A 72,089-nucleotide genomic window follows, 5' to 3' on the forward strand; every position below is an offset into this window, starting at 1 on the left:
GGAGCCGAAAAAATACGTACTTTCTTGGTTTTAACATATAAAGTCATTTGTGGTTGTCAAACTATACTAGATTAGCTCCAATTCCATGAGGGGACCTTTGGAAGGCCAAAATTATGATCTTATTTAGCAAATGCTCAAGTATGAAATTATGTCTATAACTTACATGTGACATGGAAACTAGTTTTTGACGGGCATTCTATTGTTTTGTAGCACTAAGTACTAACATTTTGACTTTTATAAACATAAAAAAAGCCATCTCTACAAAAAGATATAAGAATTATATGATTTTTTAAGCAAAATATCTTGAAATTTTACTAAAATTTATAGCTTAGAGCTTACCATAATTCTCTCCATAGGGATTGTATCTTGGCATGGAGAAAAATCCAAGGTTTTCTTTCCCTCATAACCAACCTATGGTAGAAACAAGGTGTAAAAAAAATTCTTTCTAGCTTGACAAAATAAATTGTTGAAACTTGGTAGGAAAACATGACACTTTAGTGTCTCAAGATACTTGAATGTCCAATTACAGGACTAGTGTTCACTGAGTGTAGTTTTGCCTCAAACATTTAACATTCGACAAATTTTGAGGCTCTAAAGTATCGTTTCGAGCATTCCAAGGACCAGATCAAAGCTCATGCACAAAGCTCACTTTGTTATGAAAGATGAAGAAGATGACAACAATGACAACGACAACATGAAGACAAGTTTGAAAAGGACATACATGACAACCTCTTCACATCAATGAATGAATGATTTTTGTACTTGCTAAGACTATTAGTGAACTTACTAAGTCTCACTTCTGAACCTTAGTATGACTACGGAAGAAAACCACTATGATGTATCATGGGATGTTGAACCATGGTGATGAATCAAATTAAATCGCCGTGATGTGTCAGGTATGTTAGCTTAGGAGTACACCAAGACATGAACATATAAAAGGTGTCACAAATTATTGACGTGTCAAGCCATTGAAGAATGGAGCCAACTTGCAGATCCCAGTTTAGGGGTTTCAACCCTAAGTAGACACAGCAAACGAAGTTTTACCAACTTGCAAAGTCTTGTTGAGTGGTCTATTTTTAAAGACGAGTTTCCACCATTTTATTAGATGGGACCTAGGGGACCTAAATCCATTAAAATAAAGCGGGACCTTCACACATACACAAAGCGTGGAGCATGATTACGTGGTAGCTATAAGGATGCTCACATTTTGCGCTGGCAATGCCATGTGGCATACAATATGGATTTTTGCATTTTATGTTGATGATGTGGTAGTTGGATGGATTTTTGCAAAACATGCTAGCAGCTTTGGGTGATAACATTTGAAGCTAGATGCTTTCAGAACTTAAAGCTTTTCACTGTAATTGCTTTTAGAGGCCAAGGATCCTTAAATATGAGCCAAGGACTCATTCTCTGGCATGCTTCTTCGTGAAGGTGCAGAGGATGGGGTACCGGCAATGTACCGAGTTCAAGCAATATAAAGAAATACGAAAGGCACTAAGGGTTTGGAGCCAATGCTCTTTGGGGTGGTACTCTGTCACTCCCTGTCTCGTGTGTCGTGCATCTTTTTCAATTCAGTTGTTCAATCTGTTCTTTTTTGTTGGCAAGTGGTGCTCGTCCCTGTGCAGTGGTATCTGAGCTTCAGCTGTGTGCTTTTCTAAAAGCATACCACTCCTACCAAAGAGCAGGCAGAGCAAGATGGTACTTCTAAAGTGCACACAAAATTCTATCAAAGAATCCTCGTCCCGACCTCGGACTTATTAGCCACTCCCATCCTTACTCCATCGCGCATTGAGCGCTCTCTTGTCTTCATCGCTCGATCTTACGAGGCATAAGCCATTCTGCAAGAGAAGGATCAATTTTTTTTTGAGCCACCGTTTTTTTAGAGGCAGTGCCATGAAATGGTAGATGGCTATAGCTACCAAGCCACACACTCCAAGGACTAGGCAATCTTTCAAGAAAATCTTTGCCCAAAGTTACATGCTTTTTGACATCTTCCTTCGGAGTGCAACTTTTAGCAGAGTGGGGTATGTTGAAATGCTTACAGATTACAACTTGAAATTTCTTGACATCTCTTAGTAGGTGTCTCTACTTGAGCTAATAACCTTGGGAGGCCTAGTGTGATTGCTATATCTTGAGGCTACCATCACCGCCACATGAACACTGTCTGTCGAGGCCTATTTCGACTAGTCAAGAGCTTAAGAACCATGCCGTGGTCGGCTACAATTTTGTTTTGGGAAAAAACCTAACCCTGATTTTGGTGCATGTTTTAGGATGGAAATCCAGTCGTGTTTTCCAACTCGAGTGATGTCAAGATAGCTTTTTAAGTTTGAACTTTGTTTGAGAAATTGTTTGGTGGTCTTGTTTGGAATTTGTTTAAAATGGATGGTACCTGTTTGAAACTGTCTTGGTGCCGATTTGAACTATTTGACTCTGGTTTTAATATTGGTTTCAATGATTGGTGATTTACTCCTGGGTGGAGTAGTGAGAAATGATGTTTGAGAATGCTTGCACATACTCATTGCTCATACCCTTGTGGTTATTTGTGGGGGGAGTATTGAATGTTTGAACAATTTTGTTTTTACCCATGGCCCGGACCCTTATGGTTATTTACAGGGGGAGTATTGTTGTTGTTACTCATGGTTCGTACCTGGATGGTTATTTGCGAGGGGAGTGTTTATCGGTGGCTTTATGTTTCTATGTCTTGTAACATGCATATGTGAGCATTTGTATTGCATTGTGATGTGCCAATCACTAATTATTCCTTATTGAATGAGATTACCTGGGTATGCAATTTTAGAGCATCAAGACACCTGTTGGAGATCAACACTGTAATGGAAATGGCCTATGAACTTTGAGAGTAGCAGAATTAGGAAATTAGGTGAAGCACTTTTGTGAGATTACTTTGTGAGCATAGCGGGTGAACTTGATTGATGGTAGCAACATAAACATGGTACTTAGTTAACTTGGCATGAACAATAATTTTGCAAGAGAGAGAGTTTAGAGAACATGACAATAGTTGAGGACCGGATTCATACGGAGCTGGTCCCTCCTCCAATAGGCATTCGTATTATAGTTTCTCCCATCAAGAAAGACTTGGTACAGTACAATATTTGTGTTCCTTGTGACCTAGGTGATGCAATGAAGATGGAAAGCTTCACGGATCACAAGCGTAACATAAACTTTGTAGAAAGCATTAACTATCCCAAGCCTCAGTCCCAAGGCCTCAAACACCTTTGAGGGTGGAGAGAGCTAGCGGGGAATGAGGATAGGAAAGGGAAAGAAGAAACATTCCATAGGAGAAAGAAATAGTTCCTCACTTATCATCACTCTTCTTGCTAGCATCATAATAGTATAATAATGAAGATGGAGAAGATGGAAATCTTAAGCATTGAAGCATGGCTCTTGGTTGGATTTGCATTCCATAGTCAAGAGTGTTGGTGTAGGCTCTCACTTCTCACAAGCTTGGAGAAGGAGGTGGAGTTCCTCAACTTTCACCAAGTGAGAATGAATCCACAAAATAAGTGTGTATGTGGTGTATATCCCCCCAACACCCCCCTTGCTTGCTTGGGGCAAGTTGTAGCTTTTACACATGTTTCAAGCTCATTGGACCCCTCTCGTCCCTAGACAATCACATGCAGCATGCATTCAAGTACATGAGTAGTCTTTGGACAAGTGTCCTCCTTACCCCTTAGAGAGAGAGAGCTTGAAAATATCTAGATATTTGTTGGATGGAACTAGAAGCTCATTGGACCCCTCTTCAGATCAACCAATAGCATTCAAGCACACCATGTGGTTAAGCATAGGGAGAGTCTGACATGTGTCCCATGTGTCCTTTGAGAAAAGGGGTGCCCTTTGCATGAGTGGAAGGTTAAGTCAAAGATTCCCCTAACTTTGGGACTTTCATGCATAGGAAGCTTTTCAAGAACCTTCCTCATTAAGTTTGTAGGGTCTCTTTTTGACTCAAGCACCTTACCCCCCCATGCATAGGAAGCTTCTCAAGCACCTTCCTCGTTAAGTTTGTAGGGTCTCTTTTTGACTCAAGCACCTTACCCCTCATGCATGGCAAGCTTCTCAAGCATCTTCCTCATTAAGTTTGTAGGGTCTCTTTTTGACTCAAGCACCTTATCCCCCATGCATGGGAAGCTTCTCAAGAACCTTACTCATTAAGTATGACAAGCACCTCAAGTACCTTAGTCATCAAGTATGACAAGCACCTTAGTCATCAAGCATGATAAGCACCTCAAGCACCTTAGTCATCAAGCACGACAAGCATCTCAAGCACCTTAGTCATCAAGCACGACAAGCACCTCAAGCTTAGGTCGGGTTCCCACCTCAAGCTCCGCCCTAGCTTGCCTAAGGTCAAAGGACTTTTAACACTAACCATTGGAGGTCTTTAATGAAGCTAACCCTAAGGTCTTTTAAGCTCCATTAGATGCACATTGTTCTTTGATAGACTACCTCCTTTTGGACCCCTATTGAGATGTAACCATCTCTCCTCTTGGTCCTGTGCTGAGGTAAAAGTCCAGAAGCACTTATTGCACATTGCTCTTTGATAGACCATCTCCTTTTGGACCCCTATTGAGATGCAACCATCTCTCCTTTTGGTCCCGTGTTGAAATAGGTCTAGAAGCACATGTCTCTATTCTAACTCTTGTTCCCATTTATTCTCCCACATTAAATGATCAGTTTAATATGAGAAAATCATTTGGTAAAGTCAGATATTATATTTTATGACATTACCTCTCTCTGGAAATCATAGTCGTCCTCGACTATGAGGTAGAGAAGATAAAGCCTAGTCATTAGTCCATGTTTCTTAGAGGGTAGAGTATCCTTGTTTACCCTACGACATCATTCCAAGATAGATGAGTAGTCCATTTGGTGCTTGCGAGATGTAGCTGCCGCAAGCATGTCTGCTCTTTAGTCCATATTATACTTCCAAAGTAGAGTGACAAGTTCTACTTGGTGTTTGGGAGACGTTGTCACCACAAAAATGATTCTTAGCATGCATACTATTTAAATTTGTGCACAATAAAAAGAGAACTAGTATTATAAGACAAAAACATTTTTCATTTAAAATGCATTTTCATATGCTTACTCTAGTGCAACATTGTAAGCATTGACAAGGTTCATATTATCCTTAAGCTAGGTTCCTTGCATCCATTTAGCATCTTTAAAAGGATAATTCTTTAACTTAATAATATATCGTCAGATAATCTTACCATTTCTTAATACCTTGTGTTCATGTCATAGGATGGACTTAGATTGAAGTACTTCTTCTTGATCTTCGATTTTTGGAGGGTCTGTAACTATTGCTTCTTTTGATGGTGCTCCTTTGTAAGGCTTATTTAGGTTCTCATGGAAAACATTGTGCATGAGCCAATGGTTGGGAAACTTCAATTGATAAGCCATCTTATTGATTGGCTTAAGAATTTTAAGGACCATAGTATCTTTTTGCTAGTTTAGTATCATACTCTTTTCTACGGACTCTTGCCCGTAGTATGCCTCAGATTAGCCTTGAGAAATTTTAGCTGCAGGACGCAATCATTTTCCTTAAAGGCTAAGGCTCTTCTGTGCTTATTAGCAGCATCCCTTTTTGCCTTTCGTGTGAGATGGATATAACTCCTCTAATCTTTGTAAAAGATTCTTGTAGGTCTTGGCTATATTCATCAGCAACGAAGATCTTTCCATGTAATTTAAGTGGTAAGGGACTTTTGGATCTTTCTTCTTTAACCTCAAAAGGTACTTTTCCGATAGAAGTATGTACAATCTCATTGTACGCATACTCTATAAGAGGTAGGTACTTCTATCATTGAGAACATTAATCTACTTCCATGACATAGGCTTTTAGTAGATCAAGAATTGCTAGATTAGTTATTTCACTTTGGTCATCCATTTGTGGATGATAAGCCAAAAGAGAAATTTAATATACTTCCTAGATTCTCAAAGAGACACTTCTAGAACTTACTGGTCATTTTAGGATCTTTGTTCGACACTATGGATGTTGGAAAGCCATGATGCTTGAAAATTTAAGATCTGAAGAGGGTTACCATTTGATGTGCCTTAATAGTCTTTTTGACAGGCATAGAGTGTGTTTTGTTGTTAAGCCTGTCGACATAAACAATCCAAGTTGCTTCCCTCGATCAAATTTCAACTTTTGGTATACCACGCATTTTGAAACATACTCTTGTATGTTTACTTTTCATGATAGACCAACAAAAATACATTTATACTCCTTGAAGAGTAGATTATGGATTCCCTCTTTGCCCTGCATAAGGAGAAGTATGGGATTCATCATGACCTTCTTATTGTATGGATGAGTAACACATAGCCTATTTCCGTTCCGAAGATAACCATCCTTCAAGGTGAGTGGTTCTTTTTTCTTCCCTATTGCAAAGGCTGTAATTACGTACTTAAAGTTACAGTCGGTAGCATACTCATCTATCATAAAAGATAGATCATTGTGAGTTTTTATAGACACCACATTAACCCTTGATCGTTGTGAAAGTGCATTGACCGCTTGATTGTGCTTGTTAGCAATGTGAGCAATAAGAAATTTAAATTAAAAAAGAAGATTTTCCTACGTCATTTGTTTGTCAGAGAGCTTGGTTTGTGTCAAGAAGTTTTTGAGGCTTTGTGATCCATTCGTAGGGTGAATGGAGTCCCCAAGAGATAGTGTTTCCACGTGTTTAGGGCATATAGAATAGCTAGTAGCTCTTTTTCGTATTTACCCAATACACACTTATTGAAGTTGAGTCTTTGACTCTCATATGCTATGGCATGCTCTTCTTGAAGCAAAATAGCTCCAAGGCAATCACCACAAGCATCACATTGGACCTCAAATGGATTTGAGAGATCCAGTAGTGTGAGCACATGTTGAGAGATAAGCTTCTCAAAAGCTTCTTGCACTTTTGCAGTCCATGAATACTTAAATTTTTTTTTTGTTAAGTCACACAATGTGCCTGCTATTAGCGAGAATTTTTTCTATGAAGCATCTATAGTATGCACACATACCTATGAAGCTTTGTACCTCATGTAGATTCCTTGGATTAGGCCATCCTTTTATTATCTTTAACTTTGTTGGATCCATACGGGTGCCATCTTTAGAGATATTGTGACCTAAATATTGAATCTCTTATAGGAAAATTTCACTTTTCTTTTGATTAATGAGAAGCTTATTCTCTCTCACATCTTGAAAGATTACCTGGAGGTGTCCCTTGTACTCCTCATGTAATGTAAATGCCCTATGAACTTTGAGAGTAGCCGAATTAGGAAATTAGGCCGTGAAGCATTTTTGAGAGAGAACTTTGTGAGCATAGCGGGTGAACTTAATTGATGGTAGCAACATAAACATGGTACTTAGTTAACTTAGCATGAACAATAATTTTGTAAGAGAGAGAGTTTAGAGAACATGACTGTTTGCGGATCGCCGCGACGGACGTCCATAGCATAGCTCTCACGCATCAACATAAAATATCAATACAAGGGAAGTGACTCGGATGAGGCATGGAAACTCACTAGGGTGTCAATCCTAATGAAGTAAACTCGAAGAGATGCAACTACTAACTGTACAAGCAAATCATACGCACTAAAGCCAAGCAATCTGCCTATGTCCTTCTACATAGCTCTACAGTTATCACGCCCGTTCACCATGCAAATCATGTCGGATTTGCACGAAACTTGAAGGGAAGCTACAGGGGACTATCAGGAGCATATCCTATCACTGTCACAGCATTCTAGAGAGGTACAAAGATCTCGATCGTTCGTCCCAAAGTCAACAAAAACAGCAAACAGGTGATCCTAAAGGGTCGTTTTAGGGTCCCTAAAGCCTCTCCTAGGGTCAAAAGAACATAAAATACGCATATAAACACTCAAAACAGTGATTTAAGGTCTCAAACTCGTAGTTAAAAACCTACACCGAATCTTGACTGATTACACTTGAATGGAAGAGCAAAGTAAGAGGAACACAATGCAATAAACGAATCTGAATTTGGATTACCGTAGCCACAGTAGCGAAGATTACAAGTTGGAGTAAGAAGAAGGTCTCAAACATACATTGTCTTCTCAGTTTGTGATAAAAGAAGATTGTTTACAAAACTTGACCTTTATAGTTTAGGTCTTTACAAATGGCTTGTCCGGCCAAAAGCTCCTAAACTTCTAACTGCCTCTCTAATATACAATTGCTCCCAGAAAAGTAATCATAAATTCTTTTACAAGTTCTCGGCTTAGAGAAGCTCTTTTACAAAAGGTCAAGATTTTTGCAAAAATGTAGATTTCCCTGAAAAATGTGACTCTTTCTTTGGAAACCGCAGCTTCGTCACTTCGTCCGCCAAACACTCCCCCCTTCCTTATCCTTGCACGCCCTTGTGCATGTTCAGATCTTTGGTCGTTGATGGGGCTCCAAGGAAGCAAGTGTTGCTGAGAAACTCTGTGTTCGAAGGACAACTTCTAGGGCTTCTTGATGCTGTCTGAAAGGATTTTCACTTAAAGTGTGCTGGTATGCTACGTACCGTGCCTTGAGGTCCTTCTCCATAGGATGGAAGATCCTTGAGTCGATTTCAAAGAAACCTGTGATGAAGGCCTCTTCAAACGTTAGCAAGTAATGTGAAGGCAGGTACATTAGCCTTGAGTACATTGCCATCAGAATATGTCGTGGCGGTGAATCTTGGAGATTCTAGCAGATCCTTTGATGCCCTTCTAAGAGCAGATTTCACAGATGATCGTCGCCTTCAGTGTCTTTGAACACCTGGATGCAGGTGATGATCATCCGGGCTATCTTTACCAGCTTCTGACAGGCCACATCGAGGATATCCCGCAGCAAGGTGATTGTCGAATTCAGGGTGTTGACCACATAGGCTACTGTCGGAGGATTTTGCGCTGTCAGGACTGGATATTTCAGCTTTTGCTGCCTCGAGCCTTTCCATGTGGCAAACTCTTTCCATGTGCGTCTTCTAGGGACTGGGCAGAAAGTAGGATCTATTTGAATGTGCTGAGGAGCGTTGTGGTAGTTGATTAGATCCTGTGGCCGCTTGTCCAGCCACTTCTGCCTCCACTTTGGGTGGTCGTCGACGAGTGCCTGTGCTTCTTCAGCTGTCAGTGAAACACCTTCATAACCCCCATCTTTGTTTCGTGGCAGGGTCGGCCGCATCTTCTCCTTCCATAGGATTGCTTCGTGGCATATCAAGGGAAAAGGGAGGTACTCATGGCCGAACCCCTCCACGTGCTCTTCTAGCTGTAAGAAGGCAAGGACTGCTGACTCCATTATCTTCTTTTCGTATATCATGTAATCTTTTGCTGGTCCCTCTGGCATGTCCTTGATTCTTTTAGTGAGCTCATCTCTAATATCTAGGCCTGCCTCGGACGCTCCCTGTCCTTGTTCTCCTTCATGTGAAGTTTCAGGCAAATCAGGCAGGTCTTGACTAGACAACCGTTGCAGTTGCACTTGGGCTGCGTCTGTTCTGATTTGCTGTTGAGAAATCAGGTCTTATTTTTCTTTCAGCAGTGTCTCGCTCATTTGTTTTTGAGTCTCTAACTCGGCCCTTGTTTGTGCGAGTTGCTGCTCTAGCTCTTTTACCCTTTTCTCGTTGGCCTCCGTTTGGGCCATCATTCCCGATACGAGCAGCTGTCTTTGAAGTTTCTCTTGCTCTAGCTCCCCTTTCAGCGCCGCTAAGGTGTTCTCTGCTGCAGCATTGTCTGATGTGGAGACCAATGCTCTAGCAGGTTCCTGGTTTGCCATCAAGGTTGTCAGAGTACTTTTGATAGTGAGGTATAAACTGTTAACTCTCTGAAACCTTGCGCTTTCGTAGGCAAGCTGCTCCGTTGCTTTTTGTACCTTTGCTGTCAATTCTTGGCTTTCTTTTTCCTTGGTGGTCAACTCCATCCTGACGTCCACCAGATCTCTGATTAGAGAATGAGCCTGCTGTCGCTCAGTGTCTCTTTCCTTCATTGTGAGCTCCAATTGTGCCCGTAGGCTCTCTAACTCTTTTTGCCCAGATGCTTGCTTTTGTTGAGCCTCTTGTACCTGCTTTTATTTTTCTCTCAGCACCACGTGCTGGCATTGGAATTGTCTTTCTAATTCCTGTAAGGATTTCTTGTAGTCAAAATCAATAATAGCCTGACAGGCTTCTTGGTATCCTATTGCTTCCGTAGGAGGCATAGACTCTTTTTGTGAGGATGAAGGAGGAGGAGGTGGTGGTTTTTGGGTTGATGGAGAAGGAGGAGGAGGAGGAGGAGATTTTGGCGAGGGAGGAGGTGGTGATTTCTCCGCTTCTTGTACACGCCTCTTCTTCGATGCATCTTCCCTTGGCTGTGAAGCAAACGCTTCCGCTTTTCTTTTCTTTAAAATATTTATGATTCTTTAGCGAGTCAAATCCGCCGCCCATTGTGCTTCCACATTCCTCTCTCTTTGAGCTTTCTTAAGCTGCTCTGCTTGGTTCGTATCATCAGCCGCATCTTTGTCCTTTGTTCCTTCAGTGGACTGAGAAGATACGTCCACTTCTGCAGCCTTTTGTTCCGCGGCTATCCTTTGTTTTTCAGTCTGTAATCGAGCTGCCTCTTCTATTTTTGTCTGTCTTTCCCTCTTGAATCTTCGTTTTTCTGTTTGTTGTGTTGCAGCAGCTCTTGCTTTTCTGTCTGCCCGCAACTTGGTCCTTCTTTCCTCAACTCTTTGTTGGGCCTCTGCATATGCTTTTTGAAGGTCAGACTACGGCACTGTACTTCTTTCCCTCTTTCTTTTCTCAAGTGGTGTGTTGGTGTGTTCCTCCTCGCTTTCTTCAAACTCAGATGGTCCTTTTGTCTTTAGACCCTTGAGAGTTTCCCTCGTCTTCAGTCTCCGTCTTTTCTTTATCGCTTGAGCTTTTGTTGGATGCCTTAGCCGAGCGCGATGATGTTATGCTAGTGGTCGTCCTAACTGAATGAGCAACCAGCTTTGCTTTCTGAATCAGGTCCGTTTGATAACTGGCCGTCGGCAGATCTTCAATCATTCCTAAAGCTTGGTATGCTATTCTTGTTAGCATTGGCCCTGCACTCATGTAGCTTTTGTTCTTCGCCGAGCCTTTCAAATTTGCTTTGACCAGGTTCTCCAAGATGTAAGAACCATAATCGCACCGGATGGTTCTATTTTTAGTTATTGCTAGAGCCATGACCACTGCGATGTGCAGGATTGGATCGGTGTAGCGAGGAGGCTTTTGTACCCTAAAATGCTGAGAGATCAAGCTCATTAATAACTACAGCTCACCGTATATCATGTCACTGTACTTGTACTTGTTTCCTTTTGCTTTGATGAATGCCTTCTTGTTATCCAGCAACTTGGTCTTTTCCAGCAAGTCGTGTTTCCCTGGAAGGAAGTGCAAAGCTTCGTTGATGATTTCTTTGGTGATCTTTACTTTTACCTTTGATCCATCCTTATCAGTGAGCATCACTTGCCCATCATAGTGTATCGAGCTCATGAGCTCGTGGGCCCTCATGAAGTCTGTTGCCCATGGCTGCAATCTGAAAAACTGCTCCAAATTGCTTATGAGCTCGTGGGCCCTCATGAAGTCTGTTCCCCACGGCTTCTGTGACCTCCGGCCTTCGGTGGAGATTCCATATTTCCCATGGCATGATAGTTGTCTTTACCATGTCACCATCAACATCCCTAAACTTCGCGATGAAAATGTGAGCAAGGATTTGAGTCAGTATTTCATCCGAAATGTGAGCTCTTTTGTTTGTAGAGAGCTCATCCACTTCATATGGTGCTGCTGTCCACTGCCTTGCTTGCTTTTGGCGAGGCATTCTGTGTCATTAGAATCACAAGCTGTCAGGATTTTCCTTTTGCAACCAGTAGCATTTAGACTTTTAGTAAAAAGCAGTTCAAAAGATAAAATTGATCATAAATTGAACAAATCTCATCCATTATTGTCCATATTTCACCAGTGGGACTAGAAAGACTAGAGCTATGCGTGATTGAAATCTGAGCCAAATCTGGGCCTGAGGTACACCTATCGCGATCGTAGTACAGAGGCCAAAATGAGATCTGATCACATGAGTGGTTTGCTGATAGCTAGAGGGTCATTTTGGTCCACTCTGTGTTTTATTTGAACCACTTTTGAGTTTATAAGTCCCAATTTTGGGTTACAAGGGAGTTTTATACTAGACTCTGATTTTTCATGGGTTTTTGATGTCCAATTGGCTTGAAGCTTGATATGTGACTTGAACAAGATGTGTACAAGAGATCTGTTAGGTTTTGGTCAAAATCTGATGCTGAGGTACACCGATCGCAATCGTAGTACCTGGGCTTTTTTGGGTGAAAACTGGATGGCCTTGGTCCCCTATGGCTGCCTAGCCCACTGATAATTTATTTTCAAGTTTGGACTTAAAATGAACAAATTAGAGCAATTTTTCATTGTTTGACCTTATTTTACTAAGTCTAACCATATTGGGTTTTCCTGATGGATTCTGGTTGGAGCCTGGAGTTAGTTGATGTTAGTTTTTGAGCTTTTACCGCTTTCATGATGTGTTTATATCATCAACCTACTCCGCTGTCTGATTCTGACTTGATCCGGCACTTTTTACCCCGTCTTGGGAGATTTTCGAGACGTGCATTTTTCAGGCATTCTTTGGATACCAATCAGATAATTGGGTATCTCTAGGTCGCCTTTTAGTCTTTGGCATTAGTTCCGTCAAATTCTTCCCTTGTGTGATCATTCGAGACTGAAATGGTCATCTCCGTCCTTGTAGGAGATTCTGAGCTCCATTTAGGGTTTTCTACTACTGTGCTGACTCCTAGTCGGACAGATATGCCTTTCAAACCACCCGTCATAATTTTCAGTCAAATTTTGACAGTTGTAGGTCAAATTTTCCTGATTCGGGTGTGTTTGATAAATTTGGCCCATTCTATGAGCAAAATTTGTGCATTTTCCATGAAAATTCAAGAGAGTGTATCCCTCACTGAGTTTTAAGCCTGGGCCAAGCCAAAATTTACAAAACCTACATCTGGGGGCACCGATCGCGATTGTACCCTGGATCCCAAAATGTATTCTGACACCTGCAGTTTTGTTGGCAAAGCTGAGAGGATGCCTTTTGCAATTTCTGTGCCAAGTTTGGTCAGTGGGGTACACTGATCGTGATCGTTGTAGCACCACCGAACTGAGATTTGATCACATGGCTTTGTTCCTGACATTGTGGGGAGCACATTGATGTGTTCTCTGCTTGAAAGAAGTTTTTTTTTTATGTCTCTAAGGGCCCTTGACCTATTTGACTCAATCCGACTTTGATTTGATCCATTCACCCGTTTGTGCAATGATTCGCGCTTGCATGCGTAATAGACTTGATCTTTACTTAATAAGGAACATACCTGTGAAATCTGGTATGAAATGTTGGCTCCGACCGTCCGTACGGGGTAGAAATGTGGCAGCTCGCTCTAGGTCAAGAAGCTCTCTTCTTCTCTCTCAAAATGTGAAAATGAACAATGAGCTAGAATTTGGCCTACCTGACCTATATCATCCCGAGGTTTTTGTGACATAGGTATTATTTTCATTACCTTTGATCCCGATATAATCTACATACCATATGTGGGTCGAACCGTTCATCATTCCCGCATCGTATGACCATTTGATGCGATTCTTACGAAATGTGGTCATGATCATTAAGGTTGAAATTCGACATCTTCAGATTAGCTTCATATATTCCATGCTTGATAACCCTATCATGATACTTCGGTGTTTGCTTCCAAAACTTGATTCCGACACTGTGCGTGATATTTTTTAATTTTTGAAAGATTATTAACAAAAATCAAACAAAATAAACTGAAAATACTTATTAATTGGAGAAATTAGCGACAAATTATTATACTCATCCCTAAGCATATATTTTCACTAGAAGCATCCCAATGCTCGAGATTTTGTCATTACAGCTCATTATTATGCTGATTGGATGATAAAAACACTAAAAATGCCAGATTTTGATCAAATTTGTTCGAAATTGAACTCTAAAAAATGAAAAAAAAATAACAAACACACACATTATGTACAGATATACACGTTGGACCCCTTAACGGTCCCGACTGCTGCTAGATTCAGCAGTTACTCCCTCCTTCCTAAACTGAGTCGCCTCGGACGAAGGTTGTGTGTATGTGCATGGGTTTTGAAATCTGTGTCTATGAACGACCGTGTAATGTGGCCCTATCCTCATGTTTGAGATAATGCATTGGGTAACAAAGTGCTGTGCAAGATGCGGGTACTGAATGTAATTTTCAGTGGCTTCGGATGGCAAGGCTAGTTGTTTATGGAACAGAAGAGCTTGCAGTTCAATTGCTCTCTCCTGGATTGTTGGTTTTTTTATGGCAACTATTTTTGGAACCCATTTGTATTCAGTTTTTTCCATAGTTGCAGATTTTAATGTAGGTTCCGGAATTTTCTTAGGTTTCCATTGCCATTTTGTTAGTTCAGGCTTCCTGTGTTGACTTTTTGGTCTCCCTTCGATCTCTATTTCCGAAATGTTGGTTGACTCCAGCTTTGGTTGCCATTTCCACTCTGGATTAGCTCCTGAAGATCTTTGATATGGTGTTGCTGTCGTCGGGAGTTGTGCCTTGGGCAGCCATATCTGTCTTTGTTTGTTCTGCATGACGGTTTTCTTTATCCATACTTTCCGAACAACCGTTTTCTGTGTTTCTGGACGATCAGCTGATTACTTTGTGTCGATGGGGATAATCAGCCACGACTGATCTGTTTTGGTGAATGGAGTCATGTACGTGTTAGAGTTGTGTGTGTACATTAGCGCATGTTCTGATCATTCGGTAACTGCATTGTACGTTCTCATCCATGGAACTCCCAAACATAGTGATTCTCTGATTTCTCCGTCTTTCATTACGAAAAATTGATGAGGACAACTATTTCCATCAATATTGATTGGTAAGTTTACTATTTCCAATGTTGGCATTGTTGCCCGATTTGCAGCTTGTAAATCTCGGGTGGATCGCACTAGAGGTTCATTGGTAAGCATCTTGTAAGTGGAGAAGTTGAACACATTGACTCTTGCCCCTGTGTCGATCAATGCTCGTTGATATCTGCCATTCGGAAGTTTGACATTGATGCGAACATCAATTCCTATTTCCCATTGCTCGTCAGTGTGAATTATAGAAAGAGGAATTTGAGCATTATCTGCTGGTTGAGGAAGTCTTTGTTGTTGTAATTTCTGTTTTTGCTTTAAAATCCTGATTCTGGCCTCCTCCTGTGCTTGAGCTTTTGTCTCATTTGCTTTGTTCTTGCGCCTCTTCGCTGCGTGGATTTTGGCAAGCATCTCTGAGGTTAGTGGTAGGTTGTACTTCTTTAATCTGCAGCCACTAATCCAATTAGGCATCTCCTCTCCCTCTAATGTTGCAAGCTTAATGGCACCGTTAGATGATATGTCATGAATCACATAGGGTCCATTGCCTCGCTTTTTGAGTTTCCGAAATGTTGTTTCAGGGTATACATTAAGACGTAATCCCCCGTAAAAATTCCTTGCTGATACCATGTTGATCAAAAAATGATTTCATGTTTTGTTTTTGCGCGTAGGTTGATGCAACCGCTCTCAATCTAGTTTCATCCAGTTTTTCGAGGTTATCTATTTGATTGGATAATTCATGGCCCGTCCATTCTAATTCTTTAGCTACCCGAAGTGTAGGGATAAGAAATTCAAGTGGCAAAATCGCTTGAATTCCATAAACCATGTTGAACGGAGTCATTCCTATCGAGGTTTTGTACGCTATCTATATGTCCAGAAAGCTGAATGCAGCTTCTGATCCCAGTCGGCTCTCGATTCATTAATAATTTTCGTGAGAATTGTCACCAAAATCTTGTTTGTACTTTCTGCTTGGTCGTTAGCTTGTGGGTGATAGGGAGCTGACTTCCTGTGAATTACCATGAATTCATCCAATAGGAATTCGATCACTTCATTGACAAAATGAGTCCCTCTATTGCTTACTATCTCTATTGGTAAACCATACCTGGTGAAAATGTACTCATACAAAAATTGTGCTGTCGTTTTCGCATCATTTTTGGTTGTTGCTTTCACTTCAACCCACTTTCTTAGGTAATCTGTTGCCACAATAATGTATTGAGCGTGCGTTTTATATCCAGGAGATGCAATTGGTCCTACAAAATCTATTCCCCATTTCGCAAACGCTCTTGCCCCCATCATTGGCCTCAAGGGAATGTCATCTCGTGCTCTAGGAATCTTTGTCCTCTGGAAATCGTCATATCGTTTCACAAACTCTTTGGCGTCCATGAATAGTGTGGGCCACCATATGCCAACAATAAGAATTGCTTTGGCCATTTTGTCACCTGAGAAATGTTCTCCAGCTTGTCCGCCATGTGCTTGCTCTAAGATAGGAATGTATTCCTCTTCCGTCGCACACATTCTCAATTGATTGTCTTTTCCCCTTTTGTAAAGATTGTCCTCAATCAATACATAGTTTTCTGCCTCATTCGTGATCGTTTTGATATGTGATCTACTCATCCCTTCTCGCAATATTCCGGTGGTGAGGTATTCAACGATGTGGTTACTCCATCAGGGTGCTACAAATAATTTGAACAAAGTCGCGTGTTCTACCAGCTTTTGAAAAGGGGCAGATAACACATGATTTGATATGCATTTGAACACTTTGTTGCATTTTCGGCCAATATACACCCATTCTCATCAATCTTTGATACGTCGTGCATACCCATTGTGAATCCCCGTTGTTTGCACATGAGCCTAGTTTAGATACAAGTCCCGTTCACTTGATTCAACACAAAGCCTAAGAATTTGATCCGATCCCTGTTTATATAGCCTTCCAGCCAGCATTACCAATGATCTAGATGCTGCAATGGTAGATGGTCGTCTTGTCAAATTCAATGACCCAATAGTCAACAAAGGAATTACATCCTCACTACATCTTGGAACCATTTCTATGTTGAAGAGATATGCATCTGGCAAATCGTCATCAACTCCTACAGGGTTTTCTCCATGCACCATTCTAGATAAATGATATGCTCTTTGGTGTGTAGTTCCCTTTTTGACTACAACCATGAAGTCAAACTCAAGCAGTATGATGAACCATCGTACAATCCGCCCCGTACTGCAAGGTTTGTTTACCAAGTACAGCAGTTCTTGGTGATCAACGAAGAATACAAACTTATTGGAAAGTAGGTAATGTCTAAACTTTTTCACAACATAGATCATACCCAAACCCTCCCTTTCAGTTGTTGTGTAATTCTTCTCTGCACTGTTTAGTTGTCTAATGGAGTAACTGATTGGAAAATCCATGTTGTTTTCTCCAAGTTGTGTAAGTATGCATCCTATAGCATAGGTTGATGCATCTACGTGGACGTGGAATATCTTTTCCCAATCCGGAGCCTTCAAAATTGGGGCGGATATCAATCTTTTCTTCAAAGTTTGAAAAGATTTCTTGCACTCATCTGTCCACTCAAATTTAGTTAGCAACGCGTAAAGTGGTTTTGCAATTATAGCGTATGAGTAGATAAATCTGTGATAATATCGAGAATGGCCCATAAATGCATGTACCTCCTTAAGCTTTACTAGTCGTGGTAGATCAACAATTACACTGATCTTCTCCATGTCTGTCGAAATACCATTTTTGGACACTATATGTCCCAATATTTTTCCTTGTCTTACCATGCAGACACATTTCTCCGGATTCAGAAAAATCCGATACAGTCTGCATTTTTCGAACACTTTGGTCAAGTGCTCTATGTGCTCCAATCTTACGAGAGAGTGAACGCACAAGTCATCCATGTAAATTTCTAAGAACTGTCTTAGATATTCTTTAAAAGCATGACCCATCAGCCTCTGAAATGTGGCTGGTGCATTCGTTAAGCCAAAAGCCATTACCCTGAATGCAAAAATACCCCATTCAGTCGCAAAAGCCATCTTGTGCTGATCCTCTGGCTTTATTGCGAGTTGGTTGTAGCCCGAAAAGCCATCTAAGAAACTGTAAGCTTCTTTTCCTGCCACTCTTTCTATTACATGATCAGTAATGGGTAGGGGATAGTTGTCCTGAATTATAACAACGTTTACTTTCTTGAGATTGGTGCACACTCTCAACTTTTCATTTTTCTTCGAGACCACCACAATCGGTGAAACCCAGTCAGTATGCTCAATTTCGTAAATAAACTCTGCCTCTTTCAGTTTATCTATCTCCTCCTTGATCTTCCTTGCAAACGTCTCATTGTAAGTATAAGAACGTTGTCTGCTTGGTTTAACGTCATTCTTAAGGGGTATTGTGTGTTGACAGATACTTGGATCCACCCCCTTAAGATCTTTGTATGACCATGCAAACACATCTCTATACTGTTTAAGAGTAGCTATCAAAAGCTCTTCCTCTTCTTCGGTAAGATCCATGGAAATATATACAGGCTTTGGATCTTCTCCTGGCTCCGCTAGATCTATTCGTTTGGCTTTTTCAGGACCGTTGTATGATGTACCAGGTTCCTTCAATTCCCTCATAGGTTGTTGCACTATGATTTTTCTATCTTGTATGGTATACTTCTTATAATGGGATGGTACATCCATCTTGTCAGAATTCGTATCCTCATCTGTTTCCATTTCAGTTGTCCATATGTCTTTGCAGAGTCATACATATGGCCTCCACAAAAATGTATTCTTTGCACCTGTCATACTTAAATACTTAAAACACACTTGCACAATCTACAAACAATACAAGCGTTTCAAAGGGAAATCCACTAAAAGCTTTAAAATCAAGGTTTTAAATTTTCACATTAGACAAGGTAACAAGCATATCATTGAAGATCTATCACAAGTGCAAAAAAATACATCCCTCACAAAGTGTACACATCACATACCAAAATGTAAAACACTTGCACAATATTTTATTATACATGAAGATTGTGCAAGCTATTGGGCATAGCAATTAGGTGTCAAATTTTTCTCTTGCAGGAAACAAGCATCCATATGTTGTACTCTATTTTCCTCTCTGTTTTGGTCATTCTAGACCCTGTTTTTCCCTCCTTATGTGTCTCAGTCGTTTTCTTTTCGCGCTTGTTCTTCTTGTTGTTTTTCCATGGTTTAGTTTTGATAAACCGGCCAGTGACCTTGTCTTTGACACAATCGTCAGCCTTTACAAGCCTTGACAATCCCGTTCTGTCATTGACAAGAGGCATGGGTTTATGCTTATTCGCTCTTGATTTCCTTGTTCTCTTTGATCTATACCGCTCTTGTCGACTTGGTTTTTGGTTAGGAAACTCGTAAAACCTGTCCGGTCTTGACTTATACTTCCTATTCGTCTTTGATTCACTTGATCTTTCGTCATCAACATCTATCATTTGGATTTCATCACCAAGTGATGGAAGGTCACCGCTTAGTGAATCTGTAAATTCCTCCTCTGTTCGATTCCTATCATCCACTACAGATATCTCATCAACTATTCTTTTACACTCAGTCTCACGTAGTGGTTCTTCTTGTTCCTCGCTCTCTGGTCCTGACTCAAGGATGACGCTAGGCATTTGCAACATTACTAGGTCGTATCTTTCATCGTCACAAAATTTTGTAGGTGTGCATTCGTTAACACATACATCCAAGGTCGACAATATTTGAGTTCAGGGAAAGGTTCTGGAAGATAAGCCTCGTCTTCTACGGACCTTTCCAACACACATTCCTCTTTGATTAAGTCTCCACAATTAGACGCTCCACACATCCAAACATGTGCTTTCGTTTGTAACCACGTAGGTATTTCCTTTCCGTTCATTGTGGTTGAATCAAATTCTTTCACTGCTATTTTTGCAACGTCTCTATAGCTGTGATCCTTCATGTTGATTTTCATTATTAGCTCCTCATGCCTTATGTAAATTTGGTCGTACCCCAATCTTGTATCATTTTGAGTTGACGCTAATAGGGCTCGGGACGAAACCACCCAGACCATTACACCTACTCTCCTTGAAAGCTCAAAAATGAACATTGGCCGGCTCCTTAAGAAGAAACCCCTCCAGCACAAAGGGAGCTCACTCTAGAGAACACATAGATGGGACTCTCTCTCTCTCTCTCTCTCTCTCTCTCTCTCTCTCTCTCTCAACCAAACTCAATCTCCTTGTGCTAAACCATGTGCTTGAACTGTCACCCCTGCTCAACCCAAAACCAGAAAACTTAAAAAACTATATTTTCAAAGAAAACCATCCCGTAAGGAGACTTATTTACACAGAAAATGTAAAGTTAAATCGTCCTTGTCCTATGGCGAGCTAGCCTTATGCACTGATCAATTCGGGCTTCTCTGTTAATGCCGATGACTAGTCCCCGTTCAATTCAGAGTCTTATGAGCTCTTCTCAATAGCCTTGAACCGCCCCTTTTCTTTAATTTGTCGCCCCTTTTGATCTGCGGCTCCTCGTAAGCAGACTTGTCTCACAACTCGACCTGCCTTCCCCTTTCTTAACCTATTGTTGCTGCCATATCCTCGTCATTGAAAGGCTCTCAATTTCTCATGTTGGCCTACGATTACCTCCACGAAAACCAGCATGACGGCGACCTCTCTTGCTTAGAGGGAGTGCCATCAGATCACCCCCTTTACCAGCCTCGAACTTGAGACTCCAGCTAGTCACACAAGGGACTTTCAACACATTTCCTAGATATGAAGCACCTTGCTAGGGAATTATGTGTTTTAGCTAGATGTGAACACCATGGTTTTCTAAGGGTACCTAGGAAATGTAGAGGACATAGAGAAAGGCAAGGAATCTAGGAAAACCAGCTGGGGAAAGTTTTGAAGGGTCTTTCTAGGAAAATTAGAAGAAGGGCCTCCAATTCTGGAAAGGGACAAATAATGTGAACATTTAGAAGGGCTCAAGCTTCTTGGCGAAAAAAATTGGCGCGCCTTTTTCCTTGCAAGAAAACAGACGGTACTCTGCTTCGAGCTCGAGAGCAACTTCGCATGCGCGTGCAGAAGCTTAAGGCGTGAAGTGGACGAGCCCACCAGGTTAGTACTGGTTTCTCTTCGCCAGCTGCATCTGCCCTGTACAATGTCGAGCTGCAGAGCTGACGGACATCATCCATTGATCTACTCTCAATATGCAGACCTGGCTCGAGTGCAGACGTCCGTCTGCTGCTGTTGGTGATTCATCACTCCAATAATCTTGGCGTTTATGAGTTTCAAACTATCAAGCCTTGTTAATGCATTTTATAGTGGTCAAAAAAGAATGTCACATAGCAATAGTGGTTTATTTTGAGCACTCGGTAAAATAGGTGCCAAGACTGCGTCTAAGCTGACATCGTCTTCATTCGTTAGCCCCAATCTCATGTCATTGGTGTCGACAATATTGTCGCCTCTAGATGAGTACATGGTAGGTGTGGAACTCTCACCAATGATCTTGTAGAGGCTAGCGACGATGGATTGGTAGGCGACACAATCCTATGGCACCAAGATGCGGTCGTCCATAGCCTCATCCATGAATATGTTGTTGATATAGTCAAGAATGGGAAGGTCCAACATGAGGGCGTCCTCTTTTGAGTTGCCCATACTCTACAGACCCTCCTCTATTTCGTTGGCAAATGCGTCCAGCGCATCGTCGGGACTATGAAAGGTGTAGGGTTCCTCGGATTCGTGGAGAGCTGAGAGAGAGTATGCGGAGATTCCTTGTTGATCTACATGCCTCCATGCCTCTTGTTGTGCAACTCTAGGAATGCTGAATCGTCCATGATGTGGCACCAAGATGCGGTCGTCCATAGCCTCATCCATGAGTATGTTGTTGATATAGTCAAGAATGGGAAGGTCCAACATGAGGGCATCCTCTTCTGAGTTGCCCATACTCTGCAAACCCTCCTCTATTTCGTTGGCAAATGCGTCCAGGCATTGTCGGGACTACGAAAGGTGTAGGGTTCCTCGTTAACGGATTCGTGGAGAGCTGAGAGAGAGTATGCGGGGATTCCTTGCTGATTTGCATGCATCCATGCCTTTTGTTGTGCAGCTCTAGCAATGCTAAATCGTCCATGATGTGTGCAATTCGAGGGGCCAATGTGTATATGTGCGTGTGTGTGTGTGTGTGTGTGTGTGTGTGTGTGTGTGTGTGTGTGAGAGAGAGAGAGAGAGAGAGAGAGAGAGAGGAGAGGAGAAGAAGAAGAAGAGAATTTTAACATCGGAGGAAACTATCCCAAGTGACGTTAAGGATCTATCCGACGAGGAGAGTAGAAGTCAAGACTTCTTATGAGAGAGAGAGAGAGAGAGAGAGAGAGAGAGAGAGAGAGAGAGAGAGAGAGAGAGAGAGAGAGAGAGAGAGAGAGAGAGATGGTGTTATTGCAATGGAGGAAGGATGGTAGTAGTACCACTTTTACGAGGCATCTCAGGGTGTCTGAAAGGTATGACTCGTATTGGAGCAGCTTTGGTGGTGAAGAGTCAAGTATAGGTATCTTCAGTTCTGAAGAGACATTAAATTCTTCAAACCAAGAAGAAGATTCAATACTAGAAGATTCTATGGGAATTGAACCTGAGGATGCAATATACACTAGCAATGAGGAGTCCATTGATGGCTTTCTATATCGTCATGAATATCCAGACATTGGTGGAAGGAGAATTGAGTCATCCTTGTATGATTGTATTCTTGACAAGATAATTGAGTTGCAGACACTTTGGGATGAGCACCAGGTTTCCATTGCTTGTCAAGATAGCATGCTTAGGATTCTCTTTGAGGACATGGGAGGTTCTCGGGTCGGTAGACATGATCAAGAAAAAGATTATGTTAGCCTGAGTAAACTTCTCGTGCAACTACCACCAACTTGGGATGGATCACTTGGTGATATATTTGTGCGAGCATGTTGGGACCAACTAAATACTATGTTTTCATCTCTCGGAATGGTGGAATCCTTGCGATACACAATATGTGAAGGTGCAGAGAATAACACCCATTCTCCATTATTGTATTTACGAAGCTTAGAGGACAACTATAATGGAAATATGAGCATTGCTTGTGCACCGTGAACCAGCGTGGCAAGAAAAAATTGAAACAACATTGCAAAGATTGTTGCGAGAAGTGTACAGTCGGCAATATTCCGCGGAAAGATATGCTTTGCTTTGACTACATTCCTATTGGGCATCAACTAAAGTATCTTTCAAGTAGCGAAACAATTTGTCACGAGTTTCTTGCAATGTGGAGAAATAGAAAGAAGTGGGTACTAGATGAGAACACATCCAATGGCTCTACTATAGATGAATTTTGGGATGGCACAAAGTGCAGGGAGTTCAAGGCTTTTTGGGATCCAAGCGTCGAGTTTGAACTACCTGTGATATGTTCTAATGGTGAATGTAAGCGTGCTTATAGAATGTGGCCAAGCCTTGACACCACACTCCAAACTATCAAAGCAGATGGAGTTGAAGTCTACAAGGTTCTTTGTCAATTTTGTCAAGAGACAACTCAATGTAGTAGAAGAGTTTACAAGGTAAATATCTTGTGATTCATGAGAATTTTGTAAGGTTTATCTATGTTGTAGTATATCTTTTGTAAGGTTTTTTAAATTTTTCTTTCTTTTTGAAGGGTGATCCAAGGAATTTTGCCTTGTTACTACACTGGGATGGATTTTAGATGTCTCGGACTACTCAAAAGAATTGTGGAGTAGTTGAAGTGAGGATTCTTAATTGTGGGAAACGATCAAATGTCAAGGCTCTTCCCGTTGTCTTTATCCCTTTCAGTTGCAAGAAGATCATTGGGAGTTCCTCTAAGCTATATAATGTTTTCTTGCACCCTTTGATGGATGAATTGGAAGGTTTGTTTGTTGATGGAATCAACATATGCTATAACTATCCTCTGATTCTATTCCTAGTTCATGTACCATGTTAACCTCCAAAAATTTTACGATCGTGCAATACTAATGATAGTCACAAGGGACCACCCTGCTCGGTGTAAAATTAGATGTTTCAAAGAGGGTGGACAATCATTCTATCGCAAACATAAAGCAAATTCTCATGTAGAGAAAGATGGAGGTGGAAGATATCTATATGTTGAGAATAGGAAGCAATTCAGATATCCTCCCAAAAGGCATCAAGCTCATGAATCTGTTTCTGCTATCTCAGACCTTAATAAGGCAAGCACGAAGGTAGAACGCGAAGCCATCCTTTTGAAAAGTGGTTTGTCTGGAGTTTCACCTCTATGGAGATTCTATGATCTCTATGGATTTAATCCTCACATTGATCTTGTGTTGGATTGTATGCACATCCTTTCATTGAATATGTTTTCAAAGTATATTGGTGCACTCATGAAGGCCCTTAGTAGTGATGTCAAAAAGGAGATTGATGATGCCTTACACAAAATGAGAGAGTGGATTCCTGCTTGCATTCGCCATGGTCGATGGCAAAGATACCCAAGTAAGTATCATGAGAGTTACAAGGCAGAGGGGAATCAAAAATTTATTCAATGGTGTTTTCCATATGTGCTATGTACTATCAAGGAAGTGCCCAAGGATCTTTTTGACTTAGGACTTCTTATCATAGAGATTTCTCACGCCTTTTATAGCTACACAAGGGAGCATGGATAGTCAATCCAATTTATATATGTGGTGAGAACACTCCTTGCCTCGTGGAGAGTTTGAATGGAAGAGTTTTTTGGTCCCAACTCATCTCCGTTAGAGCATGTGGCACGTAGATACTCCTGCTCCAATGTTTCTCTTAAGAACCATGTGCATGTCTGATGAAATATGTGTGTCATATGTTTGCTTTGCAGGAGTAGGAGAGATTCTTGATGATATTATTTGGCATGGAAGTCTCTATGTGCTGTGGTGCTATATCTTTGAGAGGATGGTCTCTACCTACGTCCGAGTGAGAACAAATCATAAGGAAGATAATACGTCCTTAGTGAATTACTATAGGCGACTAATATTTACATGGGTATTCAAGTACGTACAGCTAGAGAAAGATAAACTAATGCCAACTCAGAGGATACAAAAAAATCTTCATAATAGTCTTATAGCACCTAACAGCCACTTTGTTGACAATGAGAACTTACTACAATGTTTCTCTTGGCATGGTAACAACATTTTAAAATTCTCTTTTGTAGAGAAAGCTAAATTGTTATGGGCTTTTTTCACAAGATTGAAAGTGGTCTTTCACTGTACAAACATGCTTGTGAAGAAAGGGATTGTGATAGGTGAGAGAAAATCTTGCTATAGAGATGCTACTAGTTAAGAGATTTGACAATGAGAACTTACTACAATGTTTCTCTTGGCATGGTAACAGCATTTTAAAATTCTCTTTTGCAGAGAAAGCTAAATTGTTATGGGCTTCTTTCACAAAATTGAAAGTGGTCTCTCACTGTGCAAACACGCTAGTGAAGAAAGGGATTGTGATAGGTGGGAGAAAATCTTTCTACTGAGATGCTACTAGTGAAGATATAATTTTTTTTGCTGAATATATAAAGATAGACATAACACAAGTTTTGAAACATGATAAGGTCTTTTTAAGAGGAGAAGTGTATAAGGGTGGAGACAACATGGTTGTCTCTTGTGATAGAGAGCATACTCCTGCACTATCTGTGGGACATTGGAAGGCTTGCATTCTAGATTTCTTTTCAGTGGATCATAATGAAGATTTAAGGATCTTCTTTGGAGGTAACTACTATCTCCAGATGGTCACTTCAATTGAAGACAAAGAGAGTTTGAAAATAGATAGCACCACAGGTATGAGTATCCTATTCATGGAATTGCATAAGGCCTATAGAGTCATTGCTTCACAAGTTTATTCCAATCTATCATGGAAATTATATTATTTCATATGTGACAAAGGACATGGAGATTAGACAACATTTGATTGAGCCGGGGTGTGTTGGCTCTATTCCACCTTGGATTGAGGAGAACGAAGTAATTCTCATGAAGACAGATCTTACTGCATTATGCTCTTCTACTGAGCTCCAGTATGCTATTGTTAGAGCTACTAATCATGATAAAAAACAGGTAAAAGCTGCTTGGCACAAACAATTTGTGGTGCACTCTAGAGCAGAGCGATGGAAGGTTGCGAAAGAAGATGAAGAGTGGAAGACTTGGTGGTTATGCGTGAGTACAAATGAGACTTGGGTAGTTTTACAAAGAAGAAGAATGATTATTGATGGATTACTTAAAGTTGTGCCTGTGCTTTGGCAGTCATGACTATCTAGCAGGTAAAAGTTATAGCTCCATTCCAAATACTTACGTTTTTTACTTCGTTAGCGTAGTACCCAATTTGAAATCCGTGGCCTCTCAGTAATCCAGCGCTCAGTGCTACAGCAAAATAAAAAAAATTCCCTTGCCAATGGCTTTTATTATGCCAAGTGCTCTTGACTCTTTCCTGCCTACTTTTCATGCGACGCTTTTCTGATCATCCGAATATAATAACATCAGCACACAATCCATGCTGCACTTGCTTCTCGACCCCTAATTACTTGTCACAAGTAAGTCTCTCTCTATCTCTCTCTCTCTCTAACATTAACATATATCCAATTTTCGTTTTGACTCTCTCTTTCACAAAGATGGACAGGAGAGACGGCGCCTGCTGCAGCTGAAGGGAGCTCTGTGTGTGTGTGAAGCAAAGCCAAAAACCATGGAAACGGAATCACAGATAGATTATAGGCTTTGTAGGTTGATGCACGCAGAGAAAGTGAGTGCAAATGGGTTCATTGTCGTCATAGAATCTTGGAAGATAAGAATTCATTGCCACCGTTCTCGGCTCTCAGAGCAATTGCGCTGCTTCGCTGAAGGTTGCCTGAAGCAGAGAAAGAAACATCTTTGTAGGAGTCAATAGAGGTGGGGACTTGCTTGAGCTTGGGTGCGGGGGGTTTCCCCTATTCGACCTCATGGACCCTGATCTGGTGATGGAAAGGAATACAAAGAATTTGGTCAGTGTTCGTTGTTTATTTAATTAAGTGCAGTTTATGCTAGTAATTAAAGGTGGAATTTTCTCCTTCCAGAGAAAGTAAAAACGATGATTGAGGTTGTTGGAGAAGAATTTCGTGCTTGGCAATGCGTTGGTATGCATGTATGCTAATTGTGGTGTACTTTGTAAAGCACAACAAGTTTTGGAAATCGCATCCCTGGCCTCTCAGTAACCCACATGGCACACTCAAGAGCAATTCGATCTTCTCCACAAGCAGCTTCAAGTCCGGGATGTCGTCGATCGGACTACACTTATTGCAGGATATGCCCGACATGGGCAGGGTCACGAAGCTCTGGGCTATTTTCATCGCTTGCGACGCGAGGGCCTGTCTCCGGATGTGGTCACCTATGCTTGTGCCTTGAAGGCATGCGGTATTATTCAAGATGTTGATCTAGGTAAACAAATTCATGACGAGATTGCTAGTCAGAGATTGTTGGAGAAGAATGTCGTGCTTCGCAATGCATTGGTATACATGTATGCTAATTGTGGTGTATTTTGGAAAGCACAACTAGTTCTGGACTACCTTCCCAACCGAGATGTCATCTCTTGGACTGCATTAATTATAGTATATGCCCAACAAGGCCAGGGCTAGGAAGCTTTGAATTGTTTCCATTGTATGCGAAGTGAGGGTTTCTCTCCAGATGCAGTCACCTATGCTTGCATTTTGAAGGCATGTGGAATTATGTGAGACATTGGATGGGCAAACAAATTCACGATGAGATTGTCAATCAGGGGCTGTTGTAAAGAACTATCATGCTTGGCTATGATTTGGTTGACATGTATGCCAAGTGTGGTGTACTTTTGAAAGCTCAACAAGTTTTTGACGAGCTTCCTGATCAAGATGCAGTCTCTTGGAATGCATTGATTGCAGGTTATGCCCAATAGGGGCAGGGCCAAGAAGCATTGGGATGTTTCCAGCGGATGCGAGGCGAGGGCTTCTCTCCAGATGCAGTCACCTATGCTTGCATTTTGAAGGCATGCGGCACTTTGAAAGACGTCGACACAGAAAAAAAAATTCATGATCAGCTTGTTAGTCGGGGACTATTCAACAAAAATGTCGTGCTTGATAATGCTTTGGTTGACATGTATACCAAGTGTAGTGTACTTTCCGAAGCACAACAAGTTTTGACGAGCTTTATGTCCGGGATGCAGTCTCTTGGAATGCATTGATTGCAGGATATGCCCAACAAGATCAAGGCCAGGAAGTGCTTGGCTGTTTTCATCAGATGCAAAGTGCCTTTCACAGTTGAGCACCATCGTTCTTGCTTCCACCATATTTGGACATATGAAGCGACGAGTGAATTTTAATAGGCTTTGAATTGACACAAGCTGAAATATAAAAATTCTCGCTTCTTCCTAAAGTTCCTGCACCCAAATAGTCACAAGCTTATCTCCTTCATCCTCCATTGTCGTCTCTTGCAGCGGGTCAGCAGCAGGAGATGCCAAGCATCGTTCATGCAAGGTGCATCGACAACAGACATTCAATCGCGCGGTGAGTAAGCATTATAATTCTGTGATTTTTGACATTTTTGACACTGCGAACGTAGTTAATGAACACACCGAGAATTGCACGCTGCCGTGGGAATGGCACGTTCCCTCGTATTTTAAAATATGGGGAGGACTGTGAAAACTCCCCCGTGCAAGAAAACTTGCATGTTTTGTTTTTTTTTTTGAAACATAAAAATTAGAACAACAAACAATTAATAACATTGGCATCTTGTATGCTTTCGAACATTGAGCTTGACAAACCTCTAACCCTCCTTGTGGTTTTCTGCAAGGTATCCCTCTAAAGCACTATGATCGGTATCTCATTCTTTCGAGGTACACCTTTGAACCACGGCAATCGGTGGCCTCTCTCTCTCTCTCTCTCTCTCTCTCTCTCTCTCTCTCATCCTTTCATAAATTATTTTACTTCAGAAATTTTGAAATGGCATATATAGTTTTCAATATTTTGCTCGAGAAAGATTTAGAAGAGTTACAGCAACAAGGAGAGGATGCCTCACTGGCATCTAGAGAGGGACGTATGCATGTAACTATGGATCGCTATGAGGTACCTTGTGATAAACAAATATCGACAGCTGCCTTTTGGTTTGAAAGAGCTTGCTAAGATTTCAATATGGGTCTCTCCTTGCCCCCCAAGTTTTTGTCTTCTAGAGGTTCTTGTTTTCTCTTACCCTCGGACTCTGCGGTTGACGTAGCACTCTAGTTACTTCGTTAGCGTAGCAATCCCATTCAAAAATCTTGCTTCTAGTCCTCCCACATGGCACATGACCGTTCCTTTGCTCATCTTTTTTATGGATGCCTTGCTTTCACGCAGTAATTTTAGAGCAGCGGCACATAGCAAAGCGAAGGGCTCTCTCCATATGCAATCACCTACGCATGCATATTTTTTTATCGACGCCTTGCTTTTCATGCAGTGACTTCAGAGCAGCGTGGACTCTTGGAATGCACTGGTTGCAGCAGGGCAGAAAACTGTACTCTAATTGCAATCACCTATGCAGCATGGTGAAGGCATGTGGCTCTACACATGCATCTTGAAGGCATGTGGTTCTATGCAAGGTGTTGATATGGGCACGGAAATTCAAAATTATATTTTTATTCAGAGGCTGTTGAAAAAGGAAGTCGTGCTTGGCTTTATCTTTGTCGATATGTGTGCCACTCAGCAGATGCAAAGCGAGGGTCTCTCTCCAGATGCAATCACCTATGCAGGATGTTGAAGGCACATCGCTCTACGCATGCAACTTGAAGGTGCTAGCAGGGCATAGCAATTCACAATTATATTGCTAATCAGAGGCTGTTGAAAATAGAACTCGTGCTTGGCACTGTCTTGGTCGATATGTATGTCAAATGTGGTGCGCTTGAGATAGCACAAAAAAGTGCTTGAGGAGCTTCCTATCCAAAACGTCGCCGCTTGGAATGCACTATTTACAGAATGTGCTCAACGAGAGTAGGGCTAGAAAGCTCTAGGCTATTTTTAGAAAATCAAAGCGAGGGCCTAGCCTCTCTTCGGGTGCAATCACCTACACATGCCTCTTGAAGGCATGTGGCTCTACTCAAGATGGTGATATTGGCAGAAAACTTCACAATTAGTCGAACACTCTTGAAAAAATATGTTGTGCTTATTACTGCCTTGGTCAATATGTATGTCAAATGTGATGCGCTTGAGAAATCAAAGTGCTTGAGGAGCTCCCTGTCCGGAATGCCACCACTTCCAATGAATGCAATGATTCCGGAATGTGCACAAAGAGAGTAGGGCAAGCATCCATGTGACTGTCCTCTTTTTTAACATTTATCAGCTATGTGGGCACTCTCTTGGTCGATATGTATGCCAAATGTGGTGCGCTTGAGAGAGCACAAAAATGACTTCAGGAGCTTCCTATCTGGAATGTCAGCATTGATTGCGGGATGTGCGCAAGAAGAGCAGGGCCAGAAAGCTCTTGGTTGTCTTCACTGGATGCAAAGCGTGGGTCTCTCTCAAGATGCAATCACATAAGCGTGCATCTTTAATGCATGTGGCTATATGCAAGATGCTGATATGGGCTTAAAAATGAACTCTGAAATTGTTAGTCAGGGGCTGTTGCAAAAAAAATTCGAATGCCTTGGTTGATATGTATGCCAAATGTGCTGCAGGATGTCATCTTTTGGAGCGCACTGATTGCAGGATATGCCCGACAAGGGCCAGGCCAGGAATCTTTGGGCTGTTTTCAACAGGTGCTTGAGGAGCTTACTATTCAAAAGGACGTTAACTGATTGTGGGATATGCACAATAGGAGCAGGGACAGAAACCTCTAGGCTATTTTCAGCAGATGCAAAGCGAGAGCCTCTGTCCCCATGAAATCACCTATACGTGCATCTTGAAGGCATGTGGCTCTACGCAAGATGTTGATATGGGCTTAAAAATTCACTTTGATATTGTTAGTCAGGGGATGTTGCAAAAAATTTCGTGTTTGGCAATGCTTAGGTCGATATGTATGTCAAATGTGGTGCGGGATGACGTCTTTTGGGATGCATGAATTGCAGGATATGCCCAGTCTCTAGGCTGTTTTTGACAGGTGCTCGAGGAGCTTACTACTCGGAACGGCATGAAAACTGATTGCGGGACACACACAACAAGAGCAGGGAAAGAAAGCTCTAGGCTGTTTTCAGCGAATGTAAAGCGAGGACCTCTGTCCAGATGCAATCACCTATGCGTGCATCTTGAAGGCATGTGGCTGCACACAAGACGCTGATATGGGCAATAAACTTCACAGTAAGTCAGAGACTGTTGAAAAAAGTGGTCATGCTTGGTACTATCTTGCTCGATATGCATGCCAAATATGATGCGCTTGGAAAAACACAAAAATTCACATCAGTTTTAGCGGTATCGTGTGGTAAGGAAGCACTATCTTGCTCGATATGCATGGCAAATATGGTGCGCTTGAGAAAGCATAAAAAGTGCTTGAGGAGCTTGCTGTCCGGAATGTCGGCTCTTGTAAGGCACTGATTGTGGGAATATATTGTTAGTCAGAGGCTGTTGCAAAAGGTGTTGTGATTGGCTCTCTCTTGGTTGATATGTATGCCAAATGTGGTGTGCTTGAGAAAGCACAAAAAGTGTAGGAGGAGCTTCCTGTTTGGAATGTCACCTCCTCCAAGGATTGCACTAATTGCGGGATTGCGCAACAAGAGCAGGGCCAGAACTTTCAAAGTCCAATTACCTACACAAGTATCTTAAAGTCATGTCGTTTTACGCAAGATGCTGATATGGGCATAAAAATTACATTGTCAAAAAATATGCCGTGCTTGATACTGTCTTGGTCGATATGTGTTGTGCGTTTGTCAAAGGAAAAAATTTGCTTCAAGAGCTTCGTGTTTGGAATGCCAGCACTAATTGTGGGAAGTGCGCAATGAAAGCTGGGCTCGAAAGCTCTAGGCTGTTTTTAGCAGATGCGAAGCGAGTGCCTCACACACAACAGGAGCACGGTCAGAAAGCTCTCAGCTGTTTTCAGCGGACTCAAAGCGACGGCCTCTCTCCAGCTGCAATCACATACTCATGCATCTTGAAGGCATGTGGCTATACGCAAGATGCCAATACGGGCTTGAAAATTCACTATGATATTGTTAGTCAAGGGTTGTTGCAAAAAATTGTCTTGCTTGGCAATGCCTTGGTTGATACGTATGCTAACTGTGGTGCACTTCAAAAAGCACAAAACGTGCCTAAGGAGCTTCCGGTCTCGAATGCCTCTCTTGGGGTCCATTGACTGCGAGATACACGCGACAGGAGCAAGATAGGAAGCTCTCGATTTTTTTCAGTAGATGCAAAAGGCTATGGGGTGTTTTAACCAAATACTAAGGAAAAGCCCACCCCGTCTCCAGTATGCACCTACTGTGCTCAAAACTAGTATACACCTACGCACTCAAAATGGTCCTCTACCACTGTAAAAAGATCCCTCTTGGCGCTTCCATACCAAAGCTTGGTAACGCAACTTCAAACTTTGCAATGTCCACTCCGCCTCAACTATCATGTTTGTTTCGAACAGTGCTGTTATACGGAAGCTTAAATGCAACCTGCATGCCTCGACGATAGTCAATCTATCGTATGGTGAGTAACCATTACTATTTCATGATTTTTGACACTGAGAATGCAGTTAATGAACTCACTGAAAATGGCGTGTTTCCTTGGGAATGGTACGTTCCCTCGTATTATAAAAATTGGGGAGGACTGTGCAAACTCTCCCATGCAAGGAGACTTGCATGTTTTCTTTTTTCCGAATCATACAAATGGGACAACAAACAATTAATAACATTAACATCTTGTATGATTACAAACATCGAGCTCGATAAAACTCTAACCATCCTTGTGTTTTTTTGCGAGGTAAACCCCTGAAAGACAAGGTCGATTTGCTCTATATTGTCTTTGAGCAGATACAATGTGAGTGTGTTTCACCAAATGCAGTGACATATGTTTACGTATTAAAGCTTGTGCCACAATCAAATCTACGAAGCTGATTCATGACGAGATTCTAAGGCAGCGGCTTTTGCAAAGCCATGTCTTGCTGGGTGGTGCGCTCATGGACATGTAAATTTGAAATGTCATATCTTGGACAATGTCACTCATGGATGGGAAGGTAAGAGTTGTCTTCAAATTCAAATCGCCTATACTTGCACCTTCTAACCTTGTTGCCTTATGCAAGAAATCCACATGGTTGAGAGAATTCATGACGAGATCACCATATGAAGCAGCTTTGGGTGGAGTCTGCAAAAACTATTAACCACAAATTAATCAAGAACCATTGCATGCCAAACTTGCAGGCATGAAAGGTATCAAGATCTCTCTCTCTCTCTCTCTCTCTCTCTCTCTCTCTCTCTCTCTCTCTCTCTCTCTCCATCCATTTTCTTTTTTAGGGATATATACTCTTGTTGAATCTTCAAATAACACAATCACACTTACACAAGAAGATTCAAGATCATCGCGTTGTAAACACAAAACCATGTATAACTTCGGGTCATAGGATTTATAGAAAACAAAGCATAATCTCTCTCTCTCTCTCTCTCTCTCTCTCTCTCTCTCTCTCTCTCTCTCTCTCTCTCTCTCGCCACCCCCCCCCAGTGTCTCTCTCTCCCTCATGGCTTTTCCCTTCTAGGTTCTAATTACTTTGTTAGTACATAGCGAGATTCAAAAGTTTTGTTTTCTCTTACCTCGGACTCCAATTCAATACAAATGCAGATAACGAAGCACTCTAGTTTTTTCTTCATAGCTTTATTTTAAAGTGTCTGTTTCGTTGTATAGCTCGACCATGGCTAGAATCACCTTGGAGAACTTTGAAGCTATGGTGAATAACCCACAAATGTTGGAGTTCTTAGAGGCCATGGTATCAAAATCAAAGAGTGTACAAAAGTGTAGACAAGGTACATATTTATTCTAATACTTACATTTTGGTATAAGGGATCTATTTTGTAAACTCTTCTAAGATGTTGAGGGGTCTTATCTTAATGTTTTGAGCAGAAAATCAAAGTGGTTGTAATGTAATAGTGTCATTAGATCATCTTGATTCCCCTAAAAATGAAGATGATAAATTTCATTAATGCTTTATGTAAATTTGATAAGATTTTTAATTAATGGAGACATGCTGATCTTCATAAAATAAACTTGTTTAGGAATACCATCGAGTTCTGATATTGTAAGTGTTAGAGTTCCGCCATATGATGATATTTTCTGTCCACCAAAAGGAAAAGAGATCCAAACAAGATTTATGGGAAAGAGCTTCTAAAAAAGAAGTTCCCACCTCATTATCATGCTATAATGCTTGATAATTATTGCATTGTGCGTCATGGTTCCGTAATGTCTCTTTGTCCTCTGACTTATGTCATAATCAAAAGGGCAAAGATGAAATTATAGAAATCATCCATATGAATTATTCCAAGATCAAGCCAATGGTTTTTTGTGGGGCTACCTATAAGTGGCACGTCGAAAACATATATAAGTGGGTGGTGGCCACAAAGCAATCAAAGAAAAAGTACAAAAAAACCAAGGTAAATCCAATAAGCTCTTTGTACCTATCTTCTTTAGTTCAAATAAGGTAGATTAGACTTCTTGATGTTGTTGCTTAAGCAGGAAGTTTTTTCAAGGGAAGAAAACAATGTCAATCTCAAAGAGGAAGAAAACAATGTGTTGTCTCAACAAGGGGTAATCACTTTTATTTAAATATGAGCATGTTTTCTGGCAAGCCTGATCAATTTAGCTGAGTTTTCTTTCGATCATTGTAGTTGGGTGACATTACATTATCGGAAGATACTGAGAGGACACAAGAAAGTGACGTTCAAATTGAGGTACTATTGCTAACAACTTGTTCACTTTCAGTTTAGTGTATGTAGATGAAGTTGTCTTTTGACTTTTAAATAGCATGAGGATGTTGATAAAGGAAAGCAAGAGTACACACTCTATGATGGCTTGGTGAAGATAAGTTCTATTCACTTTTGTTATGAGGTCTTCCTTTATATATTATTTGCATTATTCTTTTAAGTAATTTGTCTTTCTTGACAAATTCTTAATGAAAATGAAGAGCTTTGATAGCCTTCAAATCCACGAAGACATTAGGAAATTTCGGAGGTCATTTGGAGAGCCTTTTAAGAAAAATAGAATTTTGACTTTCTCTCTCTAGAAAATAGGTGTGGTAAAAGCAATTGTAAACTTGGAATAACCATTCAAAAAGTGTACTTACAAGTAGATTCTTGCCACAACGTCATAATGGCCGTGATGATTGAAGAATAAATCGTTTTCAGTTGCATTTAATGAACATCGTATAATTGGAGAGAGTTTTCCGTACGTGGAATGTATGACTAAAGGAAAAAAGACGTATCCTTCCAAACTTGCTCTCTCCTTACTCTCTCACTGTTTGTGCGTTGACCTCAAAGAAATCCTCCCTTTCTTGCACAGTTGCATACATGGCTTTTTCTTCCACCCCCACAAATGTTCTCCTTATAAGACTCCTTTATCATCTACACATTGACCTGGATCCCCAATATACACCACTGTGTAAGCGAGGTAAACCCAACATCAAAGTGACACCTGACAGAGAGACTCAAAGCAGAGGGAGCAAAACACTTAGATATTTGGACAAAATTCTCACTCTATCCATTGAGTCCCATGACCAATTCTTTCCCTGCATTTTCAAATCCCACTAACTTATTGACCTTTGCAGATAATGGAGAGAATGGATTGCTTGGCTACTGTAAAGCTCTAAACAGCATAAAGACATGGTGAAGCACCAAGAAGATGAGATTCAGAGACTTTCTAACTTGCATTATGAGAACCAAAAGACTATAGTGCAGCGCACACAAGAATCACAGGCCTTGCAAGCAAAGGTACGGACATTACAAAACAAAGAGACTACGTTAGACACTCGTGTGCGAAAGAAGAAACTACGGAATCTTGAAACGTTGAAGGTAGGTTCTAGCGGCCTTAAGAAAAGAATCCAAGCATTAAGATGAGCTTTGTAAACTCTCTAATTAATTTAAACTAATCTAAGTTTTTGATTATGTTAGTTATGCTTTCTTTGTAGAGACTCTATCTATCCAAACAAAGAGAACATAGACCTGAAGGCCAATGTAGGAAAGTAGTTAAAGTCATTGATAACTAGTGGTCTTGCAAAGGATATAATGCATGACAAAAAGTTTAAGGTTCTGCAATGGGATGTCGTTGACAAATTCATTTGTAATGCCTGCCAAGCAAATACTGGGTACATTGGACTCCTTTGGTGTTAGTAAAAGAGGTTACTTAGCTATTCAAGAGTCTGTCTCTTCCATGTTTTGAAGAAGGGAATAAAATCTAAAATTTTACCAATAGCTGCAAGTGTTTGGAGGGAAAGACTCCAGCTCAATAATGAACAGACCGACTTCATTGGATGTCTATTTCATATTCAAGATATCTATAGCTCATAGGGAACTACTATCACTTATGATGAGTACAACAATATCTTCATAGACCTGACTTTGTTGCAAACTAGAATGGTAGAGTTCTACAATATCACATTCGAAGAGACAAGTGGAGTTCTACATTTTGTTTTGAAGCTAGATGAGTGTGAGATGCTTAAAGAGAAGAAGCTAGAGCGAGTTACAATTACATTAATGAATAGGGCTCTTTCCAAATGTCCCACTGATGATCGTTCATACTTCAGGGTTCAATCAGAAACAAACATATGGTGGCTTGGTGCATTCAGGTAATCTAGTTATTTCCAATTTTGCAGCTCTAGCAAGCTCTTTATTGTACCTATATTTAGATTCATTTTTTGTATCTCATAAGGATTAATCTTGCAGGTAAAGAAAGAAGACTATGACATTTTATTTTGGACGTTCCATCAAACCCCTATTCCAGATATCATTGATAGGCAAATGAATCGAGGAGAGGTACTGGTTGTAAATGGGAGAGGAGACTTTCAAGTTCAATGGTGTCTTACAAATGATCTCAAAACACTGAAGTGTATGTATAACTATGGAATGGGTGCCATGGCAAAGTCTCCATGCTTATATTGCATGGAGTCTACAAAGGTGATGGACCCAAAGTGGTGGAGAAAGGCTCCTACTCGTCACAATCAAGACTCTAATTTTCAACCAATTCTGGATATACCACTTGCTAATGTCTATATTTGTACAGTGCATGGTCTTTGCCAATTGTAGAGAAGTTGGTATATCTGTACATTGGTTTTGCTTGGAAAATCAAAAAGTTAGTTGAACGACAGGTCGCTCTAGAGGCTTTGGAGCTAGTTTTTCTAGATATTGGTCTACATGGAGGCAATGTGAAAATCCAGCAAATGAAAAAAGATCAGCCAATGAGAAAGATGTACCCTGCAAACCATCCATTGGTGGGGTCAAGGCACACTGTTTTCTATCTAAACCTCAAGGTATGAAAGATGTAAAGCTAACAAAGCGAGGGAGAGTATATCACTCTACCTACATTAGCAAAGTTGAGTATATGCACTGGAAGAAACTTCATTTAGTCATGAAAGACCAAGAGCCAGCAACTCGCAATGCAAAGGGTGATGTGTGGTGTTCCATTGACACGTTATTTCAAATGTGCAAGAATGATGATTGGTCGTAGGATAATCTCAGCATGTTTAAACAGAACCTTCAGCTACTACTGAAAAAATCCTTCAAGACAGCATGGACTGACACTCAAATCACCCATTACATAGTAACTTCAAAGCACCTGAGATAGTCAAAATACTAAGTTTGTGTTTAAATTTCTAAACAAATTTCTCGTTTTGCAGCACATTATTTTTAATCATTTGTCATACTTCATCCAAAAGTATGGGAATCCAAGTATATGGAACACCCAGGGCTTGGAGAAGTCTCATTACATGGCTGGAAATACCTACTTCAGACACACACAACATGGAGGCTCTCGAAATAAGTCAAACACTTTGAAGGAGTTATTTCAGTGGTTTATCGCAGAATCATTCACCGCATGCAACAAAAGAAAGTATTGTCCTCTTCAGTAACTGTACAGGCAATCAGAAAATTGTAAGTTCAAAAAAGAAAGCGAGCAGACACATTCAACAACTCAAGTGCTCTTGAAATTCAAATGAGGTGGAGAGAGACAATGTAATATGTCAATCATTGGTGGAACATGTTGGAGCTATATATGGATCACTCTACTCAACTTGGTCTCACCTATATATTTGTATCTTGTCCTCAATATGAATCAGTCTTTGGGAGCGTATATGGTGTGTCTGTTGTCTCATCTCTCTCTCTTTCTCTCTACATCTCAACATGGTATCAGAGCGGTAAGGATCACGTGCCGATTCAATTCATGGTAACAAAACAGTATGTGTATGTGATTCGTATGTAAGATTCAAAATTACTACAAATTTTATTTTTGAGCGTTGATTCTTGTTAACTATGATTGTTTTTTGTTAAGAAAAATATGATTAGTGTTTTGTGTGGCGTTTATTGCTAATCAATCTAATCGTTGATTACGTTTTCTTGTTGATGACACCCTGAACTTCATCTCAATTTTTGAGGGTGTTCTGCTCAAAATTTGGAGAAACGGAAAAAGCGCGATGGAGCATAGCGCAATGGCATTTTTCATCCAAAACTTGTTCGTCTCCTCGAGCTCTTCGATTTGAGTTCTAGATTCGCGTCAATCAGAGTTCGCAGTAAAAAGTTATGCTGTTTTTACTGCAATTGAGCTTGAGGCAGCTTTCTTCGTCCTACTTCTTCGTGAAGCATCCGTGATCGTTTTTCTTATTTTGGTGTTAACTGTTTCGAGAAGATTTATCTTTTTGCTATTCGTATTGTGGCCGTCAATCTTGTGTCTCATGCCACTCTATTTTGAGGACTCTTTTATTATTAACGTCTCCTTTACCCTGCGTTTTTTTGGGTGACGTCTCTCACATCTTTGGACGTTCCTTGAGCATCCTTCTTGCGTTTATCGTTGACAGAATGCAGTCCTCATATTTCTCTCATTCTCAATTGCGGCCTTCACCATATATGGTGTGCAGATTCTGCGATCTTATCTTATACGTCTTCTCGCAACAAGATATGGCTATGAATATTCTCGTCAACGGATTTCCTTCTGGATAGCGTTCTGTTCCTCCTTTCCAAGGTCAAGGATTTCTAGGCTGGAAAGCAAAGATGTTAATTCTTGAAGGCGATGAACTCTCTGATGTTGTTCTTGGAAATCGTATTTGTCCGCCTCAGCCTGTTGATACGGATAATGATAACGTACTTATCACTAAAGGACCTATATTTCAAGATTGGAATGTTGCGTATACGGATTGGCAACGACGTGATAAAGCAGCTCGTCGGTATATTGTTTCTGCTCTTACTGATTCTCTTTTGCTTGATATGTATGAACTGCCTACTTCCCACGACGTATGGAAGTACCTTATTGCAAACTTTCAGTAAAAATCTGTTACAGAAATACTTTATTTGAGAGGGTTGCTTAACAAGTTACAATATGAAGTTGGTACTGCCATGATGGGACATATTGAATCTTTCAAATCTATTATTAATCAACTTGCTGCTGCCGGTGATCCTGTTCCACAAAAGCAACTGATTACACTTCTCCTTGATACGGTGAAGGACTCTTCTTATGATAACATTGTTACTATTCTCTCTAATAAAGATCGTCTTGATTTCGACCAAGCCTGCATGTCTTTAATTGAATACTCTCAACGTCAAGAACGTCGTAATGCTGGTCACGATACAGCTATGATTTTACAAGAGGAGACTGAGTCACAACAGATGGAACGTGCTTTTTATGCTCGAAGACGTCCATTTCAACGAGAAAACCGCAAAGGTGGCCGTCGCGGTAATATTTTCTCTTGTCTCAAATTTCCTAATAAGCAATGTTCTTACTGCAACAGAAATGACCATACTGAAGATGATTGTTGGGCACGTCAATATGATGAAGAACACAATATTACCACGAAACAACCACGTTTATTTAGAGACTCTTGTTCTTCTTCTTGTGAATATTGTGGACGATCTAATCATCCCACTCATATGTGCTATAAGCGTCGATTTGACACAGATCGGAATAGAGCATATGCTATTGAACATCAAAACAACATTGTACAAGAAACAAACTGCGTCGTATGTTCAGTTGCTCCAGACAGAATACTTCATGTACGTGATGGATCACTTTTTATTGTCGATTCTGGTGCTACAAGAAATATGACATATCAGTTTAAGTGACTCCATAACTATCATCCACTACCAGTTCAACGTGTTTTTTATCTTGCTGATGATACTACTTGTGAAGTAAAGGGTATTGGAGACTTATATATTGGTACCTTATCTTCTTCCACTCGAGTTTTGCGAGGAGTATTACATGTACCAGATCTTCAACGTAATCTTCTTTCAGCTGCTAGACTTGTTGATTTTGGTCTGTTTGTTGGATTTGATCATACCAAATGCCGAATTGAGAAAGATGGACAGACTATAGCCACTGCTCCTCGAAACGGTAATTTGTTTAAACTCTCTCTCAACGATGTTGTAGCAAATGTTGTCACTGCTCCAGGTGATCATGATTGCAAAGTATGGCATCACCGTTTTGTTCATGCTGATTTCTCAAAACTCCTTGATCTTCAACGTCGTGATCTTGTTCATAGCATGGATCTTCAAGCCCATCCCCATATGGGAATTTGTGAATTTTGTGCTCTTGGAAAACACATCGTAAAGCCTTTCCTCTTTCAAATACAACTCATTCTCATGACATATTGGATCTTGTTCATACTGATATATGTGGACCTCTACCTTCTTCGAGATCACAATATCGCTACTTCATTACTTTCATTGATGATTTCTCAAGGTATACGACTGTATTTCTACTTAGAAAAAAATCTGAAGCCTTATCTGTTTTCAAACAATTCCACAAGGCTACGGAACTTCAAACTGGTCGTCGCCTTAAGAAGCTTCGTAGTGACAATGGAGGCGAATATGTTTCTCGAGAGTTTGTGAGTTACTGTGCTGACAGTGGAATTCATCATGAACACACTATTCCATATTCTTCCCAACAGAACGGCGTTGCTGAACGAAAGAATTGCACTATTCTCAATGCTGTAAGATGTATGCTGATTCATTCTGGATTATCTCGTGTTTTCTGGGCTAGCGCTGAAGCAACTTTGACAGCATTATTTATTCAGAATCATCTTCCTATTATTGCACCCTTTGGTAAGATACCCATCACAGCATGGACAGGTGACATTCCTTTTGTTTCTCATTTTCGAACCTTTGGATGTATTGCTTATATTCATGTTCCCAAAGAAACACGAACAAAGCTTGATGCTCCTGGTCTTTAACTTATTTTTATTGGATATTCTGACACTTCCAAAGGCTACAAATTCTATGACCCTTCCTCCAAGAAAGTAATTGTGAATCGTGATGCTACTTTTAACAAACAGCTTATGAGAGGCTCATGGTCCATGGATGATTCTGATGATACCAAATCATTGCTTTAGGCTTTTCCATTTCTTTCAGAAGATGAAACTCTTCCTGTAGAGCAACTTTTCTCTTCACAACCATCCATTTCGAATGTTGCCAACGATGATATTGATATTTTTGTTGATCTGCCTATTGATTTTGAACATGGCTCATGTCATGTTTATGATGACGATATTGCTGATAATGCTTTTTCTACTTCTGAAGATCCCGTTACTTATGATGAAGCTATCTCTTCACCACAAAAGGATCAATGGCAAGAGGCTATGGAAGTAGAGTACGATTCTCTTATCTCTAAAGGTACATGGATACTAACTGAATTACCTCCTGGTCGTACAACTATTAAATGTAAGTGGGTGTATAAGACAAAAGTAAAAGCAGATGGATCTTTTGACAAGTTCAAGGCGCGTTTAGTTGCAAAAGGTTACTCCCAAGTAGCTGGTGTTGATTATCAAGAGACTTTTTCACCAGTTGTTCGCATTACAAGTGTTCGAGTTTTATTGGCATTTGCTGTTCAATTTGATTTAGAAGCTCATCAAATGGATGTGCGAACTGCTTTTCTTAATGGTGACTTGGAAGAGGAAATTTATATGGAACAACCAGAAGGGTTTGTTATTCCAGGTAAAGAAGGCCTTGTTGCTCAACTCCATAAGGCACTATATGGTCTCAAACAAGCTTCACGAGCCTGGTATACAAAATTTGATCTTTTTCTCACCTCTAAAGGATTCATCTCTTGCTCTTCAGACCCCAACTTATACATAAAACGCCAAGGTAGCAGTTTTGTGATTCTTGCTCTTTATGTGGATGATACCATCCTTATTTCCAATGATTTGGGATTTCTTCAGCAAGTGAAAAATTTATTGTCTTCTGCATTTGATATGGTGGATCTTGGAGAGATTCACTCGTGTCTTGGCATTCAAATCCAACGAAACCGTACAAAAGGTATTTTATTCCTTCGACAATCAAAGTTTATTGCAGATACTATTCAGGAATTTGGTACGAAATCTGCACATTCAGCCAACACACCTTGTCTTACGAGCTCTACGAAGAACACTTCTGACAATGGCGGTCAACTTGTCACAAATCAACCTTATGCTAACTTGATTGGACGTCTTCAGTTTGTTGGCATGAACACTCGTCCTGATATTTTGTTTGCTCCTAATTATCTTGGACAACATCTTGCATGTCCTTCTCTTAACACTAGGTTGGTAATGGGACACTTTTATGTCCTGGGACACTTTTATGTCCTGTTAAGTGACCATATTCCTTGAATTATGTCAAGAGTTTCAAAATGGATTTTGAGGTGCTATCTATCTAGAAAGTTGTCTCATGAGCTGAAAAAAACTCGACATTTTTTTGGAATATCAATTTGATCTTTAACCTTGTCCTTGCACAACATTTCACAACCTAAACTGTGTGAAAAAACGGGTCCTGTTTTTCGCTTTTTTCAACTTTTTGCAACTATACCACTCTAGAATTCATGTTTGTGAGTTCTATAATGCTAGAGAACTATCTTTAGTAGTCCTCAACATGTCCTGATGCTTCTAGGTAGAAATAAATGTTAAAGTTGTAAGTTATGACCAAATTACAAAAAATGTGAAATCCTGTTTTTTAGCCAATTTTAGCTCTTCTATGATTTTTTTGGTGGCTTTCATGATATCCAAATGTAGTTTTGATTTTCTATGTCGCATATTGTGACATAAAGATAATATTCCTTGAGTTTTGGGGCACCTAATACCCTATTTTGAATAGTAGACAACGATGGTTGATTTTTTCAATTATAGAAGAAAATGAAACATTCTAGTACATCAAGTATAGCTTTTTCAATATTGTTAGTTTCTTGTTCCAACTACATGCATGTAGGTAGTAACCATATCTAGTTATAGGATCAAATTTGGATAGATATTGAATAGTTTCTATGGGATTCTACAACTCATAATGTTGAACCCAGTTTTTTCATGTTTGCTGTATTTAGCACTTCATCTTTGTCCCCAAGATTCCCCTTGGTAAAAGATGTATTATTCTTTTGACATGCTCCATGGCTCCTTATGAACCTAAAGGACAATAGGGAACTACGAAAACATGTATATATTATTTGTATTGAGCGTGGCTATAGAAACTTTGATGATAGGTTTGCAGAATGGTAAAAATTTAACTTTTTTGTATCTATTTCTTTTGGAAAAACAAAAAATAGTGAGTGAGAAGCAATCATATGTTATGATCACCAACCCATTGAAGTTAACTAGGGAATTTATCTCAAGTCCTACAAAAATCCCTAATCTTATTTTAATGCAACAAAACGTAAGAAATGACTGTTTTGATGAAAATGTACCGGTCCATTAACTTTGGAGGCTTGGTTTGACCAAAAGATGAGAAATTTTACAAGTTTCTTATTTTTTCCATGTGTAGTAGGCCTTGAACTATAACCTCATGAAAGGATTTTACAGAATGAGTGGATCTACTATGGTTTTGGAGGTTTTTTTCAAAACCCTGAAAGGACACTTTTATGTCCTGTTAGGTTACCAACCTAGTGTTAAGCATTGGTCTGTTGCAAAGAGTGTATTGAAATAATTGAAAGGCACTGCAGATTTTGGTTTAGTCTATCGACGATAACTCACATCGGATTCTATGCAATCTCTTTCTCTTTTGGGTTACACAGATGCAGACTGGGCAAGCTCACATTTATCTATGCGATCTACTAGTGGAAATTGCTTCTTTATAAATGGTTGTCTTGTTTCTTGGACCAGCAAGAAACAACGTTGTGTTGCTGTTTCTACGACTGAGTCAGAATATGTGTTGCAGTTTCTACGACTGAGTCAGAATATGTTGCGGCATCACTTGTAGCTCGCGAGTTGATTTGGATTCGAAAAATGCTGGTTGATATTGGTCACTCTCCTCTTTCTAGCACACCCTTGCGGTGTGACAACCAAAGTGCTAATAGTCTTGCAAAAGACTATGTTCAACATAATAAGTCAAAGCACATTGTTGTCCGTTATCATTATGTCAGCTATGAAGTACGCAAAGGAACCATTATGGTTGAACACTGTCCAAGTGACCAGATGATTGCAGACATTTTGACCAAAGGCCTCAACGAGTCACGTTTCATCCTCTTGCGCTCGGAGCTTGGAGTTGCTTCGGCCTCACTCTTTCTAGATTAGCTTCTTTGCTATTGTAATAGCTTTGTACGTATGACATTGTAATGTTTTAGGTACCATGCACTATGCACACTCCACATTTGCACATTGTGATTTGTTAAGTCACTTGAATATTTGTACATAGATGCACAATTCACTTTCACATCATCATCGCTGGTTCATATTTTCACATTGTATAGGGGCTTGGGTTTTTCCCTTGAACTCCCCAAGGGTTTTTTCATCCAAAGCTAGAGACCTTTGTTTGAGTGGGGCTGTTGGAGCTATGTATAGCTCACTCTACTCAACTTGGTCTCACCTATATATTTGTATCTTGTCCTCAATATGAATCAGTCTTTGGGAGCGTATATGGTGTGTCTCTTGTCTCGTCTCTCTCTCTTTCTCTCTACATCTCAACAGAACAAGTGAATTAAGGTTTAGATGATCGGATGTACAACAAATGCCTGTAGAATTGAATTCAATACATACCACAACTATTTCAAGCTTTTGATGATTTGCAAATATCATTTGGAACCTTGTCCTTTTATCTGATCATTAAATGTTTGCCATACTCTAAGAGTTCAGTAGGGTTATCTTTTCCTAAAGATAATGCCATTGCTGTGTATGTGTAGTAATATGATGCAGGTCCCGCAGTATATCATGGTGAGTAACCAAAAATTCTCTCTCAAAAACCTTGTCGACGAGGATAACTTTGTCTGCATTTTTTGGCAGCACTGGACCATCTAAGAAGGAAGATAATGTCTTGAAAGCATAGGTTGCAATATTCCCCTCTTGTGACATTCCGTTGTGGAAGATTAGGATGGGTGCCTCACATGGACTACGACGATATTGTCCTAGAGATGCATCCCTGCCACAGAACTGTCTTCTTCAACAATGAAGAAAATTGTCCTTTTCAGCAATCCATGACTGCGAACAAAATAAGTGTGTGTGTGTGTGTGTGTGTGTGTGTGTGTGTGTGAGAGAGAGAGAGAGAGAGAGATATTTGGGGGCGGGGGGGGGGGGGGGGGGGGGGGGCAGGATGTTATACCATGAAACTCTCATCTTGCAAAAAAAGGTCATTCTTCCATAGGTTGACTCCTGTGCTAGTCGCTTAAACCAATCCTCCATATCTTGATTACTAGTCGATGGTTTGAGATTATTTCGAATAGTTTGAAATGTGGCTTCATCAGGAAGGCTTTCTTTATACTTTTTTGCCTTTTCAAAGCACAATTTAAGGCAGTCCAGTGAGTTACTGGAGATGTCCATTGCCTCGTCATCACTACTGTCATCTGAAACAAATTCATTCCTCTTCTCTTGATACTTGGAGATACTGGCCAATGCAAAGTTCTCCCGCAAACAAAAAATAATTTGTCTATCATGAAGGAAAATCTATGATCTATCTCCAAATTTAAACTCTAGTACTCTTGGTAGCATTAAGGTGGCTTGCCACTCATTGAAACGTGACACATCTAGAGGTAACTTGATGTCTGAGGTTTTCACTGAGAGAAGTTTTCTTGGTTTCACCTCTTTTGCTTCTTCTTCAAGATCAATGGACTCCTCTATCTCCGCCACTTCAATGTATTCCTCATCCTTTTCCTCTTTTTCATCTACTGGTATATTGTGTTCCTCCATGAACTCCTAAGGATCTTTCATAAGACTTGTAAGTAATCCATTTAAAAATATTAGAAATCCAAAGGATTCTTGAACCAGCTTGCACTCCTGTTCATGTAAGCTGCACCAATGGGGTCTATAATAAGAGGCAGCTGATTGTACTTTTTGTAAGACTGTCTTTTAGTATCACAGTCTTTTAAATGGACTACCACCATTTCACCAACATTAACCCTTCCCTTTTGAATATGAAGCTCAAACTTCTCTCGTTCCAGCTTCAAGTTTTCACTCTGTTCAGCTATAAACACATCAAGATTAAATGGAGCATTAAAAATGCAAGAGACCAAGTCAAACTTATCACCAGCCCCAAAAGAAACTGCAAAATCTAAAAGCCTTTCATCAATCACTGTAGGGTCTTCATAAATAATTGCCTCCTTTTTCTTCTGGATTGTTGCAACACATCAAATTGGGCACTCTGCAAAGTAGGTGCTGAAAAATCCACCTCTCTCTTAAGTGAGTTCAATAAAGTAAATTTTGGAGTAGAAGGGGACTCCATTTTGACAGATGGATCAGTATCAAGCTTCTCCAAACTCATGGTAGGCTTTGCACCAGATATATCAATGGGTTCTGTGAGGTTTATATTCCTCTTCATTGAAGCTTCTTCAACAACTGCGGAAGTCTTCTCGAAACGTTTCTTTGACCAACGATGCACTCGGGATCTATTTTTTGCCTCTTCCTCCTATGAGATCTTAATCCTGGCATTTATTTCATACTGAGAAATATAAGTTTCTTCAAACATAAATAAAAAGAAGAGCACCACATGATCATATAAGTTTTCAACAAACAATAGCTAGGTATCTCACAATTATTTCCTACTGATCATATAGACAATAACACAAGATGATTAGCATATGTGCATCTTTTGATGGTTTGTGTGAAGGGTCACTAAACTTTTGCCATGCATAATGATTGGTCAAATGCAAAATTGCTCTATAGTTGTGAAGAGAAAAAACCCAATCAAGTGCATCACGGCGCGCGGAGTACATAAACAAAACTCCATAAAAATACTGGCACGCCGTGGTTAGCATATGTGCATCTTTTGATGGTTTGTGTGAAGAGTCCATAAAATTTTGCCCTGGATAATGATTGATCAAATGCAAAATTGCTCTATAGTTGTGAAGAGCAAAAGCCAATCATTCGGGCAAGGTAAGGCCTCCTGCAATTTTCATGCCTGATCTAGAAACGGCAATCAAAGGAAAGCACCAAAAGCAAGCAGTAATTAATAATCATATACATATTTATAATACAATACCTGCTTTTTACACAATAATAGCTACTAAAACATCAAAGAATTTTATACTCTAGAAAAAAAACCTTGTACACTATAAAAAGTGGATCACAACGTGCGGAGTACATAAATGAAACTCCACAAAACTACTGGTGCGTCGTGATCCAATTTTGTTAGATTCAATGTTAAATTTCCTTTCATATTTTGTAGCAAGACACAACTAAACTATTGACTAAATAGGCGTGAAGAGATTGCATTTACCTTTGCCAGGACTAGATATTGCTCTTGGAATAGAGATTCAGGGCTGGGAACGTTGCTCTTGGTCTTCACGCTTCTGATTCTTGCACCTTGAAGGAGGCAGTGGCCTTTTTAACCCTTTCTCTCTCTTTGTCTCTCTCTCTCTGTCCCTCTCTCTCTCTAGCCTCTATCTCTCTCTCTCTCGATGTCTGTACTTGCTTCAGCAAATGATTTCTCTCCTCGCGTCTAGGAACGGGTTGAGGTAGCAGCTCTCTCCTTTACTAAGTTACTCTCTCTCTCTCTCTCTCTCTCTCTCTCTCTCTCTCTCTCTCTCTCTCTCTCTCTCTCTCTCTCTCTCCACCTCCTTTGCATACAATAATAGACATTATCGTTAGCATTATTCACGAAGCACGCCGAATAATATTCTACACGTGTTAGCAAGACATGCAATAAATGGCTTGTACGACCACAATAAAGATTTTTCTACAATCAAAAAATACGGGTACTATGTATGGTAACAAGTGCACACTTGGATTCATGATGAGAGAGAGATAGAGAGAAATAGAGAGAGAGAAAGAGAGAGAGGGGGAGAGAGAGAGAGACCTAACCAAAGAGATTTGCATCATCCAAGATGACCATTGAAACCAAGGCGCACAACTGATCTATTGTCTAAGACACAGAGTGAAGAGCTACTAATGTCAAACAAACTCCTTCAAGCGTTTTCAACCCATTGAAAGAAACACTTAGGGGAATCCACCTCATATACTCATTTTAAACCGCTTTGATCCACCAAGAGAGGTATTATGACCTGACTAGCTTGTTGTTTAAAACTCTGTCAGAATTTAGACATAGTGATCATGTAAGCTAAGCTAGTTTAGATTAGAATGATATGGAAGATAGACATATATACAGAGAGAAATAGTTGCAGGAGATAAGACATTTGAAATATAGAATTTCTCTGAGGATCAAGGCGCGCTTTAGTCGAAAAAATCCTTTGAAAAGCTCTGACGCGTGCCGTGATCCACAATATCAAAAGCTTGTACAACAATATATTGTAAAAGCTTTTATTTGGTAATTTACTTTGTATTTGATACTTCCCAGAGTGTTTGTTAATGTAGAAGAGAGAGAGAGAGAGAGAGAGAGAGAGAGAGAGAGAGAGAGAGAGAGAGAGAGAGAGAGAGGGAGAGATAATACAAGAATTGGAACACGACGCATGATAGGCTATGTTCACTTCTCAAATTTGACCCCACCTGCCGTGATCCACACAAAGAGAGAGAGAGAGAGAGAGAGAGAGAGAGAGAGAGAGAGAGAGAGAGAGAGAGAGAGAGAGAGAGAGAGAGAGAGAGAGAGAGAGAGAGAGAGAGAATACAAGAATTGGAACAGGACGGGCGATAGGCTATGTTCCCTTTTCAATTTTGAGCCCGCACGTCGTGATCCACACAAAGAGAGAGAGAGAGAGAGAGAGAGAGAGAGATCCCTTGCATTTTTCTCTTATAGTGGAATGGCAAGAATAAAGGAAACAACAAGGAAGGTAGGGAAAGGACGAGGGCTTGCAAAGAAAGCATGTGGAAGGTCTGCTAGTAAGAAGGAAAGATCAAGATGCAGCAGAAGATTTTTTACTAGAGTACTTTAATGATACCACCATTGTTGCTGCTTATGCTCACCGGGTCACAATAATGGACAAGGACTGTGAGACACTCAAGAGAGTACGTTGGGGATACGATAAGCTCCGATCCCTAATGAGTTTATTGACTCTAAGCTGAAGGATATATTGCTAATACCAGCAGGCCGACGGGAGCATGGGGTTAAGATTCATGAGGTTACTCATGATGTGAACAGCAGAGCGAGAGCTGAGCAAGAAGAAAGACGTTACCTGGAAGCAGACAAATTAAAGAAGATACAGATTGTTGTTGTTGATGAAGAGGCACAGAGGAGAAATTATGGGCTAGTCACCACATACTTAAATGAAAGAAACAACGATATTTTATATTCCATGAAAGAAGGACTGTTAGCAACCATTCCCCTTGCTGATGATACTCGGCAATTAGCTCTAGATTCTGTTGATATTGGGATTTTGAAAGATCCCAATGTACAAATTACAGACTCTACTGTTTATTTATGCCTAAATGAAAAGCCCTTCTCTACCTTTAAGATCCTTTACTTTTGTATTTGGTCACTAATTAAATCCTTGTTATTGATTGTAGCTACATAAAGAGCCAACTCCCTCAACAAACCCATACTGGAATACATGTTTTAGATCCACATTTGTTTGTGCTACTCTGAATAAAAAACACTCCTCATGGCACATTGGAGAGATGGTTTGTCCACTATCCAATGCTTCACATCACAACTCTGGTGTTTCCATACGAATCAAATAATTATTGGAGCCTTGTATGCATTGAACTGGACAAACAAGTGGTATGGACAATCAACTCCATACAAGGAACACATTTAGAGATAAGAGTGTGAGTGTTGATATAATCTTGAGTGTTTATTTAGGCTATGGATGATGGCCTCAATATTGTTAATAACAAATAACTTTCACTGTTCATAGATGTGTAAAAACATTACTTCACGTCTATGGAAGGCTTTGTGGAAATCATGAACTCTACAAGGCAACCTTTAAAGTTGTGGAAGTGCCTAATTAAACAGATCGAAATTCTTGTGGTTGGTGATGTCTTCTCCATGCAGAGTACATACTACAACGTTTTTTTTCTTTGAATCCATTTATGTCTAAGGTATTTCCGTGCTATGGTTTGGACCAGCTTGGTGCTATTATTAATTGAAGTATTGATCACAAGTTAACCTAATTTTACAGAATGATGTGGAAAATTATACTTTGGAATATTTACAAAGGTATCACACATCAATTATTCAAGATCTACGATCTATTTCAACTCCTAGAGTTTTAGATGCAGAAGACAGTTTTGTGGATGATCATACAATAACTTTAGCAATGACCGGTGATGAGGAAGTCAAGCCAGTTTCCACCACTGGAAAATGAATCCCTAAAATTGACCCAATATTAGAAGAACAGAAACAGACACTTGTTTGCTTTGCAGTTCGAGCGACTGAAACGAAAGTTGGAGCTAATCAATGTGAAGTAGACTAAGCTCTTGAAAATGCTGATGTAAAATGCTCTTAAGAGCCGAGGAATGCAACAGAGGGTCTACGCCAAGTAGAGGAGGATAAGGGAGCGCCTATTATTGTGGCACAAGAGGAGGCACATGATCAAATATGAGGTAGTCCAAGCTCCAGTAATTGCTAATGTCAAGACCTCTTCAGAGCCGAGAGAAGATACAGAGTGTCTAGGCCATGTAGAGGAGGAGGCCAATGTTGCAAATCAAAGCCAGGAACGGACAACACAACAAGTTAACCATTCATACATGGAAACAAAAGAGTCCTATATTGCACAACCACAAGAGGTGGATACCTTTGGCAACACAGAAGGGAACATGGACACTCAAAAATAGAATGTCAACATTAGACATGACTAGTATGGACTCTTGTTTCAAGTCGATATGGTTGTTCCAGTAATATCCATTGTACTTAAATAATATACTTTTTTTTGTTTCTAATTACTTATATGTATGCACACAATGATTGCAGAGACTAATTATTTTGGATCTCAATGGATTGTTACTGCTACGACAGCCGTACAATGTACCTACAGAGATCTCCAATTTACGTAGTTTCTGGTTGAGAAATCTCAGAGTAGTAATTCGACCAGGCACAAAGGAATTTTTGAATTTTTTGATTCCACGGTTTAGGGTTGCTATCTGGTCTTTAGTGCAATCCCAAAACTTGAATTCTCTTGTTTCCATAGTTTGCAGTTTCGCTGAAATTCAGAGATCAGATTTATTTTGTGTATAGTCAAAGAAATTGTATTACCATTGCGGGACATTTCCACCCAACTAGACCTCATGTACAACTTTTCTACAAGCCCTTTGAACATATCAATGTGCCTTATGATGCTCTCAATACTTTGTTGATTGATGACACACCACATAAGGGTTTACCTAATCCATCCGACACTACTATTTTCCCACTTTCATTTGAAGGACATCTTCACGATTTTTACCTAGAGAACATTTTGGTCCCATACCTACAAGGAATGTACTTAAGCCCATTGAGCAGATCGGAATTTGTACTTAAAAAAGTACTTAGTAACTCATGGTTTAAACACTATATTGATATTGTCTACCTGTCTATGTGTTGCAAATACTTAGAGAGAGAGAGAGAGAGCTCTTAATACACAATTAATAGTAGGCACCCATATTTGCAGCAACTATATGTAAGCTGCTTGCGTAGCCCACAGTTTGTACTTGGAAATACACTTCATAATGATTGGTTGTACCTATTTTGAGAGAGAGAGAGAGAGAGAGAGATGTGAGCAACACTTGATATTAAGATCAAACTAGTCAAAAAAGTTACATTTTGTTGAAGCCATTCGGGCTAGATTACATGGGCCGAGCACAGTTTGAATACGGTGAGAAAGATCTCCACACAAAAAATGCTTCTCCCTTCGTTGCATTACTCTTCATCCGCCCAACACGAAATAAAAGTTTACAGATTCAATGTCGGTAATCTCCACCACTATGTCATGACAAAGTTGCAAAAGATTGCCTTGCTGCCTTATTGTAATTACTATCATAAGATTTAGGTCTTTGTCCACCACTTCCATGTCTATGACAGCATTGCTTGCCAAACTTGCTACCTCTTGATCCATAGGCACATAGCAACCTTCAACAAGGTGAGAACGCTTATACCAAAAGGAGATTATTAGTGTCTATGTTGCAAGAATATACTTGACAATGAAAGTGTCAAGAGAAATCGCACAACATATGCCATCTGTTTCTTTCACATACCACCCTCGATCAAGAAGCTTGTCACACAAGAGGGAATCAAATGATTTGCAAAGCAACATTGTTTTAGCAACATGTACATTGCAGGTATGAAATAACTCAACAAAGAGGCCAACAAGATAGAAATTTTCAAGTTTCACCAATTTAGTGGGTACAGAGTTTTGAAGAGACCTCCGAACATCCTTATAGAGCCCGCTCCTCAATGCCTCACTCATTGTTGTGTCGGGAATGGGCCAATCCACGGAGTTCCAATTGGTTGGTGGTGAAACCTTCACCAACACTCCTCTTTGATTCCTTTGATTGAGTTGGTAGAAATGGTCATAGAAGAAAATACCATCGTTTGTAAGGCTTTTGCTAGTTCTGTCTGCATACTGCAAGACCCCAATATGAGCATGGGTCACAGAGATGAGACCTATAATGCACTCCATTGGCTCCCATTCCTCGCATGAGGAAGGATAAACATCTGTGAATGTAAAAGAATAGAAATAAATATAAACATCTATATAAACTAATTAAATATCTGTAATAAAAGAATAAAAAAACAAATTCGCATTTGGAATGTAAGATACCATTTATAGAGGAGTGCTAAATAATTAACTCACAGTTGCACCGTTGATTTTGCACCATGGAGACATCACTGCCGTTAGAAATCACATCAGAGTGAGTGAAAACATGTTGAACAGAGACCTCTTTCACAGTCTTCTTACTAACCTCGACTTTGAAATCCAGGACTCTTGCTTTCCATGCAGAACGAAACATATTTTTTGCCTTCGAGCTCTTTCTCCTTCTTGGCTGCATAAGAACACAAGGACCTTTGCTTATCCTCTACTCTTGCCACCTATTATCTGTAGTGAGAGAGTTTGAGATTGAGATAGTGCTTATGCTACTACATGGTCTTCTTGGCACACTAATAGTGAGGTTAGTTGTGGACAATGTAGAGCAATCTCTAGAACTCCTTGGGCGGGAAGAAGATGAAGCCATAGCTATAATGGAGGGAGAATGAGTTTTGAAAGCCTTTCATAAAGGGAGCGGATATCTTTTAATAAAGGGAGAGAGCTAGCTATCAATTAGTAGTCATGTCTCAGCAACTTGATGGCTACTGGCACTGAACCCTACTTTGTGAGACGAGGAAGTTACCTTACGAAAATGGGACAAATCACAATATTTTAAAATTATTTCTTTCATATTTGTGATATTTTCCATATTGCATTCCTACATTACATAAGGTTTTGCTCATTGGTTGCGCCTTCTCTTCTCTCTCTTCAATAAGGCCTCCAAATGACCTCCAAAATTTACTAATGAGAGGTGTGTCATCATGTATACTCTTAAGTGTTTCATGCTATGGGAAGTTGTGTAAATTTGGAGTTACAGGATGTGGATGCATTGAATGGTGATTTATCATTGTCATATACAAAACTTTTACACACTGGTCAACTTAAGACGGTCTAAGAAAATAAAGATCTTTCCTCTTTGAATGAAGTCCCTAAATGTTATGAGGTATTTTTACTCAGAATTATGCTGGAAATGTTTAAGATTATTTAGATTGTTATGTTCCAATGTCTTTGGTTGCATAGTCACATAAAAGGGGTAATCGATTGTCTTATTTTAGGAACTCTCATGTGCAAAAAAGACCTCTAGCAAGAGGAAGGTAGACATACAGTTATGTGCTTATCCTTTTATGTGTCAGGTAGAAGCTAAAATACGAGTTGTTTCCATCTCATAGTTTATGTTTTTTTTGGGTAGATGAGCGAGAAAATGAAGTCGCTTTGCAAGCTTGATCATTCTCGCAAAACCTCGTCTTCAAAAGATAAGATACAAGATAATTATACTCTATAATTGGCATTGAATAAGTTTGAACATATTATGACTAGGCTTGTTGTACTAATCTTGATACTAGGTCGCATGCAAGCGTGTAAACAATGCAAAGAACGGTGGTGATGAGATATTGAATGTACGTAAAATGTACTAACGTGTGGTTTTTTTTTTTGCACATTTAATGTCGCTATAATTAAAGCTCCATCTTATAGGAATTGCATATTTGTTGGCATAGGTGCATTCCTATAGTGAGCAGGATATGGAAACCATTGTGTTAGTCTACATGCAAAAAAAGAGTGTACATGATATGTACTCTTCCCTCAGGAAGACCTATGTGCATTTGAAGAAGAAAGACAAGAGTTTTTATAGCTTTTGCAAGGATTCAAAGAGTCCTAACAGCCGTACGATGATTAAACTTATCTCATCATGGCTCATAGACATGAGGAAGATAGCAGTAAAGGGCTGCACTCCTTTGAGTGCAAAAGACATTCAACATCTATCTCTTATAGTACTTTGTAGATTTTTGTTGCAACAAAAGATGTGCTAGGTTTATGAATGCACTCCTCTGAGTGCAAAGGTTGTCCAACTTCTTGTTTTTAAAGACTTTTGCTTCTAATGACATGTTAGGTTTATGTTTGTGCTCAACATGCATATAATTCAATCATTAATGATGGTTTGATTTCTTGGATAAACAAGAATATTGACCCTATTAGTGGATTGCTTATTTGACTATACAAATATTCTTATGTGCAGGATATTGTCAATCATGAAGTACGAGTCCATCATCTTGATGATGGGTGGCATGCGCTCGCTGAGGTTGATGGCGTATAGTAGCGTGGCCTGCTTGTGGAAGGCGGACTTGATGAGGTGGTCGGCAATGAAGGAGGAACGACCATTGGCACTTGGCAGGCTGGTGAAGTTGGTGAGCACCCAAGCGTCGGACATGGCTATCCCTCCTCCTTCGCTACATTGCAGCTTGTGTGTAGTATAATGGAGGGCGAAACTTGGTGAGTAGAAGGAGCACATGAGGGAAAAGGTGTCCGAAGGAGGAACCAAGATGATTTGAAACAAGCCTCGGGATCTAATGCTTTGAGTAGGAATCGGGAAACGCTAAAAAATTGGGCAATATTGAGGTACGTGCGGTGCACCTTAACTTGAGGCACATTCCTTGTGTTGACGTAGCTAATAGAGCAAAGCATGGAGTGCAAATGTCATGGTAGCGCTAGATGTAGGCGTTGAAGTTGAGTGACGGGCTAGGCTTCTCAAAGCAATAACAATTTTAGGGTGGAATGGAATGCGTCGATTATAAGTGTACTGGGCAAGGCTATCGGCAATAGCTGACAGAGAAGCATGTGCAGAGGTGGGGCTGAGGGCAACGATTGACTAGGGTAGCGTGGACCAACTCTATGAGCTGATAATCGATGAGAACATTGTGATTGAGTACTAAAGTTTTGGGTAAAACCTTTAGTAGCCTCGAGAGTCTAGCTTGTCGATGAGCTGGACCACGAGCCATTGCCATTCATAATACTAGCTGCATATGGGCCGCCATTGCCTTTTGTTGTGTCAATTAAATCTCATAGATGTGAAGCATGCCGAGCTGCGTGCAATTGCCAAGGGTAGCTGGGATAGCTCCCTTCAGCATGTTGCCCCAGAGAAGGAAAACCTTGAGATGAGTAAGCTTACCAAGCTCTATAAGGATGGAACCTGAGAGCTCGTTCGATGCGAGAAGCAAGTACATCATGCTTGGGCAATTGTGCAAGCTACAGGGAATGGTTCCTATAAGATGAGCGGCCACAACTTCGGCCTCACTCATGGTGGGCACATGCAGTACAAAATCATCAACTCTCCTCTCCTGAGTGACCTTTCTCAAGATCTCCAATCTCCTGCTTCTCACCACTACTTTGCTTCGTGGATCACACACCATCTCTCTCCCTCTTTCATTCTCAATGTGTGTGTGTGTGTGTGTGTGTGTGTGTGTGTGTGTGTGTGTGTGTGTGTGTGTGTGTGTGTGTGTGAGTGGGATGGAGAAAGAAAAGAAGGGAAGAGAGCATACCTGGCTTTCCCTTCTCCCCTCGTGTATGTGTCTGTGTGTGTGTGTAGAGAAAGAGAGAGGGAGAGAGCGTTACCTTCGTCTTTCGTCGCTTGTTCGAAAGCGCAAAAACTCACATGCAGATCTGAGTATTGGTGCTCTCGATTATTTTTTACCCCAACTGTCAGCGTCTCTATGAGCATCTCTATATAGCGAGGAATATTGCAACACCGCTAGTTTTACGCATCGCAAAACAAGTGTTGCTAATCTTAAGAAGCTCTTGTAGTGAAATAACAAGTTCAACGAGTTAACATACACTCATTATCACAATCAAGCACTTTTATCACCAACCTTGCAACAACTAGAGTTTGAGAAGGATAGATTCTCACCTTTAAAGAGGATACTCTCATGTATACATGAGACTCTTTTATTGTTGCAACTCTCATGAAACTAAAAACTTGTGAGAGATGGCATATGTTGTGCTTAGCAGTTGCATTCTCTGAAGGTCAACACAGGAGTACAAGAGTGCTCAAAGGCTTCGCCCGTGTCATTTCTTTTGCATGATTCAAAGAAAGAAAATTGATCTACATGGTTTGAAACCAACAAACGGAAATCTTGAAGGCTAGGAGATAATTTCTTTGAAAAGCTATTGGGACCAATAATATATTCATCTAAAGGGTTTTTCTTACTCAGAAATATACATATGCGCTGAGTGATACGAAGAGAAAGACAATGTGGAGATCAATTTAAGCACCAATATTAATTTAGGACATTAGAATAAAGCAAGGGGTGTATACAAGATTATAGGCTTCTTGTCAAATGAGCAAACCGTGCAATAGAAGCCCTTCAACTTGATAAGATCACTAGAATGAGACCGATAAGTGATGTGGATTTTGATCGTAAAAAGAAATGGCTTTTACCAACATGTGCCATACTACACAAGTCATTCTTTCTACCATAGTGGAATACTTGGAACAAGGTGATATATGAGATAAACAATATCATTTTTCGAACTCGGTTACTGCAACCTAGAAATGTTGGATATACACGACCATGGGTGAAAATAGAGGATGCAGTATTGGTTGTAAGGAGCTCTTCCAGATATACTCCGTCTTTCAAGGTTGCTGTCATATTCAATATAAATGCAGAGAAAAAACCAGTCGAGCTAGGGTTTTTGAGGAGGGATCCAAACATATATTATTGGAATGCTGAAGAAGAAAACAAGTGGTAAGATGTAAGAATATGTTTGGGGGTTCTTGTGGACGGTCTCCAATTTAGAATGTCAATGATGCAAATGCCACACATACGTGTTTTAAGAAAGAAACATGAAATTCCTGATAAGGTCACCCATTTTACTACTCAATATATCAACCTTTAAAGACCTTTTCACTTTATAAGAAACCTCAATTTAAAGAGTGCTTTTGTATATAGCAAGTGGGTATTCATTTGGTAAAATTTGTTTGACTTGTTATGGTTGTAATGGAAAACAAATTCTTGCAGCATAGAATGAAGTAGCCAAACTTATTGCTTTAGTGTCACATGAGCCTTTTAAATGTGTTACAACACGAAAATCTCTCTCTCTCTCTCTCTCTCTCTCTCTCTCTCTCTCTCTCGTGCAAAACTTGAACTTGGTGTTTAAGACCCAAACATTAACATTATTGTCTCTCTACATTGCCCACCCATAAGAAGGGCATCCACCTTGACAACATTGCACTTATGTGATAGCCACACCAGGTCATGTTTAAACTCTGTAGCACATCATCAAGCAATGTAAAGACAACTTAGATCACATGCATGTGAGCTCTATTCATGTATTGAGGTAAAAGCCCTTTTGAGATGGTGTCCTCAAGAAGTTGACAAATCTGTGCACATATGAAGCCCTTCCTGAAGCTGCAAGATGACAATGGAGCATAGCTTGAGCAGCACAAATGCATGGGCATTGGTATAAAGAGAGACGCCAGTCCACCAAAAAACCACAATGGAAACAACAGAAAACTTAAAGATCCACCTTCGAAGGAGAACAAAAGCATGCTTCTGTCATCCAATATGGATGTTGGTATGTACATTGACTACAATTCCTCATCGATCCTCATAGAAAAAATTTAGACGGTGAAAAAAATAGCTATTGTGAAAGATAGTCTCTTAAATCTATTGAAGTGGGGCTCAAATAAGAGTGACAAACTGTTTTATATGGAAATATCTGAAGGCTGTGAATGTGTGAAAAAAATTCACATTATTTATAATTGTATTAAAAAAAAAAACCCTTGAAATGTTATTGGAAGACAAAAGAATATATTCGTTGCAAGAAAAAGCACATGGGTTTGTTTAAGGTATAAATATTTACACATAAGAAAGTTGCAAATTTCACATAGAAATTCTTTTTTCATTGCTAAAAAAAGCATTGGTAATTTTTCCAGTGTAAAAAAAGAGATGTAAAAAAAATCCCATGTGTAAAAGCCATAATATTTTCATTCAAATTATGATTATTAAATCTAAAAAAACGTTATTTACACTCTAGAGTGACAAAAGTGATATTTACACTTAATATTTATAGGTATAAAAATGTCTAAACTTGTAGTGAGAGGATGTATATTGTAGTAGCGAGAGTGATGGATAGATGTAAGCTATATTGATGAAATGTGTGGAAGTGATGAAACAAATACTTACACATAAAGTGATTGTTGAGCATAATCCAAGCTCCTTGTACTTAATTGAAGTACTTGAAGAAGAGCTTCACTCATCGGTATCGCGAGCTCATCTACCCTAACTGACACATGAAAGCAAAGTCTTCCATGTGAGTTGTGAACTGGCGCATGAATTCATCATGAGTGACAGAGTTTGCATAGGGGACTTCTCGTGAATAGTTTGAGCTTGGAGGAGATAAGTTGGTGCAACCATCGACGCGTGCACGTCTCAAGCTTCTAAAGTTCTCAAAACCTGGGAGATGCGAGAGTGACTCACAGTTCTTTATTATGAGGTACTTCAAGGATGCAAGGTCCTCCAAGCAAGATAGATCTGTTATCGCATTGCATTTCTCGAAATGGAGGTTTGTCAACGAAGGAGGCAATACAGGATGAGAGATAGCATAACTAATGCTCGAAGATGCACTGTACTCTTGATGCATGTACTCTTGCTCACGATCAGGCAAGATGATATCCAAGGTGGCGCAATTTGTGCACTTGAGAGATGCCAAGGCAGGAAGGAGGCCTAGCGTCGAGATTCTTTTCTGGAGTGTTTTAATAATTGCGTTAGCTACAAAATCGAAAGAAGATGTATGAAAACCATTTAAATGCGACCTTATATTTACCATTCGCTCGCATGTACTGATGGTGATCTTCGAGAGCTGACGATGGCGGGTGTCTAGACCAGTGACCGCTTCCAAAAGGGGGAAATCGTGTAGCCAAAGCTTAATGACTTGGAGGGAGTGCTGGAGACACAGTTCTGTCACATTCTGGAAACAGGCGAGGGAAAGATCTCGTAAGTCTGGCACGGTGCTCATATCCAATCTTGAGAAGTGGTTCGTGCTGGCTGGAGGAAGACCAAGATGGAGAGTCTTCAGTTTTGAGAAGGGGCTATTTATATTTTCCTTAATTACGGGGCAGCTGCTTATAGCGCCTGTTGAATGAGATTGGTCATGGGTCGTCGACGGCTCATGCGCCTCATACTTAGTGCTTAAAAATATGCTATGTGGCAGCTCCACTCTCATCGATGACTCTTCGCATCTCCACACATACAGTTCCTGCAGGCTGCGGGAGGCACTAGAGGTGTCGTTCAGATTGATCACTTCTTTCAATGAAACGCACTCTTCAGTTCTCAGTATCCTGAGGCACGCCAGCTCGCTCAGATCTGGAATCGTCTGCAGAAGCTTGCAGGATCTCAGATCAAGCACCTCCAACAACTTCAGCGAGGAAAGGCTCCCCTCTAGTCTATACACCTGAGCTGCTCACATTCCATAAGATTGAGGATGCGTAAGCTGCTTATACCAAGGTGGCGTTCCACTGAGATGCTTGTTAGCCCTCGACAATTGCGCAGATAAAGTGTTTGCAATGCCGGGAATGCCCTACACAATTGTCCCACCTCCACCAGCTTGCGACCATTTGTACTGAAATACAGAATCCGCAGGTTCGGTAGCTGCTCACCAGTTTCTACAAGCCATGACGCAATTGCTAGTGGGTCATGAACTAGTGGGTCGTGAACTAGTACTTCCACCTTCAGCTGCAGACACCACGAAACTTCCGGTTCCTCTAGCTTCTTTAAACATCCCATGGCCCCAACGTCCTGTAAAGACGACAGCCATCTCAGATGAAGCAGCATGAGGTTTGGGACTCCCTCCCATCCCCACAACTGCTCGATGTGCTCGATGTCTTCTAGCATCAAAACTCGAAGATTCATTAGGTGTCCCCCACCCAACCACCATTTAGCACTTGAATTATAAGCTGGGATGCAATTGAATGCAGATAATTTGATCCACAAAACTTGAAGGAGCGCACTCAACCAGCATTTAGCACTTGAATTATAAGCTGGGATGCGAATGGATTCAGATAATTTGATCCACAAAACTTGAAGGTTTTCGCTGCGCTCCATCACTTCTCTCAATGCACGGTCAATCCGCTCGAGATTCTGCGTCTCAGAATCACCAGGGTCCTCGCACCATAAGCGGACATACTTGCACCTGGCCAGCTCTCCAGCGGCATGACTTGCTAATGCAGATGAACCCCCCTGAAACGCATGTTTAAAAAGCGCATCAGAGCGTGTGTGAGCTCTTCTTTCAGCCAGCTGCTTGTGCAAATCATGTATTTTTATAATCGGCTTCTCGGGATCATAAGGTGCCGGTGGCGGCACTATCTCCAGAAGGCCTCGATACTGGAGCATGAGAATCTGCATGTCATCAATATTAAGCCAGGGATTAAGGGGGTTGGTGGGTAATTTGGTGATGATTCAGCTGTGCAAGGGTGCATTTGGAGACTAAGCTCACGATGTATATTATAATTGCTACTTACTTCCTGCCTCATCTGATAAGTTGTTGCGCCAAATTTTTCTTGCCATGCCAACCACTCGCAATTTTTCTTGAGCCAAATTTCACTATCTCGGCCTGCATTACGTCCTTCAGGTGGACATGTCACCAGATCACTTAAGATGTTTTGTTGTTTCTCAGTCAATTCCTTAAAGCTCTTTTGAAGGACATTCAAGACACGCTCCTCGGCGCTCTGAAAAGATTCGTTGTTCCTTCTAGCATCAGTAATGATTCCCGCATTCGTGAAAGCAAGCGTCAAACTCGAGATAAGATCCTCCCAATCATTGTCACTATACGAAACTGATCCTCTTTGTCGAAGCTCAGCTCCAGCAAGCGTCACAAACAAAGGATAGCAATGCTCACCAAGAAAACATGATCGCGCAAGCGCGTTGAGTTTGACTTGTGAAGGTACCAAATTAGCGCTGTGAGAGATGAAGGCGGCCACAACATCGGCCTCACTCATGGTGGGCACATGCACTATAAAATCATCAACTGCCACTAGTGGCTGTTCTTCAGTTCGAGAAGCTCCCCTCTCCTCATGCATGACCTTTCTCAAGATATCCACACTCGTGCTCGTCACCACTACTTTGCTTCCTGGCTCACACACCATCTGCCAAATTTGTCTAGCAAGTTGCACACCCTGATCATCGGCCTTCATCTCCCAGATATTGTCTAGGGCTAGAAATACTTTGTTTTTTGCTAGCCGATCCTTAAGGGCAAACAGAGCCTGTGATAATCATAACAATCAGACACTTCTGACATATTAACTCTTTCAAACAACCGTTTCAAGCATTCACCTGCAAGGAAACAGGAATCAAGATGTAGACACAATTGCACAAAGGCAACATCATAAATTATCAAATTATCATCGTGCAATTTTCATACCATTCTTAAGATGTTTGTGGCCACGGAAGGAATTTTAGTGAATGGGGAGCTCATTGAGAGAGGATAGGTAGATCATATGTCATTCAAGAGTGTCCTACTAGTCCTCTCTTGTTTTGTGTTCCTACATATTATTTGCCTTTCCTCTATGAGGTAGTTCTAGGAAGCTCAACACCAATCATAATGGAGCAAATAAATTACCCCGGAAATAAGAGTTATTTGATCATGGTAAGCTTCCAAGGGATTTACTGAATTTTCTACACCAAGTCTTGATGTGGTTCATCAAGAGTTATGGTTGTTGAGGGCTCGCAATTTGTATTTTGAACACGGAAATAGATACAAAAACATCACATTTTTCTCATTTTTGACACATGTCATCAATGTTTCTATGGTAACACTCATTCTATCCACTAAGTATATACTATTTTGGTACATTGTATTCTTTTCATTTATATGTACCCAAAAACGTACAGTGTAAAAAGATTCGAAAGTACTAAAAGTGCACGTATATATGAAAAAACGGGCTTTCATAGTTCCCTGGAAAACTATCAACATTTATACAAATTTTAATGAAATGTATCTATTCCATACATATACGATGTTTTCCATGTTTGATTGACTATATGAATTGTCGAATTGAAGCGTGATCAAAATATTCGTGATTATGACAAAAACTCAAAGGTAGTACCAATGGTGACATCAGCTGCCCCAAACTCAATGAAGGGTGCTCATATGCTATGGAATATTAATACATGTGCACAATTTTTCAAAAAGAATATTATTTTAATACATGCATCTAACTTATTTAAAAGTTCATCAAATTGCTAGATTTTTCAATAAATCAACACAAGCAAATTTTCTTATAAAACCCATAACTTGAAAAACAAACATAAAACATTTCATGGGAGCATGCAAAACATGTTGAAAGCACTTGAAACCTCAGTAAGATAATTCTTAGAGTGGCCATTTTCTAACAATATGAAAGGCGGCCAAAAACAACACTACACAATTTAGATTGAAACTGATCCTTCGCAAGAATCGTATTAAAGGTAATATATATATATCTAGCGCAAAATATGTCAAGCTGTTTTGAACTCATAAGAGAACTTTGTGGCAAAAAACTCTTCAAACTGCAATTTGCATCTCTTGAAATAATTCTGAAAAATTAAGATTAAGATGGCAGTAATGTGTCTCGGGACATAAAACAGTCCTTTCACCAATTTGATGTTAGAAGGCCACTAAACTAAATATTTAAAGATGCTTATCATATGTGAACTCGTTCTCTTTGGATTTTTCTTACAAAATAAATGTATGTAAGCTTGTACCAAGTAGCTCCTATGTATCTCACGTATCCAATTGGCGTTAGATTATCTACTACTCTTCTTGCCTTTGCTAGACTATAATTTTACTAAGTTTGAGAAAACCGCTTCTATGATTTTGATATTTTTTTAGGAGCTTCTAGTAAGACGTGTGCAAAGGTCAAATGGGATCTTATTGCATTTTTAAGACAACATGGTTGCTTTGAGGGTCTTAAATCGGGACGTACACGCTCATGCTAGAAGCCCCACCCTCATAATACACACGAAAGAAAGGATGATAGAAAGTCTAACCTCTTTTGGGACAGGAAAAACCAAAGTTTCCTTCACTAAAACTCTTAAAGGAAAATCCAGATTTACATTCAAATTGGGAATACATCGTTCTAAGCAAGTATAAACGAACTAATAGGTTATAGTGCCTTTTTTTCCTTTTATGCCACAAGAGCATTCAAACCTCACTTGAACTGCATTGCGCTATTTTTAACCTATTCGCGGTGACTACTCTAGTTCAATGTGGTGACTATAATTTTTGTTAGCTTTCGGAAGGTGGTGGTGGAGGTTCCAAGCACCGATGTATGGAGGCAATTGCAATGGAAGCGATGGCCCTTGATGATGTGGACGATATGTATGGGCAACTTTGGTCCACCACAAAAGGCCTAAAGAGTGTGAACAAAGCTTCAACCCCACCTTAGCTACCTTCCTCATTTTTGGATTTTTGAAGGAGTCAATGTATACCAAAAGACTATTCTAGGGTAAAACCCCCACTTTAAGAACCTTTAAGCGAATGGCAGACAAGTTTTTCGACTGCTGTAGTCTCGACTTCTCTCTGATGTGGAAGGCAGATGGCGTTAAGGTCGCGTTGTAGCAAGAATTTGAGGAGCTACCACACATCTCTGGCAAGATGTGCGGCAATGGGAAAACTTTTCCTTTGTTAAAAAAAGGAGTTCCAACAACAAGCTTGACAAGGGCAAAATCAAGGACAAGCGCCACATGGGATCGAGCTCATGTGCTAGCCAATGAGAAAGCGGAATGGAGTCCCGTAACCATCTCACCACACCCACTTGCTTGTAAAAGAATTGGCGCTCTCTAGATTCATTATTTAGCCCACATTCGTCTCTCTTCACGGGGTCACTCCAATACCGGCCCCGTACCCTAAATATTTAAAACTTGAATGGATCACTTGAGCCAAGCTTAAGGAGTCAAAAGTCTACATTAGCTTAAAGGTGTAGATTCTTTGTGTGGCAAAACCACATTAAAGTCCCTTCAATACGGGAGGTAAAGCATAAAGTCCCTCTCCAACACTAGAGGAAAAAAATTGGGCCAGGACGGTGCCACCTCTCCGCCAAACATACATATGTTTTTTCCTTTCAGGCACAAGCATCTTGTGCACCCCTACAATCTATATTATTATAAAAGGGGGAGGGATTCCATCCCCTGCCACATGGCATGACCTCCTTCCTCCTACATGTGTGGCTTGCAGAGAGAGAGAGAGAGAGAGAGAGAGAGAGAGAGAGAGAGAGAGAGAGGTGCTTCTGGTAGTTGCACAGTGCACACTCTCTTCTTGAGTCACACCTCTCACAAATTAAAATGTTTTGATGGCACTGTGCATAGCTGGCGTAGGGGGTGAAAATCCGATTCTTTCAATGCACTCGGGTTGCAACTTGCGTCTCGTCCCTTCTCTCTATTCTTCATTCAAAGCAACAGGTAGCTACGTAGTGTGGGCCACCCACCTCTACTCTTTTTGTGTTGAGTTGGCCACTCGCCACAGGAGACATTCTCACCTCCTCTCCCACTATAAAGGACACTCCGCAAACCCTTTCGGCCATTGTGCGATGCCTCCCCCCCGCTAGCAACATCACGCTCATCACCAGATCATGAAGTGCTGTTGATATTGCAAGAGGCCGATCCCCACTCACCTTGCTCTCCTCGGCCTGAGACAGTCTCCCCCTCATATTACCCGCAACCATGCACCTCGACTGTTTGCAATTTGCGATGGAGGGTGCAGCATGGTCGAGTGAGTAGTTGACAACAACACAACGTCTATGGGCACGTTGTGGACAAGGCAATGGCTTATAAGGCGGCACATGCAAGGCATCAAGTGTTGTGATCTGTGTGTGTGTGTGTTGAGTGCGAGGGGGGGAGGGGGCTAATGGCCATGTAGGAAGGCTGCACGAAGCGACGACTCGAGCAGTAGCACTAAGGAGGTCTACAGCGGCAAGGAGAAAGCTCCAACATGGCGATATTAGAAGACCAGCAGTGTGTATCAACGTCCGCGGGCAAGGCAAATCATGCGCTGAGAGAGAGAGAGAGAGAGAGAGAGAGAGAGAGAGAGAGAGAGGGCAACCCAATTTTAAGCAGCCAAGGTGAGGCAAGTTGTGAGCTTGGTACAAGGAGAAGATTGTAGTGAGAGCGTTCTCTAGGGACATGGATAGAGTGGAGTTACTGGTGAAGCTCCAATAGAGGTGGTGGTTAGGCTCTTGATTGTCACCAATGTTGGGAATGGGGAGAGCTTGAAAGTGTCCATAAGAGAGAAACCTAGGAGGGTGGCATTAACGATGGTGTAGCAGTAGTGATGATAGAGCTGGTCCATTTCTACAACCTTCTTGGCTAAGGGGAACTGGCTGCAGCTATGGAGGTCATGGTGACCTTACCCACGCAACCCCATTTTTTGGGGTTAGACGTTTCGACCAGCTTGCAGCTTTGAGCCGCCAATTGTAGCCAATATTTGTGGATGCCCACGAAGTCACCCATCATGGCATACACATGTCCGTGCACTTGATCTTCCATTGAAAGGCCTTGCCACATGTATCAGTGCTACCATTATCCTCCTCTATCACCTACAAACATAAAGACATTTTTTGTTGCAGTAGCCGTCTAAATGCCCACCAAAGAACCCCAAAGAGATTTTCCTGTTTCCCCTCTTCAACACATCGTTTGGGCGTTTCACATAACTGGTTTATTTGGTCCTGGCATTTGGATCTCAGATCCATGCGGATCAACTGGAAAAGTGGAACGCGTAGACCCCGCTTGGGAGGCAGAGGGCTTCAACCCATTCATTCCAGGCGGAATAGCGTCGCATCACATAGCAACAGGAGTGTTAGGTATACAAATGCTACTCTCTTAACATGTATGAGATGTCAGATGCTATAGAGAGAGAGAGAGAGAGAGAGAGAGAGAGAGAGAGAGATAGATAGATAGTTCTATTATCGTCCTGGGAGGTCAAATATGACCTATGGGACCAAATGAACATGTCACGTGGTGTGAGTGGAGTTCATAAGTGACTCTCGATGCTCAAAAATGGCTGAAATGAGCGTCGCAATAGAGAGTTCACATCGTGGTTGGGAGAGGAAGGTATGTAGGGAGAGATCATGGCTGAATATATGGGGAAAAGAGGACCTAATGTGGTCAAAAGCTGAGCACTCAAGTAGTGTGTGGTACTCACTCTCTCGCACTTGACGAGGGCATAAGGTGCAAAGTCGATGACACTCCTCGCCAGTGCCCCAATGTCCTATCTCACAGCGTAGAGAATGGGAGCTAAGACGAATGGAGGCAATGGTGCGGATCGCACTCAACGGGATGGGCTCAAGGATGTAGGAATGGGTTCGGTTACCTCGTTCCGAGAAGAAGAGAGATTTGTAGTTTGGGGCAACGTGTGTGGTGTAATGGCTGAAGCGAGAACCTCCGGATTTCTCCCAAGCCATGATACATTGGCGTTGTAAGAAGGCCTCATTAACTTGGGAGTCGATCGACGCATCCTTGACCAAGTGACATGCATCCCATCTTCCAAACCATTTCTTGATATCAAGCATCCACCCCGAACTTAGTATTTTGCTCTTGCATGTCTTTTGAACCATTTGACTTGCTTCATATGCGATTCTAGGAAGTCGATGCAAAGGGCTACGTTGTGTCTCACGCATGTACTCCACAACCCTTTGCATGCCCAAGACCTCAATGGGAAGCAATCCGGACTCAAGAAGTAAGAGCATGTAGGGTGTTTGTGTCTTGACTTGGAGAAAGTTGGTGAGAAAACGCTTTTGGACATTCTCAAACTCTTTCCAAGTAGACTTCCCGATGCTTCCACCCCACACCTCCACTCCATAAAGAAGCACCGGTGTCACCAATGTGTCAAAGAGGTACTTTTTGAGAGCCCAACACTTGATCTCTCCTGCATTGCACATGTTCTCAAATGCATAATAGGCCCTCTTTCCGGCTTCCAATCGACGCATTGCACAATCCTTCCATTTATGATTGGATGGAACCTCAAGGCCAAGGTACTTGAAGTGATCTACCACTTCAAGTTTCTCATTGTTATGTACAATGCATGGATTTTCATCATTGAGGGTCTTTACAAGCATAACCTTGGTTTTGGATCCATTCACGATCAGCCCGCTATGTAGGCAAAAGCGTTCCAAGACACTCATAAGCTTTTGTGCATCTTCTAAGGTATGTTCCAAGAGCACTACATCATCGGCATAAAGCAAAAGCATGATCACCGCATTTCCAATCTTAACCTCTTCTATGCCTTCTTGCTGCATAAAGTCAAGAACCATGCATTCCAATTCATCAATGAGTAACCCAAAGAGGGTTGGGGAAAGTGGGCATCCTTGTTTGACACCAATAGTGCTTGCAAAAAATTCTGAAATTCCATCTCCCATACGTAATCGACATATCACTTTTTGGTAGATGCGAAAGACTGCATGCATAAATTCTCTTGGCACTTGAAGGCTTTGCATACGTCTCCAAAGATTTCCTCGCGGTACCATGTCAAAAGCTTTCTTGAAATCCACAAAGCAACAATACAACTTTTTTCCTTTCAATCGAGACGCTTCCATAAGAACTCGAAGAGTGACAAGGTGATCAATAGTGCTATGATACTTTCGAAAACCTGCTTGGCCAAGTGCACGTTTGCCATTCTTTTTAGCCCATTCACTTATCTTCATCTCCATGATACATCCAAATAACTTTTCCATTAAAGAACCAACCATTATAGTGCGATAGTTGTTCACATTGTTTACATCTCCTCCTTTGTGCAAAGGTTTGATCCAATTTGCACTCCAATCATGAGGCATGCCATACTGAAGTGCAAGGTTAAACATATCGCATATCCAATATCGTGTTTTCTTGCTTGTCCATTTAATCATTTCAGCCTTGACACCTTGAAGGTCACCTGCCTTACGAGTAGCAAGTTTCTCAAGCGCGAGGCATACATCTTCAATGGTAAAGAAGGGAGACATAAACGGAAGGGAGCTACAACACTCCATCTGATCAACATTGGGTTGCTCATAGAGATTCTTACAATGCATATACATATCCTCAAGAGTCAAGTCACCAAAGCTCTCAACGCGCTTGCCTTTTAGATTTTGCCAAAACTTGCCACATGCATGTGCTTTCTCTTGTGCTAAAAGAAGTTGTTTTTCGACTTCCCACCTTCTCTTCTTCTTTTGAACAAGTGCTTTGTATGTGTGTGAACATTCCAAGTAAACTTCCTTGTCTTTGATTGCATCCAATCTTAGCAAGTGTTTTCGGGCTTGACTACATTCCATGTCAAACCATTTCTTCTTGGTGCTACCCTTCTTAGACCTTTTGCAAGACATGTGTTTCACCGAAAAGCATTCCTTCGCACAAGAGAGAGAGAGAGAGAGAGAGAGAGAGAATGCCTTTCATTGTCAGAGTTCTGGAGTCCCGAATGCGGATTTCAGGTGAATCTTCTTGATGTAAAGAGTGATCTTGGGCAAGTCTTCAATAGGATGTAATAGACTATTGTAGAGTGCACAATGGCCCATCTATCTCCCTTGATTAATAGTCAAGACCGTCTTTAGGAGACTCAAAAAATCCCTTCTTTATTCAGGATCCGAGCCATCGCAACATTGTAGAGTTGTCATTTGTTGTCTAATTGATTGTTTGGATAGCATGTAGTCAAGGTCTACAAGTAGAGGTGAAAAGGTTGATCATTATTAGGGTAGAGGAGCCAATAAGTGGCAGGGTTGCAAAGGAGATCCCAAATTGTGGGTAGCTACCTCAAGGTCTACCTTACCTCTACCTCTATATAAACCCAATTCGAGCAGTGTCTTTCCTTTTGTATTCAACCACATGTAAGGTATCTACTAACATAGAGAGAGAGAGAGAGAGAGAGAGAGAGAGAGAGAGAGAGAGAGCGATATGGACAACTTTGTTTTAATAGCTTTTTGTGTGGAAGGCTTCGAGCTTCCACGGACACCTATGAGCCCCATGCGCTAATATATAGTGGCTCCTCTACCGTACATGAAGGTATTTTTTGAGCTTTTCAACATGTCTTCTAGGGGAGCCAATGTTTGCAAGTAAATGTGAAAAGGATGATCATTATTATAGAAGGGAAGAGAGAGAGAGAGAGAGAGAGAGAGAGAGAGAGAGAGAGAGAGATTAATTTTGTGTGACAGCTATTATTGATTTGCCGGCAAGTTCTTGTTTGTCAGCTAATGCTAGTGGAGGTATGTAATGCCTTAATCTGTGGACGTCCTCCACCCCAGTCACAATTGCCCTTGTCCCACCGTCGGCCTGTGGCCGATTTCTCAGTATTTGAGTTGTGAGTTACCTCAATCATGTTGAGATGTAGAGAGAAGAGAGAGAGACAAGACAAGAGACACACCATATACGCTCCCAAAGACTGATTCATATTGAGGACAAGATACAAATATATAGGTGAGACCAAGTTGAGTAGAGTGAGCCATATATAGCTCCAACACCCCCAGTCAAACAAAGGTCTCTAGCTTTGGATGAAAAAACCCTTGGAGAGTTCAAGGGAAAAACCCAAGCCCCTATACAATGTGAAAATATGAACCAGCGATGATGATGTGAAAGTGAATTGTGCATCTATGTACAAATATTCAAGTGACTTAGAGATCACAATGTGCAAATGTGGAGTGTGCATAGTGCATGGTACCTAAAAGATTACAATGTCATATGTACAAAGCTATTACAATAGCAAAGAAGCTAATCTAGAAAGAGTGAGGTCGAAGCAACTCCAAGCTCCGAGCGCAAGAGGATGAAACGTGACTCGTTGAGGCCTTTGGTCAAAATGCCTGCAATCATCTGGTCACTTGGACAGTGTTCAACCATAATGGTTCCTTTGCGTACTTCATACCTGACATAATGATAATGGACAGCAATGTGCTTTGACTTATTATGTTGAACATAGTCTTTTGCAAGACTAATAGCACTTTGGTTGTCACACCGCAAGGGTGTGCTAGAAAGAGGAGAGTGACCAATATCAACCAGCATTTGTCGAAGCCAAATCAACTCACGAGCTGCAAGTGATGCCGCAACATATTATGACTCAGTCGTAGAAACTACAACACAACATTGTTTCTTGCTAGTCCAAGAAACAAGACAACCATTTATAAATAAGCAATTTCCACTAGTAGATCACATAGATAAATGTGAGCTTGCCCAGTCTGCATCTGTGTAACCCAAAAGAGAAAGAGATTGCATAGAATCCGATGTGAGTTGTCGTCGATAGACTAAACCAAAATCTGTAGTGCCTTTCAAGTATTTCAACGCACGCTTTGCAACAGACCAATGCTTAAGAGAAGGACATGCAAGATGTTGTCCAAGATAATTAGCAGCAAACAGAATATCAGGACGAGTGTTCATGCCAACAAAGTGAAGACATCCAATCAAGTTAGCATAAGGTTGATTTGTGACAAGTTGACAGCCATTGTCAGAAGTGTTCTTCGTAGAGCTTGCAAGACAAGGTGTGTTGGCTGAATGTGCAGATTCCATACCAAATTTTTGAATAGTATCTGCAATAAACTTTGACTGTCGAAGGAATAAAATACCTTTTGTACGGTTCCGTTGGATTCGAATTCCAAGACACGAGTGAATCTCTCCAAGATCCACCATATCAAATGCAGAAGACAATAACTTTTTCACTTGCTGAAGAAATCCCAAATCATTGGAAACAAGGATGGTATCATCCACATAAAGAGCAAGAATCACAAAATTGCTACCTTGGCATTTTATGTATAAGTTGGGGTCTGACGAGGAAGAGATGAATCCTTTAGAGGTGAGAAAAAGATCAAATTTTGTATACCAGGCTCGCGAAGCTTATTTGAGACCATATAGTGCCTTATGGAGTTGAGCAACAAGGTCTTCTTTACCTGGAATAACAAACCCTTCTGGTTGTTCCATATAAATTTCCTCTTCAAAGTCACCATTAAGAAAAGCAGTTCGCACATCCATTTGATGAGCTTCTAAATCAAATTGAACAGCAAATGCCAATAAAACTCGAACACTTGTAATGCGAACAACTGGTGAAAAATTCTCTTGATAATCAACACCAGCTACTTGGGAATAACCTTTTGCAACTAAACGCGCCTTGAACTTGTCAAAAGATCCATCTGCTTTTACTTTTGTCTTATACACCCACTTACATTTAATAGTTGTACGACCAGGAGGTAATTCAGTTAGTATCCATGTACCTTTAGAGATAAGAGAATCGTACTCTTCTTCCATAGCCTCTTGCCATTGATCCTTTTGTGGTGAAGAGATAGCTTCATCATAAGTAATGGGATCTTCGAAAGTAGAAAAAGCATTATCAGCAATATCGTCATCATAAACATGACATGAGCCATGTTCAAAATCAATAGGCAGATCAACAAAAAT

At 40.6% G+C, this 72,089-nt stretch overlaps 1 pseudogene; it reads left to right on the forward strand.

The window, feature by feature from the left end:
* The first annotated feature begins 31,645 nt into the window (after window positions 1–31,645).
* Window positions 31,646–55,916, forward strand: LOC147442204 (uncharacterized; annotated as a pseudogene).
* Window positions 55,917–72,089: the final 16,173 nt, after the last annotated feature.

Source organism: Adiantum capillus-veneris, chromosome 14 (genome assembly GCF_014529385.1).
Source record: "Adiantum capillus-veneris isolate H3 chromosome 14, ASM1452938v2, whole genome shotgun sequence".
NCBI classification, from domain to species: domain Eukaryota; kingdom Viridiplantae; phylum Streptophyta; class Polypodiopsida; order Polypodiales; family Pteridaceae; genus Adiantum; species Adiantum capillus-veneris.